This window comes from Hevea brasiliensis, chromosome 11 (assembly GCF_030052815.1).
Source record: "Hevea brasiliensis isolate MT/VB/25A 57/8 chromosome 11, ASM3005281v1, whole genome shotgun sequence".
NCBI lineage: Eukaryota > Viridiplantae > Streptophyta > Magnoliopsida > Malpighiales > Euphorbiaceae > Hevea > Hevea brasiliensis.
Window position 1 is genome coordinate 83218318 of NC_079503.1, and position 72089 is coordinate 83290406.

The 72089-nt window shown below is 34.8% G+C and overlaps 2 protein-coding genes, 1 long non-coding RNA gene and 2 pseudogenes across 8 annotated transcripts; 4 read left to right on the plus strand and 1 right to left on the minus strand.

The window, feature by feature from the left end:
- Positions 1-21862: 21862 nt before the first annotated feature.
- On the plus strand, positions 21863-24760 carry LOC110632861 (protein NUCLEAR FUSION DEFECTIVE 6, mitochondrial). 4 transcript variants are annotated; one of them, XR_009141419.1, is made up of 4 exons: positions 21865-22127; positions 22242-22363; positions 23901-23971; positions 24370-24760. XR_009141419.1 is itself a non-coding variant. In XM_021781222.2 (3 exons), the coding sequence occupies exons 1-3, from the start codon at positions 21973-21975 to the stop codon at positions 23308-23310; spliced, it is 297 nt and encodes a 98-aa protein (XP_021636914.2). In that variant the 5' UTR covers positions 21863-21972; the 3' UTR covers positions 23311-23666. The 4 variants fall into 4 exon arrangements, 3 of the variants coding, with proteins under 3 accessions (XP_021636914.2, XP_021636915.2, XP_057986247.1); XM_021781222.2 differs by lacking the exons at positions 23901-23971; positions 24370-24760 and adding an exon at positions 23291-23666 and having other exon boundaries at positions 21863-22127; XM_021781223.2 differs by lacking the exon at positions 23901-23971 and having other exon boundaries at positions 21864-22127.
- A 1267-nt stretch (positions 24761-26027) lies between these two features.
- LOC110632870 (protein DEHYDRATION-INDUCED 19 homolog 4-like) lies at positions 26028-30800 on the plus strand (annotated as a pseudogene).
- Positions 30801-31001: 201 nt separating this feature from the next.
- LOC110632875 (uncharacterized) lies at positions 31002-32402 on the plus strand. The gene is made up of 2 exons (XR_002490707.2): positions 31002-31899; positions 32158-32402. It is a non-coding gene; the product is annotated as an uncharacterized LOC110632875 (long non-coding RNA).
- A 2792-nt stretch (positions 32403-35194) lies between these two features.
- Positions 35195-38186, plus strand: LOC110632874 (pentatricopeptide repeat-containing protein At4g21065-like; annotated as a pseudogene).
- A 293-nt stretch (positions 38187-38479) lies between these two features.
- On the minus strand, positions 38480-45575 carry LOC110632886 (MACPF domain-containing protein NSL1). Of its 3 annotated transcripts, XM_058130265.1 has the most exons (8): positions 45163-45575; positions 44837-44873; positions 44635-44716; positions 42712-42865; positions 40640-40723; positions 40377-40560; positions 39710-39876; positions 38480-39347 (listed from the first exon to the last, which is right to left on the minus strand). In XM_058130265.1, the coding sequence occupies exons 1-8, from the start codon at positions 45481-45483 to the stop codon at positions 38652-38654; spliced, it is 1725 nt and encodes a 574-aa protein (XP_057986248.1). In that variant the 5' UTR covers positions 45484-45575; the 3' UTR covers positions 38480-38651. The 3 variants fall into 3 exon arrangements, with proteins under 3 accessions (XP_057986248.1, XP_021636948.2, XP_021636949.2); XM_021781256.2 differs by having other exon boundaries at positions 44635-44873; positions 45163-45569; XM_021781257.2 differs by lacking the exon at positions 45163-45575 and adding an exon at positions 45013-45144 and having other exon boundaries at positions 44635-44873.
- Between the last annotated feature and the right edge of the window lie 26514 nt (positions 45576-72089).

A 72089-nucleotide genomic window follows, 5' to 3' on the forward strand; every position in this document is an offset into this window, starting at 1 on the left:
GGTAATTTGAGGTTGAAGTTTAGAAAGCTATGGGCAGTATATATGATTATATTAAGGAGAATGAACACGTGAAGTATCTTGTTTGGAATTAAGGCATGACACATATTTCCTACAGCCGTGTTAGTTCAGATGGAACTTATAATTTATGGGGCTCATATTCATCCAGGATAAGCAATTTCCTACTAAGGCTGGTAGGGAATGATAATGTTCTGATAGTTAAGTTGGAAAAAAAGGGGATACAAGAAAAATTTTCTATGGGTAATTATAAGTGTTACATAAGGTGAAGAATGTGCTGGTAGGAGTAAATCATAGGGTTAGAATTCTCGAAGTAATGAAACTAGTAATCAAGATAAGACTAAGAAATAAAAAGAAAGTTAAAGTTGATGATGGGATAGACATCTTTGAAGGAAAAGGTGTAAGGATGAAATAGGACTAAAATTAAGGAATAAGTACAGCAGGTTGAAAAGATACCAACAATACCAAAAATAGGAAAAGGGAAGTGGATAAGATGCAAAGGACAGGAAGAGAGCTAGATAGAGTCAGTTATAATGATGAGGATAAGGAGTGTCTAACCACTGCCTCTGTGTTAACACTACCTATGAGCGGTGAAGGATACACCGCAATCGTGACGCATTCAGAGTTGGCCTAGGTGTGTTTTGATGCAGAATGGAAAAGTAGTGGCTTATGCTTCAAGGCACCAAGAGGCATGAGCGTAACTATCCCACCCATGATTTGGAAATGGCGACTGTAGTCTTTGCACTAAAAATCTGGAGACACTACTTGTATGGTGAAGTGTGCGAGATATACACCGACTATAAGAGTTTGAAGTACATCTTCCAACAGAGGGATTTAAACTTGAGACAGAGGAGATGGATGGAGCTTCTGGAAAACTATGATTGCACCATCCAGTACCACCCTGGGAAGGCCAATGTAGTAGCAAATGCTTTAAGCAGAAAATCTTCCAGCGCTTTGGCACATTTCAGCAGAGAAGAGACCGTTGATTCAGGAAGTACATGAGTTAATGGATCAAGGTTTAATCCTAGATTTTTCAGATGAGGGGGTCTTGTTGGCTCATTTTTCAGTGAGGCCAGACTTGCGAGATAGAGTTAGAGTTTCCCAATACAGAGACCAACAATTAATGAAGATCATAGAAAGAGTACAAAGAAGGTGAAGGTGGTGAGTTTGGATTTGCCAATGATGGTGCCCTAGTGCAAGGTTCTAGGATGTATGTGCCCGATGTGGACAATCTCGTAGATGAAATCATGCGAGAGGCACACTATACATCGCATAATGTCCACCTGTGTTCCACCAAGATGTACCATGATGTGAAAGATAGCTATTGGTGGAATGGCATGAAGAGAGACATAGCAGACTTTGTGTCCAAGTGCTTGACTTGTCAGAAGGTGAAGTTTGAACACCAGAGACCGTCAGGGAAGTTGCAAGAGCTCCTATCCCGTAATGAAAGTGGGAAATGATTTCTATGGATTTTGTGATCGGGTTGCCTGCATCACGCGAGGATATGATTCGATATGGGTAATTGTAGACCGCCTAACCAAATCAGCTCACTTCTTGCCTATGAAGACTACATATTCTGTGGCACAGTATGCCCGGCTCTACATTCGAGAAATAGTCAGATTGCATGGAGTTCCGGCTTCTATAATATCCGATGAGGGCCCCGCTCACTTCTGGTTTTGGAGAAAGTTGCAGGAGGCACTTGGCACACTGCTTGAACTTCAGACGGCTTTCCACCTCAAACAGACGGACAATTGAAGGACAATCCAAACATCTGGAAGACATGCTTCGCATGAGTGTTTTGGATTTTGGAGGTCAATGGGATGAGCACTAGCTTTGGTGGAGTTTGCCTACAACAACGATTATCACTCCAAAGATAGGATGCCACCCTATGAGGCACTATATGGAAGAAAGTGTAGGTCTCCTCTGTGTTGGATGAAAATGGGGAAGCGAAGGTGCATGATGTAGACCTAGTGCAAGACACTTCGTAGATAGTTCCTTTAATCAGGAACGATCAAAACAACTTTTCAAGAGGGCGTAAGAGTTATGCACCCTGACGGAGGGATGTGGAGTTTGCAGGGGCGACTATGTATTCTGAAGGTTTCTCCAATGAAGGGAGTCATGAGATTTGGAAAGAAGGGCAAGTTGGCACCTCGGTATATTGGACCTTTGAGGTTACCGATAGAGTTGGAGCAGCTTGCCTCAGGTTGGAGCTACCACCCAACCTTTCTCACGCTCATCCCGTGTTTCACATCTCCATGCTCAGAAATACATTCTCGATCCTTCTCATGTACTACATCGGATGTAATAGAACTAAAGGAGAACTTGACATTTGAGGAGCAACTCAGTAGCCATAGTGGACTACCAAGTGAGACACTAAGATCAAAACAGATCCCTATAGTTAAGGTTTTGTGGAGGAGCCACGGTGGAAGAGTGCACTGGAGTCGAACGGGACATGCGTAGCAAGTACCCTTTATCTGCTCAATGTGTAACCATGTACTTTATTCGCTTGTGTAAAATTCGAGGACGAATTTTCTGTAAGGGGAAGAATGTAACACCCCGATTTTTATATATTATTATTGGGCTTCGTAGGTATCCTCAATTCATGGAATTCAACAGCTTGTCCGGACTGTGAATTTCCGGCATGCACTACCACTAAAAAAGTCTCCGAATTGGATCGAGGTTTTGGCTACCCCACCATTGTCATGCATCTCGAGCTGCTCAAGTCGGAATCGGCAAAGGTAAACCCGAACCTTGCTTTTTCGTAATTTTCTAGTGCTTAAATCCATAAAATAATCGTGGTAGCTTAGAAAATTACGATTCTTTTGCAATAGCTTAGTAATATTTCTAAGGACCATGGCGTAGTTTTATAATTTTTAGAGCTTATTTGAGCAGTTTTTGCAAAAATGATCAATTATAAGGACTAAATTGAACTTTTACAGAGTGTGATGGATGATTGATTTGGTAGGCCCAGGAGGGGCTGTGTGAGGTGATTGAGTTGTGGCCATATGGATGGTGAATATAAAAGTGGGTTTTGAGCCCTTGTGCAGGTTGGGTAGGTCCTAGGTATAGGGAGACTCACGGATTTTCGCACGACTTAGGACGTATTGGTCTTTTTCCTTGTTTGTATTGATTCAAAATTATTAAAAGATTGTAATAAAATTGTCGTGAGCCAGATGCCTTTCTTCCTCCGCCCGCCGCCACGCTGATTGTCGTCAAGTCTGTGAGTAGAATATTAATTTTAATTATAATTTCGATATTATTATATGTTCAGCATGCCCATGCATCACTTATATGCATATATTTATGTAGTTAAATTCTAGGCACGATATATGTTGCATTCATAACTGTTGATGTGCCATGGATGTTGTTGTGGTAATTTGGAGCAGTGTGCGTGCGTTGGCGTGCGTGTGATATGGTGTGGACTATGGATAGGACGGGGCAGTCACGGCTTGAGTAATTCGCTGGGACCCGATCCTTCGAGGGGTAGTCACGGCTTGAGTAATTCGCTGGGACCCTCGATTTGGTTATTAAGTGGAAGTCCGAGCTTGAGTAATTCGCTGGCACCAGGTTGGATTTAAGAGAGTCAGATAGGGATCACCCCATATGTTATGATTGATACTACAGGGTGTGTGAGTGCTCCAAATTACCTTTTTGATGTTATGATGTGAAAATGTTGTGTATGTTGCATTTCACTCTACAGGTTGCATTAGTTTCAGATAGTTATAGAGATTATAGTTAAGATTGATATTTTACTCTCTGAGTCGAACGCTCACTCCTGTTCAAAAATTTTTACAGGCCACAGGAGGATATTTTGTTCTGGGTTAACCTGCCTTTTTACCTCGCAGGTTGTTTATCAATATTGTGTAATTTTAATTACTCCTAGAATTTCCGCATGTGTTAACAGTATTTATTTGAATTTGGTCTGTAATATTTTTATCATGTTGGACCTGTAAACTTAAATATGTTATGCATGTTGATGGATTGGATGAGGGAGCTGAGCTCCCATTTATTTTATGTTGATGAGTATGTGGAGGGTGAGCTGAGCTCCCCAATTGAGTATTTATTGTGTTTACAGGTCGGGTGAGTTAAAAACTCCCCGTTGGAAAGTCCATTTTATGGCCGGACTCTGTCCATTTGTTTTCTTGAAATTGGGCCCAAATGGGCCTTAGAGTTGGGTTAATGAATAGTTAAGGCTTACTACGGGCCTCGGGGGCTTTAGGCTGGCCCAGGTCCTAGTGCCGGTCCGGCCCATAGGTTGGGTCGTGACAGTAGCCATCAAAACAAAAAAAGAGAAGAAGAGGAAGCGGGCTGCCAAAAGTAAATGGAACACTCAATCATCATACAATTCAGCTTCCAATGCACCATGAAAACCAAATTGGAGTGGAACACCTAAAGTGAAAAAAGATGTGCCTTAAGTGAAGAAGGAGGAGTGGAAAGGAAAAAGGAAGAGAGAAGGAAAGGTAGAAGAGAAAAATAAAAAAAGTGAAAAATAGAGTAAAGGATGTGAAGTGCTTTAAGTGTTTGGGAAGGGGGCATTATTCCAATGAGTGTCCAAACAGGAGAGTGGTGTTTATTAGAGAAGATGGAGAATTAGAGAGTGGTGAAGATAAGGCCGAAGAGAGTGCTAGTGATGATAGTGATGATGAGTATCTTGATGAGGGAGAGCAAGCTCCCATGGATGGTAATGTCCTTATCACTATGCGCACCTTGAGTGCACAAGTCAATTTGGGTGATGGAGATGAGGCGCAAAGGAATAATATTTTTATACTAGATGTTTGGTGAATGAAAAACTATGTAGTGTAATTGTGGATAGTGGTAGTTGCTGCAATGTTGCTAGTAGCTTATTGGTTGAGAAATTGTGGTTGCCTGCCACTTTGCATCCAAAGCCATATGGTCTCCAATGGCTTAATAATTGTGGGAAATTGAGAGTTACCAAACAGGTTGTAGTGCCTTTTAGCATTAGAAAGTACTATGATGAGGGAGTTTGTGAAGTGGTGCCTATGGTAGCTACCCATTTGTTGTTGGGCCGTCCATGGCAATTTGATAGAAGCGTGGTTCATGATGGGAAAAAGAATAAGTATACAGTTTTGAAAGATAGCCCGAACCTACACCTTGCTTCCTATGTCACCATCTTAAGTGCATGAAGACCAAGTGAGGATCTTAAAATCAGTTGAGGAAAAGAAAGATTGGAGAGAAAATTTGAGAGAGGCCGAGCTTGATGAGAGGATAAATGAGAGGAAAGTGAGAGCAAAAGAAGTAAAAGAAAAAAAAAAGAGTGAGGGCTCGGGGTAAAAGGAGAGTAGAGAGAAGAAAATGAGTTTGTATGCGAGAGGAAAAGAAGTGAGAGAAGCCTTACAAGGGGGGAGACCTCTTTGTGTGCTTATGTACCGGGAGGTGAATTTATGTTTATCTGACATTGACCAAAACTTGCCTAGTGGTGCTGTTTCTTTATTGCAGGAATTTGAGGATGTGTTTCCAAATGATCTTCCTTCGGGTTTACCACTAATTCGGGGGATAGAACACCAAATTAACCTTATTTCGGGTGCTCCAATTCCAAACAGACCAGCATATAAGAGTAAATCTGAGGAGAAAAAAGAACTACAAAGGCAAGTGGAGGAACTTTTGGCAAAGGGCTACATGCATGAAAATATGAGTCTATGTGCGGTTCCAGTGCTCCTTGTACCAAAGAAGGATGGGACATTCATAATGTGTGTAGATTGCCGTGTTATCAACAAAATCACGATAAAAGTATCGACATCCCATTCCTCGATTGGATGATATGTTTGATGAGTTGTTTGGTACATGTGTGTTTACAAAGATTAACTTGAAAAGCAGTTACCATCAGATTAGAATGAAAGAGGGGGATGACTAGAAAACAACATTTAAGACAAAATATGGGTTGTATGAGTGGATGGTTATGCCATTTGGGCTAACCAATGCACCTAAAACTTTCATGAGGTTAATGAACCATGTGCGTAGACAATTCATTGACAGATTTATGGTAGTTTATTTTGATGTCATCTTGATCTATAATAAAAACATGGATGAGCATTTGCATCATTTGAGATATGTGTTTGATGTGTTGAGATCTGAAAAACTGTATGCTAATATGAAGAAGTATTCTTTTTGCTTAGATAGAGTTGTTTTTATTGGTTATGTTGTGAGTAGCAACGGTGTGGTAGTAGATGAGCAAAATGTCATAGCCATTAAGGATTGGCCAACTTCTAAAAATCCATCTGAGGTTAAAAATTTTCATGGATTGGCTAGTTTCTAGATTGGCCAACTCCTAAAAAGGATGTTGTGTTTGAATGGAAAAAGAAGTATGAAAATGCATTTGCTGAATTAAAAGAAAAATTATGCACTGCACCATTGTTAAGCTTACCTGATTTTGATAAAATGTTTGAAATTGATTGTGATGCTAGTGGTGTAGGTATAGGTGCGGTTTTGATGCAAGAGAAATGCCCTATTGCATATTTTAGTAAGAAATTGAATGGTGCTGCCTTGAATTACTCTACTTATGACAAAGAATTGTATGCACTTGTTAGGGCCTTGGAAACTTGGCAACATTATTTATGGCCTAAAGAGTTTGTCATACATTCTGATTATGAATCATTGAAGCATCTTAAGAATCAAAATAAGTTGAGAAAAAGGCATGCTAAATGGATTGCTTTTGTTGATTCGTTTTCATATGTGATTAAATATAAGCAAGGAAAGGAAAATGTTGTTGTTGATGCACTTTTTAGGAGGTACTCACTTTTGTCTGCACTTGATGTAAAGTTGCTTAGGTTTGAATTCATGAAAGATTTGTATGCTAATGATGATTGTCACACCTTACCCCTCTGTAAGATATAACATGATTCCGTAAAATACCTAATGAACTACCGCACTTCACCTACCGATAACTCATTAAGTATCCTACAAGGGATTTTAAAACAATTTTCTTATTTTTGATAAGTGGTGAGCATTTTCTAATAAGTACTTAAAACATGTAGTTAAACTAAAACTAGTTAATATTTTTGGCCCATTTTATTTTTACGCAAATTTTATAAAAATTTTGACAGAGTTCCCTCTGTATTTTGAAAAACCAGTTCTTCAAATACCTGAAATAAAAGCACTTCCAATAATTTTCTAACCACTGCTTCAACTTCATACTCAATCTCAACCAATTTCTCAAATTCACAAGTTCAATAATTCTCAAAATATCACAATCAATATCATTCATATTTCATTTGAAACAAAACAATTTAGATACATTATTACAACATTTACATTAAGAGAGTTTTAAAACCACAATATATATTATAACTTATACAAATTTTATACAAACTGCTCAAGACCCACTTTTCCATGTCCATACATTTATGTGCAATATATACATCAAAAGAAGAATTACAGTTAGGGTATAAATTATACCCAAAGACTTCAAGCTGATAACTCCACACACCTCAAGAAATTACCACGCTTCCTCTAATCTCTGTATCTGCGACAGCAATAAAAGCTATCGCTGAGTACTAGGACTCAGTGGTGCACAATATACTAAAATAATCTTTATGCAAAACTTAAAGCACATTTATTCAAAGATTTGCCTAAACATGAAAATTAAATACAAATCATGCATTGTGAGATTTTAAATGTAAACCAAGTTCATTTTAAAGTATCAAAACACATTTCACAAAACCCACAGCTAGATCATGCCATTCGAAACAAATAGAATCTCAATAGCCAGAGGCTAAAGAGAAATCACATGAATCTCGATAGCTAGAGGCTAAAGAGAAATCATATCACAGGCTAGCTAGCTCAAATATATGGATATCCATTCACATCCTCTTCTACTGGCACACCTCAATACTTCTCCAGAGAAGGAATCAAAATTCGAAACTAATTACTCCCACTAGTCGTGCTAGTGAGGTGTTCAAATATATGGTCATGACACTGTGGTTTCAAAACTTATCTTAACAATTTGCTAAACATTGTCATTTCAAATATACACAATAACTTTCACAATTTAAATCAAACATCATAAGAATGCTATAATCCAATATTTCACATTATTCAAAACAATATGCAAAAGATGATTATAAAAGTATATGTTGTGCACAAACCTCAAACGAGTCGCCTGTTGGCCTTGACTCGACTCCTCGGGTTCTGTCTTGGTATTCTTTTCCACTGAAACACGCAATTTTACAATGTTTCAGTACTAGAACTTAAAATAAATCCAAAGTAAACTTAGCTCCACATTTACCTAGCTCTAACGTGTTAAATACGATGTTCTCGAATTTTTGTGTTTCGGGTTACTATTCACTGCACTATTCCAGTCAAATAGTTGACTTTTTAAGGCTTACTAGGTATGGAAACTCTAACTTCACCCACATACCACATTTTGGTCATTAAACTTGTTGGTTTTGGTCATTTTCTCAAAGCTTAGGTCATTTAGGCAAAATTGCCAATTTTCGGTTTTGGTTCTCCGAAGTTGCACTATTCCATTGGTCGATCTACTGTTGGAATTTGACAAAACTTCCTTCATAGAAAATGTTCCTTATTGTCTTAAGTGTATTCTCATTTTTGGATCACCCCAATCGAAGTTTTGTAGCTCAAGTTATGGCCAAAATAAAATTACTGTTCACGCAATCGCTCATGCTGCAATTTTGATGCTGGCAGATTTTTGATCCAACTTTGCTCAGTAATTTGATCAAGTTAAGTCCATAATTTGGTCTAACTTTCTTCATATGAAATGTTCTACTATGTCTTATGTTTCCATCGATTCAAGAATCACCTAAATCCGAGTTTTCTAGAGAGAGTTATAGCCCTTCAAACATTACTGCTCAATGGTAATTCTGCAGAGTTGTAGGTTTGGTAAGTCAACTTTGCTCAATAATCTGACTAGGTTAGTGGCATAATTTGGGGTGATGTTCTTCATGAAAGTTTTAGATCTATATCTTATCTAATTACGGTTAAAATTTCAGGTCAATTTGACCTACCTAGCTCGAGTTATGACCAAATGAACAGTTACTGTTCATTTGGTCAGTTTGGTGCAGTGGCAGCCTGCTCTCATTTCACTTTGGTCAATTGTTTCACTAAGTTTTGGTCAGTTTTTGGCCATGGTTCCTTAATGAAAATTATGCTATTTTATGTCTATTTTCATTCCCAATTGGTGGCATATCAATTGGACTTGTAAAATTTGAGTTTTGGTCCTTCAAAGTGGGTTTGGTCATGCTGCCATTAGCATGACCATTGGACCTACGAATTTGGTTCTCATTCCAACAATTCCCACACATCTCTTTTGGTCATTATTAACCATTTTTCAGTCCACAATTGGTCAAAGATATCATTTATGCATTTCTCCAAATTTGGTTCACAAACCCTAGCATTCAAAACCCTAACTCATCACTTTCATGCATTTAACTACTTCTAATGATTTTAATGTTAATCATTTAACTAAGTAAGGTTTCTAAACTCATTCAATTGCATCATATTCATGAAAACCATACTCCTCTCAAGCTGCCCGAAAATTCAGTTTAATTCTTCCCCCATATTTGTTTCATTTAAATCAAGTTCTAAGCTCACTTAATTACTTAAACATGCATTTGAATGGAAGAATAGTAAGTTAGCATACTAACCTCAACTTGAATGCCAATTCTCCAATTTCTCTCCTTCTTTCTTCTTTCTTTCTTGTGCTTAAGTTGAGATTGCAAGGTCTAACAAGGTTTTTGTGGGATTTATGAAGATTAAGTGGAGCAAATTAAGCTTAAGTGTAAGCTTAATGGAAGAAATTTTCATGGAGAAGAGAGGGAGAAGGTGGGGCGGCACAACATGGAAGAAGAAGTGATTTTTTTGTTTTTCTTTTCTTTTTTTTTTCATCTTTATCCCTTTTTGAAGACCAAAATTCCCAAATTAATAAAATAATTAAATTAAACCTTTATGACATCATACATGATGTCATCCATTTGACTTTTCCAACCTCTTTCCTTTTCTTTTTTTTTCTATTTCTTTTTTTGTATTAGTTCTTTAATTTAATTCTCGATTCCGAAATTTTCTTTTCTCCGATTTTATTTAACAGTTAGGTCAGGAGTCAGCTCTCAGGGTCAATTGACTAAATTGCCCCTCGCCGATTCATCCCGGTTTGTAAAGAATCCAATATTTCTTCCGGCTCCCTGACCTAATTATTTAACTGACTTAATAGTTCTTTTTCGTGATTTTCTCTTTTCCACTGTGTTCATAAGGGTCCTAGGGACCGCAGCGTCACTTTTTACGGTTTGAAATTTGAGTTTAAAACGACTTCGCAGTCGTTCCCGAGGAGGTCACTCATCGCTGTGACTCTCGGCTCGTTTAACCTCTTATGTTCTGTTTTTCTTATTTATAGTTAACTAATTAAACATTACTAATTATTTGTGTTTATGGCTTCTCAAATTGTCTTAAGTGTGGCCCTAATCCCATTAATTGTCCGGACCGACACCCGGTCACCGGAACAGTGAAATCTACCAGGCTATGCAGCGGGGGTGTTACAATTCTCCCCCCTTTAAATAAATTTCGTCTCGAAATTTTACCTGGTATCAATCTCTGAATAGCTGTGGGTGTTGTCTCCTCATGTCCTCCTCTAGTTCCCAAGTAGTTTCTTGGCCTGAATGATGGTTCCACAGCACTTTTACCAATGGTATCTGCTTATTCCGTAGCTGCTTCACCTTATAAGGCAGAATCACTATGGGTTCTTCCTCATATGTGAGGTCTGGATTTACTTCAATTTCCTCTACTGGTAGTACATGAGATGGGTCTGATCGATACCTCCTCAACATAGACACATGGAAGACATTATGTATCTTCTCCAACTCTGGAGGTAGTGCCAACCGATATGCCAAAGGACCCACTCTTTCCAGAACCTCATATGGCCCGATAAAACGAGGACTTAGTTTCCCCTTTCGGCCGAATCTCATAATCCTCTTCCAAGGAGAAACCTTGAGGAAAACTTTCTCACCCACTGCATACTCAATATCCCTTCTTTTCAAATCAACATAGGACTTTTAACGGTCTGATGCAGTTTTAAGTCGACCCCTGATCACCTTGATTTTCTCTTCAGTCTGTTGAACAATTTCGGGTCCGATCATTTTTCTTTCACCCACGTCATCCCAACACAACGGGGTTCTACATTTTCTGCCATACAAAGCTTCATATGGAGGCATCCCAATGCTTGATTGGTAGCTGTTGTTGTAAGCAAACTCAATCAAAGGCAAGTGTGTATCCCAACTACCCTCAAACTCAATCACACAAGCCCGTAGCATGTCCTCCAAGATCTGAATTACCCTCTCGGATCGCCATCCGTCTATGGGTGGAATGCGATCGAAGTTCAATCTAGTTCCTAGGGCTCTCTGAAGACTACCCCAGAATCTAGAAGTGAACCTAGGATCTCTGTCTGATACAATGGATACTGGCACTCCATGCAGTCTCACAATCTCATCAATGTAAAACCTGGCCAATCTGTCCAAATTGTAGTCCATCCGGACTGACAGAAAATGAGCAGACTTAGTCAGTCTGTCGACAATGACCCATACTGCATTATGACTCTTCTGTGTCCGCGGAAGTCCCATTACAAAATCCATTGTTATTCTCTCCCATTTCCATTCTGGTACTGGTAGTGGATGTAACAACCCAGTGGGTACTTGATGCTCTGCCTTCACTTGCTGACAAGTTAGGCATTTGGACACAAACTCTGCCACATCTCTCTTCATACCCATCCACCAGTAATGCTCCTTTAGCCCTCTATACATTTTTGTACCACCAGGGTGCATGGCAAAAGGAGACTCATGTGCTTCCTTCAAAATAATCTGCCTCAAATCAACATCATTAGGAACACACATTTTGCCCTGGTATAGCAGTAAACCATCATCTCTGATTGAGAACTCTGGTTTCTTGCCCTGCCGGACTTCTTCCAACAGCTTCTGATACCTTTCATCATTCTGAGCAGCCATTCTGATCTGATCAATCAACACTGGTTGTACATGCCATGCAACTGCTGCCTGCCCATCATCATTATTCTCTAAACTGGCATGTAATAACCTCAACTCATGTACCAAAGACAAAGGAGTAACCCGTAGACTTACCATAGTCTTGCGACTTAGGCGCCACCACAACATTAGCTTTCCCGGCTGATAGTCTATCGACAATCATAGTCTTTATCAACTCTAACCATCTCCTCTGTCTCAAATTCAACTCTTCTGGTGCCCAAATACTTCAAACTCTTATGATCTGTAGATGTAACATTTCTCCCCATACAAATAATGTCTCCAGATCTTAAGAGCAAACACAATGGTCGCAAGCTCCAAATCATGTGTCGATAATTCCTCTCATGCGGTTTTAGTGGCGTGATGCATAGGCAATGACATTTCGATCTTGCATCAACACACAACCTAACCTGTTGTGAGAAGCATCAGAATCGTATATTCTTTACCCGAGTAGGTAAAGTCGATTGGAGCTTCACCAAACATTTCTTCAATTCATCAAAACTCTGTTGGCATTTATCCGTCCACCGAAATTTTACATCTTTTTAAGCGGTTTGGTCAATGGAGATGCCAACATGGAAAATCCTTCACAAATCTATGGTAGTATCGGCAACTAAACCTAAAACTACGAATCTACGTGACATTTCGGGTGGCCTCCAATTAAGGACGACTTCAATCTTACTTGGATCTACCTTGATGCCCTTCTCGATACTACATGCCCCAAGAAAGATATTTCTTTCACCAAAATTCACACTTCGACAATTTGGCATATAGTTGCTTTCTCCTCAAAGTCTCAAGACGATCCGCAGATGTCTATCATGCTCTTCTGCATTCCTCGAATAGACCAATATATCATCTATGAATACCACAACAAACTGGTCGAGGTATCGTCTGAAAATAGTGTTCATCAGATCCATAAAAGCAGCCGGAGCATTAGTTAACCCGAATGGCAAAACTAGGAACTCATAATGGCCATAGCGGGTTCTGAAGGCAGTTTTAGGAATACTTTACTCTGGTACCTTCGTGATAATAACTCGATCTCGTGTCAATTTTGGAGAACATACCGCACCCCTCAACTGATCAAACAAGTCATCAATACGGGGCAATGGATATCTGTTTTTTATTGTCACCTTATTCAACTGCCGATAGTCAATGCATAACCGGAGAGTGCCATCCTTCTTCTTAACAAACAATACTGGCGCTCCCCAAGGTGACACACTAGGGCGGATAAAGCCTTTGTCAAGCAACTCTTGTAACTGTACTTTCAACTCTTTTAATTCTGCAGGTGCCATTCTATATAGCGTTATGGAGATTGGGTCCACACCAGGCATAACATCAATTTCAAACTGCACCTCTCTTTCTGGAGGTAATCCTGGCAATTCATCAGGAAACACATCCGGAAAGTCACATACCGTAGGGATGTCCCTTAGTGCTGGACTCCCCACCTGGGTGTCTATCACATGTGCCAAGTATGCTTCACACCCCTTTCTGATCATTCTTCTGGCTAGTGCAGCCGAAATGATGTTTGATGGCAGTAAATGCCTCTCCCCGTGTATTACCACATCACCGTACAGAGGGAGACCAAAAGTGACTGTCTTCAGTCTACAGTCAATCATAGCATGATGCCTGGCTAACCAATCCATGCCCAAGATAATATCATACTCTCTGAAGGGCATCTCAATCAAGTCTGACAGGAAAACATGTCCTTGGATCACCAAAGGACAGTCTCTATAAATTCTGTTGACCCGGACCTCTTGTCCTAAAGGACTAGTTACTAGCACTTCAAAACCCATTTGCACACATGGAACAGCAAGTGAACTGACTATGCTAGCACTAACATATGAATGGGTTGAACCCGGATCAAACAATACAAATACATCTTGACCAGAGATAGAGAATGTACCAGCTACCACATCAGAAGTCTCAGCCTCTTCTCGCTGTTTCATTGCGTAGATTCTGGTTGAAGCACTTCCTTGTGCTGATTGACCAACTGTGCCCTGACTGCCTGAAGTAGTGCCTCTACCTCTGCCTCTTCCTCTGCCAAATGACTGTGAACCTCTGGGAGCAGGACTCTGAATAGATCCTTCAGCAGTAGTAGGAGCTGGACCATATCTCGGAGCACTAGTACAGTCTTTAGCTATATGGCCCTTGCCTCCACAGTTAAAACAGGCTCCAGTGGCCCAATAACATTCCCCCCTATGAATCTTGCCACAAGTCTCACAGGGGCGGGCAGAATGTGAACCCCTGCTCGACTGCTGACCAAACCTAGGGGGTCTCTATCCAGAGAATCGGCCCCTACCAAATCTTCCACCTCAACCCCTGCTGGGTCCACTAAACTTCTTTTTCTTTCCAGAGGTAGCACCAGAACTCTGCTCAACTGATCTTTCCCCCTTGTCTTTTTCTGATTTCTCAGCTTTTTCCTTCACTGGGGTTGCTTCTGCTTCAACTCTTTCCAGTTCAAGTGCTTGGGACATAAGTTCTGAGAAGTTACTGTGTCGAAATCCCACAACTTGCATCCTTATGCTGGGCTTCAAACCCGTCTCAAATCTCTTGCATCTTGCTTTGCTGGTAGTAAGGAGACTCTCCGCATAGTGACTCAGGCGGGAGAACTCCCTCTCATACTCTGCCACTGATCTATTCCCTTGTTTTAGACTCAAAAACTCTTGTAACTTTTGATCAACATATGCATCTGGGATGTATTTCTGTCTGAACTCTCTAATGAAGTCATCCCAGGTCAGCACTGGTGGTTCAGCCAAGCTGTGGGGGATGGTCTTCCACCAATCATACGCATCCCCTTGCAGTAGCGACACAGAATATTCAAACTTCAGTTCATCTTGGCAGTGCAGCTTCTTAAATACTCTGTCCATTCTTTCAAGCCATTGCTCTGCCTCCAAAGGGTCCATCAGACTTTAAATTCTGCAGCCCCATACTTCAATAATTTATCATATTGTCTGGCTAGAGGCAGTGGTTGTGCCACAGGTGGTTGGGGTGGAGCTTGAGCAGGCATACCCCCAGCCATTTGTTAAAACATTGCCGCCATCTGCTGTGCGAACTGTGCAAGAAATTGCGGCATTTGTGGGGCTGGTGCTGCTGACCCACTGACATTAGGTAAAGCTGGGGTTTCCCCTTGTGCCTCAGCTTCAACACACTGCTCAACTGAGCGATCCCCTTCTTCCATTTCAATCTGAAGTTAGGGTATCTCCTGAACAAGTAACACATGGAGTTTCCCTCCGTTAGTTCATATGCATGATTTAATGCACTGTATGTAACAATTATGGACATTGAGCAGTTGTACTTAACAAAGAAAAACACAAATTCACAAGCTAAAACATACTTCAAAAATTTTTTTGCTCTGATACTACTAAAACATATCATACCTTACCCCTCTGTAAGGCATAACATGATCCCGTAGAATACCTAATGAATTACCGCACTTCACCTACAGATAACTCATTAAGTATCCTACAAGGGATTTTAAAACAATTTTCTTATTTTTGATAAGTGGTGAGCATTTTCTAATAAGTACTTAAAACGTGTAGTTAAACTAAAACTAGTTAATATTTTTGGCCCATTTTATTTTTACGCAAATTTTATAAAAATTTTGACAGAGTTCCCTCTGTATTTTGAAAAATCAGTTCTTCAAATACCTGAAATAAAAGCACTTCCAATAATTTTCTAACCACTGCTTCAACTTCATACTCAATCTCAACCAATTTCTCAAATTCACAAGTTCAATAATTCTCAAAATACTGTCAATCAATATCATTCATATTTCATTTGAAACAAAACAATTTAGATACATTATTACAACATTTACATTAAGAGAGTTTTAAAACCACAATATATATTATAACTTATACAAATTTTATACAAACTGCTCAAGACCCACTTTTACATGTCCATACATTTATGTGCAATATATACATCAAAAGAAGAATTACAGTTAGGGTATAAATTATACCCGAAGACTTCAAGCTGATAACTCCACACACCTCAGCAGCTCAGTCTGCTGCTCCTCTAATCTCTGTATCTGCGACAGCAATAAAAGCTATCGCTGAGTACTAGGACTCAGTGGTGCACAATATACTAAAATAATCTTTATGCAAAACTTAAAGCACATTTATTCAAAGATTTGCCTAAACATGAAAATTAAATACAAATCATGCATTGTGAGATTTTAAATGTAAACCAAGTTCATTTTAAAGTATCAAAACACATTTCACAAAACCCACAGCTAGATCATGCCATTTGAAACAAATAGAATCTCAATAGCCAGAGGCTAAAGAGAAATCACATGAATCTCGATAGCTAGAGGCTAAAGAGAAATCATATCACAGGCTAGCTAGCTCAAATATATGGATATCCATTCACATCCTCTTCTACTGGCACACCTCAATACTTCTCCAGAGAAGGAATCAAAATTCGAAACTAATTACTCCCACTAGTTGTGCTAGTGAGGTGTTCAAATATATGGTCATGACACTATGGTTTCAAAACTTATCTTAACAATTTGCTAAACATTGTCATTTCAAATATACACAATAACTTTCACAATTTAAATCAAACATCATAAGAATGCTATAATCCAATATTTCACATTATTCAAAACAATATGCAAAAGATGATTATAAAAGTATATGTTGTGCACAAACCTCAAACGAGTCGCCTATTGGCCTTGACTCGACTCCTCGGGTTCTGTCTTGGTATTCTTTTCCACTGAAACACGCAATTTTACAATGTTTCAGTACTAGAACTTAAAATAAATCCAAAATAAACTTAGCTCCACATTTACCTAGCTCTAACGTGTTAAATACGACGTTCTCGAATTTTTGTGTTTCGGGTTACTATTCACTACACTATTCCAGTCAAATAGTTGACTTTTTAAGGCTTACTAGGTATGGAAACTCTAACTTCACCCACATACCACATTTTGGTCATTAAACTTGTTGGTTTTGGTCATTTTCTCAAAGCTTAGGTCATTTAGGCAAAATTACCAATTTTCGGTTTTGGTTCTCCGAAGTTGCACTATTCCATTGGTCGATCTACTGTTGAAATTTGACAAAACTTCCTTCATAGAAAATGTTCCTTATTGTCTTAAGTGTATTCTCATTTTTGGATCACCCCAATCGGAGTTTTGTAGCTCAAGTTATGGCCAAAATAAAATTACTGTTCACGTGCACTGTTCATGCTGCAATTTTGATGCTGGCAGATTTTTTATCCAACTTTGCTCAGTAATTTGATCAAGTTAAGTCCATAATTTGGTCTAACTTTCTTCATATGAAATGTTCTACTATGTCTTATGTTTCCATCGATTCAAGAATCACCTAAATCCGAGTTTTCTAGAGAGAGTTATAGCCCTTCAAACATTACTGCTCAATGGTAATTCTGCAGAGTTGCAGGTTTGGTAAGTCAACTTTGCTCAATAATCTGACTAGGTTAGTGGCATAATTTGTGGTGATGTTCTTCATGAAAGTTTTAGATCTATATCTTATCTAATTACGGTTAAAATTTCAGGTAAATTTGACCTACCTAGCTCGAGTTATGACCAAATGAACAGTTACTGTTCATTTGGTCAGTTTGGTGCAGTGGCAACCTGCTCTCATTTCACTTTGGTCAATTGTTTCACTAAGTTTTGGTCAGTTTTTGGCCATGGTTCCTTAATGAAAATTATGCTATTTTATGTCTATTTTCATTCCCAATTGGTGGCATATCAATTGGACTTGTAAAATTTGAGTTTTGGTCCTTCAAAGTGGGTTTGGTCATGCTGCCATCAGCATGACCATTGGACCTACGAATTTGGTTCTCATTCCAACAATTCCCACACATCTCTTTTGGTCATTATTAACCATTTTTCAGTCCACAATTGGTCAAAGATATCATTTATGCATTTCTCCAAATTTGGTTCACAAACCCTAGCATTCAAAAACCTAACTCATCACTTTCATGCATTTAACTACTTCTAATGATTTTAATGTTAATCATTTAACTAAGTAAGGTTTCTAAACTCATTCAATTGCATCATATTCATGCAAACCATACTCCTCTCAAGCTGCCCGAAAATTCAGTTTAATTCTTCCCCCATATTTGTTTCATTTAAATCAAGTTCTAAGCTCACTTAATTACTTAAACATGCATTTGAATGGAAGAATAGTAAGTTAGCATACTAACCTCAACTTGAATGCCAATTCTCCAATTTCTCTCCTTCTTTCTTCTTTCTTTCTTGTGCTTAAGTTGAGATTGCAAGGTCTAACAAGGTTTTTGTGGGATTTATGAAGATTAAGTGGAGCAAATTAAGCTTAAGTGTAAGCTTAATGGAAGAAATTTTCATGGAGAAGAGAGGGAGAAGGTGGGGCGGCACAACATGGAAGAAGAAGTGATTTTTTTGTTTTTCTTTTCTTTTTTTTTTCATCTTTATCCCTTTTTGAAGACCAAAATTCCCAAATTAATAAAATAATTAAATTAAACCTTTATGACATCATACATGATGTCATCCCTTTGACTTTTCCAACCTCTTTCCTTTTCTTTTTTTTTTCTATTTCTTTTTTTGTATTAGTTCTTTAATTTAATTCTCGATTCTGAAATTTTCTTTTCTCCGATTTTATTTGACAGTTAGGTCAGGAGTCAGCTCTCGGGGTCAATTGACTAAATTGCCCCTCGCCGATTCATCCCGGTTTGTAAAGAATCCAATATTTCTTCCGGCTCCCTGACCTAATTATTTAACTGACTTAATAGTTCTTTTTCGTGATTTTCTCTTTTCCACTGTGTTCATAAGGGTCCTAAGGACCGCAGCGTCACTTTTTACGGTTTGAAATTTGAGTTTAAAATGACTTCGCAGTCGTTCCCGAGGAGGTCACTCATCGCTGTGACTCTCGGCTCGTTTAACCTCTTATGTTATGTTTTTCTTATTTATAGTTAACTAATTAAACATTACTAATTATTTGTGTTTATGGCTTCTCAAATTGTCTTAAGTGTGGCCCTAATCCCATTAATTGTCCGGACCGACACCCGGTCACCGGAACTGTGAAATCTACCAGGCTATGCAACGGGAGTGTTACAATGATGACTTTATTGGTTTGTATGATGCTTGTGAGAAGGATGCATTTCAAAAATATTATAGATATGACGGATACCTATTTAACAAGACTAAATTTTGTGTGCCTAAGTGTTCTATACGTGACTTGCTTGTGTTAGAATGCATAATGGGGGTTTAATGGGCCATTTTAGCGTGGCAAAAATTTTGGACATCTTGCATGAACATTTCTTTTGGCCTAAAATGAGAAAAGATGTTGAAAAATTGTGTTCTAGTTGTGTGCAATGTAAAAAGGCTAAGTCTAGAGTTATGTCACATGGGTTGTATACACCATTGCCTATGCCTAAAGAACTTTGGACTGACATTTCCATGGATTTCATATTAGGGTTACCTAGGACACAAAGAAAATGTGATAGCATATTTGTGGTTGTTGATAGATTTTCTAAGATGGCACATTTCATTCCATGCTATAAAACTGATGATGCCACTCATATTGTTGATTTGTTCTTTTCGGGAGGTTGTTAAATTGTATGGCATACCTAGGACGATAGTTAGTGATAGAGATGTTAAGTTCCTAAGTCACTTTTGGAAAGTCTTGTGGGGTAAGTTAGGCACTAAACTTTTGTTTTCCACTACTTGTCATCCACAGACTGATGGACAAACTGAGATAGTGAATAGGACACTAACCACTCTATTGCATACTATGATCCAAAAGAACTTGAAATCTTAGGAAGATTGTTTGCCATTTGTTGAGTTTGCTTATAACCGTGTTGTGCATTATTCCACGGGATTTTCACCTTTTCAGCTTGTATATGGATATAATCCACTCACACCACTAGACTTGCTACCATCGCCTATTAATCATATTAATAGTCTAGATGATAAAAAAAAATGCTGAATTAGTACACATTGAAAAGAAAAATGCACAATATGCTTGTAATGCTAACAAAGGTCGCAAGGTACTTGTTTTTGAGCTAGGTGACTTGGTGTGGGTATATTTCAGGAAGGAACGGTTTCCAAACCAACGGAAATCGAAATTGCATCTAAGGTGTGATGGTCCATTCAAGGTGTTAGAGCCTATCAACAATAATGCCTACAAAATTGAACTGCTAGGTGATTATGGCGTTAGTGCTACATTCAATATTTCTGATCTTTCTCCTTAAATTGATGCAGGGCCGAATTCGAGGACGAATTCTTTTCAAAAAGGGGGGAATGATGAGGAGACGCCACCACCGAAGCCACTTCCATTGTTCAAGGGTCCAATTACAAGAGCAAGGGCAAAGGAGTTGCAAAGCTTAGTTAGTAGACTTTAGAGGCTCCAAGAGGATCAGATTGGGCTTGGGCTTGGGCCTTTGGAGCACAAATGGATCAGCTTCACACAATTGGACCTTGGAGCCTAGCTTCTAGAATATTCTATTTTTGTTTCTTTATGCCATGTGATAGATTAGTAATTTGTAACTCATATAAATACTTATATTCTACATCAAATAGGGATAGCGAAGATCAAATCTTGAGAGAGTATTGATTTTCGACCATCACTGTCAATTATGAGAGCTTTATGATTTCTTCCTTATTTCTTGAATAGAACTTGGACTTAAGCAAATTGACCACTTGCTTTTTTTATCTTTATAATCAAGGTGCTATAGCCTAGCTACTATTATGTCTTGATTGGTTATCAATTATGCCTTGTTTGTTGTTAAAAGATCTAATTCCATTTTTAGATGTTATGTCTCTAATCTGAATATTGGGGGTGTTCATCATTAATAATATGATTGATAAAATTATATGACATTAGAAATTCAAATGATGATGATGAAGAGGAAATTGTAATTGTTTGAATATAGGGTGTGGAATTAGGCTTACCAATAACCAAATAAGGCTTTCTCTCTAAATGAAAAATGCTCCTCCTTCTCTCTACACAGTCTTTAGCAAGTTTTTTTTCCCATGGGGGAGGTTCAGCCATCTATGGCCATCGACTCTCCCCCTTCCTCATTTTCCTTCAATAGTATAGCTTTTGTATGTTTTTCTTTAGACTTTTCTTAGTCTTCATTATGGAGTTTCTAGTGCCTCTCTTTAGGAAAAGGCTTTTGTTGGGTATAAAATGAGATTTTGCATATTGAAGCTGGTCCCTTTATGAATCGTTGTGTAACTCTTCAAAGCAAGTATTGGCCGATAATTGGATGTTGGTACCATTTCTAAGCATCTTTGCCAAGCTTTCCTATTTCGTTCAGCATAGCCCTAGTCTCGTTTACTCTCTGGATTGCTGCTTTGCCCTAATTTTCCTTGAGCTTACATGCGTTGAGTAGGGTGATTTTATTCCCTTACATGATTGAAACTAAAGTTACCTTGCCGATCTCCATGAAAGCTAATGAAAAACCTGCTGGGGAAGATGATATTGAGATTAATAGCTAATGGAGATTAAGTAATCGACTTTAACCCGTTTAGCCCAGAGTTTTTGGAAATTGGATCTTTTCGATTATATGCTTGAGTTTAATGAAGCATGTGTTTTATGTAACTTAGGTCTTGTAATCCATTTCATCTAATGAATTTTTTGTTAAAAAAAATATATAAGGTATTAAGTAATCGAGTTTAACCAATTTAGCCTAGAGTTTTTGGAAATTGGATCTTTTTGATTATAGGCTTGAGCTTAATGTAGTAATTGTTTTATGCAACTTGTTTCATCCAATGAATTTTTTCGTTAAAAAAATATATAAGGTACACAGTGGGGAAAAAAAAAAGAATATGGGGTTGCACGCGATCAAACGGACCATAACGATCCACGTAATTTAGATGTGCATACGTTCCGTAAGCGTACAAACACGCAAAAGTATTAGATTCAGCTGCAAAACCCCAGCCCAATGTGTACAGTCAAACCCCTGAACCCAAGCCAAGTTCTCGATTGCTTCCACAACCCTACCCTAAGCAATCCCAATAGCCATGTCCGCCACCGCAGCCGCCAGGTCTGTCCTGCGCTCCAACGTTATCCGAACTGTCGGACTCACCTACGGGCCCAAACCCGGACCCGGAAGCAAACCAGCTTTCTCTCCATTTCGCATCTCCAGGCGAAGTTCCCCCCCTCATCGCATTTTGAGGTAAGAAAACTCTAGCGCACAGCTAACTTTCCTATGTATCAAGAATAAAGAAAAATAGAGAATGAATTTTATTTTGAACTCAATTTATGATTTTTTTTTTTTAAAACATGAAAGGTCACCAGTAGAGTTGAGCTGCTGTGTGGAGACGATGCTTCCATATCACACTGCGACTGCTTCCGCGTTGCTTAATTCAATGCTTTCCGTCTCTCGCCGCAGCTATGGTTGGACCCCTGAAGGTGAATTAGATACATTGATACATCCATATTTCAATATCTATAAATATGAACATGAGTTGCGTGAATGTGTGTGTGTTTTCATTTTCTGGCATTGAACTTGGTATTGCATGTGCTTGTTTTGGAAAAATATTTGCAATTGATTTTTTTTTCTAGTGATTTTGAAGTGACTCTCATGAAAGATGTGATTTTAGCTTTGTGGGTTGTTTAACATTTCCAGTTCGTATTTGGATGAAGCTTGTAAGTTGTAAATTGTCTTATGGATCCAAGAAAGTTCAATCTGGAAAATTTGATGCTTAAATTAAAGGGATCCCATTTTTTTTATCATTTCTATTCACTCTAGGACAGTTGCATAGTTGGGAGGTTGAAATTATATAGAACTGAAGCAAAGGTTCTATTGTGCATAGAGTTTAAAATGATTGAAGATCTGAGTAGGAGAGAACAGATTTGATAATTGGAGGTTGGATTAGGATGACCTTGTCTTTATTTCTTTCTTCTGTAAGAATCATGGAGATGCTTCATAGGGAACAGATTGTAAAGAGTTGCGATTTAGGGGTAAAAAAAAAAAAAAAAGAATTCCTTATATGACATGCATATTCTAATTTGTTAGACAATCATTGCTAGTGAATTTTTTCTTTTTTTGCTTGGAGTATTGATATAGCAACTGCCAACTCTTTTCAGCTTAATCTTAGGAGATTATCTTGAGATCCTTTGGAAATTGTTTTATGTATTAGGTGGATAGGTAAGTGGGGAGCAATGCAGGCCTAGATAAATGATTAATTTTGCCTATGATGAGGAACCTTCCATACTGGAACCATTGTGATGTGCCCTTTTCACTGTCTAGATTTTGGTTTCGTTCTTTAAGTAGTCCTACCTGTCTCTGCTTCTCTCCCTTGTGAAATGAAAGAACATCTATTCTTCCTTTTGTAGGACAATACCAGCCTAGATGAAGATCAAGCAACCAAAGATGGAGTCATTTGGATTCTTTTCTAATTAACTTTTTTAAAGTGTTGTAGAATTTTATTTGAAGTAGTTAAGTGAGGAGATGGCTCTTTCTAGAAATAATGTTGAGAGTTGAGATATTAAATTCTATCTTCAAGTTTCAATGAGTTTGTGAAACTTTTCTGTTTCCTAAATTGCTTTTGTTCCTTATCTATTGGGGAACAAAATATGCTTATTTTTGTGTCTGCAATTTTCTGTCTATGGAACCATCGCCCTAGATTCTGCTGTAGAAAGCAACTTTGTGGCAAAGGACCAGAAGACCCTATATGGTTCAAATTATCTTTGAAATACAGTTGTTATACCATGCAGAAGATTTGTGGAATTTCCATGTTGGATGGTAATGATTTTATTTCTGCACATATGGCTCTTCAGTTCTCAATCATTCCTTGTGAAGGTGATGCTAAAATGAGCTATAGAACAATTAGATGGCAATGCAAGTGTTTTCCTCCCTGATTGAATCTAAAATAATTCTTTCCTGTCATTCATTTTCATGTGGATATAATCATGAGGGCCATACTAATTTGTTGTATTCACTCAGATTGCAATGATGATGTATGATGAATGTCAGAGGATTCGAGCAAAGTTTATGTACATGCACTCAATAAGAAGGTGGTGTTATAAAGTTTGTGCTAGCCTCTAAGGGTTTTAGATGCTTCTTGCTGTTTATAAAGTTAACAATGTTGTAAAAGATAATTCTGACTTTTTTTTTTAATTATCTGAGAAGTATCTGAGTTGAGTTGAGTTGAGAGTATCTGAGAAGTAGGAAGGTGTTAGCTACCTTAGCCCTTTTTTTGGCTTTTATTGTTGTTGTCTTGATTTGAGAGGTTCCTTAGGATCATTGAACTCCACTTGATTGACTTTGATTGGGTTGGGGAATTAAAAGCTGCCCTTCGTAGCACTGCTATCAGAATTCAGACATTTTATTTTTGCTTTCAATAATTTTCAATTAGCAATTTAACAAGATAAAAGAGTGACTCATATCTGCTATCATGCCTCTTGTATTGTAGATGGATGATTGTTCATTATTTGGATGCGGTGCATTGGTCGTAATTTTTCATTGATTTCAGTGGACTTTAGTCTTGCTCGAGAGATTATTCTCCTTGTGGAATGGAATGAGGCAATCCAAAGGTTCTTCTGCAAACATATGCAAGTAGGTACCTTGTGGAAATAGGTATATTTTGTAATTTTCCAGCTGCTGAAAGTGGATCATTGCTGAAATGGATATTTTTTGGTAATCCTTCTCTCTCTCTCTCTCTCTCTCTCTCTCTCTCTCTCTCCCCATTTTGTTCCACTGATAAGTTGTATTGCTGTAGCTCTGTTAGGCCAAAAACCACCAGAGCAACCCAATGGGGTCTGAAGCTGAGATTTCAAATTAGAGATATTATTAAGTCTTAGCCATTTAGCCTCTAAGGTGTCGCTTTTGATTCCATATCTTGGTTGGTCTCACTATGCTTAGTTGCGCACCTTGTTACAGTGAGCAGAACAGTTGGATTCCATCTCCCTCACAATACTTTTGAAAGGATATCAAGCTCATCACAAGAGCCAATTTCAAAAAATAAAAAAAAAAATAAAAAAAAAAGGCACATCACAAGAGCCCAATTCATATATTCTCAGACATCACAGTCCAATTAGCCCAACTCCTAAGCCCAATTATTTCCTGCAAAATCTACAGCGCATAATCTCCATTATAAACATTAAATTATATGCACAAAGGGCGGATAAAACTTATAGTATATATATATATAAGTTAGATTTTAAAAACCCCTTAAAAAATAAAATAATATATTAATAGTACTTCAACAATTGTCGAAAAAAAAAGATTACTAAGAAAATAAAAAGTTAAAACATACAGTTTGATAGAAAAAGAATTCTTATAATATTAAATCATATATTATATAATATAAATATTATTGAAAATATGAAATGATGAAAAATTCAAATATATAAAATAACTTGTTAAATTAAAATTGTATCACAAATATGGAATATTATTATGTTATAAATAACGATTCATATTTATTATTTTACAATCTAAATGTATCTAACATTATAAAAAAAGTTATTTAATTTATTATAGAAATAAATAAAAGAGAGGAAGAGAATACAGTATACGTATGTACTTGATAGCGCCAAAATCTTTGCTCTGTTTTTTTAATTTTTTCACAATAATTTATTAATTTTTTAAAAGAAGTTTATTTTGTTTTTTTTAATATTTTCACAATAATTTATTAATTTTTCAAAAGAAGTTTATTTTCTTTTATTTGCATGGTATAGAAAATGATTTCAACATTTTTTTAAATATTAATAAATTAATATAATTTAATTAATTTTTTTTGTGAGTTAACCAAGTCATTATAATTTTAAAAAAAATAAAAATAATTATTAATTAAATTATTTTAAAATTTAAAATCTTATGAATAAATATTTAGAAAGCATAATTAATAATTATATAAAAAATAAATTTTAATAGATATATTATTACTAAAATTTTAGATATAAATTTTAGATTATATTTAACATAATCAATTGAAATTTTTATCATTAATGAAATTTTGTAGTTTAATTCTAAAAATATGGAATATTAAAAAAAATAAAATTATGTTATATTGCTCTCGCTCTGCTTACGTCATGTCCGGCCACGGCCACATAGCCATCTCTCTCTCTCTCTCTCTCTCTCTCTCTCTCTCTCTTCCCTCTGTGTCTCTCGCCTTCAACACACAAAGCCCATCCTTTCGAGAACCAGTCAAATTTAACATGTAATGGATTACAAGTTGCATATGCTTCTCTTTTCTTTCATCTTTTCTGAATCAATTCTACACAAACTAGTCAAACACCCAAGAATATGCATATACCAGACAGATAAAACATCTCTTTCTATTCCTTTTCATTGGTTTCTTTATCTTAAATTGTTATTATAATTTATTTTTGAGATGATCAAAAGATATATGTGTGTATTTACAATATAGAAGAGCTTCAAAACCCCCTCAAAATCTTTTATTTTTAAAGAGAAAATGGACTCTGATTTTTGGACCTCTCGCCTCGCTGCTACCAAACGACAATACACTTTGCAGCACCATCATCAGAGCTACCACCTAGGTGGGTCGTCTTTTATTTTGTTTTTTAATTAAAATTTTTTTGGGTTCTTTTGATCGGTCATTGAATGTCTTGAATTTATATTTTCTTTATTTTTTGGATATGTGATTTAGATCGGTTGAGCATCGATGATTTCGAGGTAGAAGACGAGGTGGGACCCGATTTCCCATGTCCCCACTGTTATGAAGATTTCGACATTGCGTCTCTGTGTTCCCACCTTGAAGATGAGCACTCTTGGAAGTCTAAAGTCACCGTAAGTTTGAAACAAAAAGATATTTTCTGTGTTCCTGCTTATGTTTTTCTCTTCCTGATTGGGTTTTGTCGCAAAAAACTTTTATCCTTGTTATGAATTTAATTTAATGTTAACGATTTGGTTTGCTTTTGAGAAAGCAGACAAGCTAGTTGCGCTTACTTATGTTGGTACTTTAATGTATGCGTTTCACTCCTGGAGTCCTAGGCTTATAATAACCCTTTTCTTTCCTCTTATGTTTGTATCAGTTTGTCTTTTCTTTTGTTGATTTTATGGTTTAAAATCCCATACTTTTTATCTCAATAGAAAATGGGTTGAGCCTTGAGGGGACCAAATTTTTGTTAATATCTTTAAATGTGTATAATATATGCATGGTCCTAATATTGATGCCTTTCCATTCAAGTACCACGGAATGCTGGAAATGGATGCTTCCTCGTTTGGTATGCCATGTTGACAGATCGCTATTTTGCTGCTTGGTTCACCGTAGGGGAATCCTGCGCATGTTTTTGTTGCAGTATGAGGAAATTTAGCCTTGAGGATTGAGCTTTTTGGTGCCTTATTTCTATAATCAAACTGGTTGTATGGTAGAAAAAGTCCTATGTTGAAAGTAATCTAGAAGATTAATTTGATTTATGGATTGTTAGAGTTGGTTTGTTTCAAAGCGGTTTTATTTGTTTGAATAGATCATTCAACAACCACCTAATGGAGTTATTAACTTATTACTCATTTTGGTGTTGCTTGCTACTTGATCTTCCAATTATTCTGTTTGCATGGTTTCTGAGATGTGGTTTTGATCATTAGAGCAGCGCTGAATCTAATTGTTGCTGTTGGCTATGCAATAGAAGGGATCATGCTTCATGTTAGAGGTAAAAGAGTGGAGTGTCTTCAAATGGCCATGAAGAGGCTAGTCCCTTCTTGAGTAGACCTAACTATGAATATGAAAGAAGATTTGCTTGAATGTTAGATCAGTTACGTTCCTCTCTAGGAGGTCCTTGAGTTGAGCAGCCTGCTTGAATAATTTACAACAGATACTTGATATCAGTTTCACATTTTTAGTTTGTTCCATGAGCAATTAAGGACAGATATAGAAGAAGGTGTGACTGAGGTTCTAACTTCCAAAATATGAAGAGGATATCAAGAGCTGGCAACCCTTTCAGTTTTTAGTACAGCAAATAGTCTTTTAATTGCTGCAAGTAGCATGATAGATTTGCTTTTATGAATGGTGTCAAAGATGTGGTGGTTAGTACAATATTTGGGGTCATGTTGGTGTGTTGTTTCAATTGTTTGAGATTTTAAATGAGGATACATGCGTGTGATGCTTGTTGTAGCGAGTAAGAATGTGAAGAAGTGACAGGCCAATAGAAATGAAGGTATAAGAGTCCAGACATTTTTTCTTTTGCTCTTCTTTATAGAAATCCCTTTTGTTCTCTTGGCATTTTCTTCTTTCTTTTTGGAAGGTACTGTTGTAATGAAAAGTAAGGCAGAGGGAAAGGGAGGGAGGAGAAATGAAAATCGGATCTATATTGTACCATGATCAATTGTAATTCAGTTTTTAAGCCATTGCTGTTCAATGCAATCAATTCCTCATACACTTCTCTTTAAGAGTGTGATCAACAGCAGATCTCTCTCTCTCTCTCTCTCTCTCTCTCTCTCTCTCTCTCTCTCTCTTTGTGTGTGTATGCATGCATGTTTGTCTTTCACCTTGATGTACAGCTTGCAAATTTCTCCCAGTTATCAATGTTGGGTTTTGAGTTCAAGTGTTACAATGAAGTCTATTTGTTCTTGAGAGTTATTACCCATCTGAAAATGCTATTGCCCATTTAGCCTCCTTTTTCAGTCCCCCTTAACATTCATGATCAATGCCTTGTATTTCTTCTGTTAAGCTTTTATGGGATGACATCCTATATAATCCAATTCTTGGGATATGTTTGCATTGTTTACAGGAAGGACAAATTTCTTGACACTGTTCTCATGAGGACCTTTAGATGAGAACATAAATATGATGGACTTAATTTCATATGAGGTAGTTAAAGGGTACAGTCCATCCACAGGTGTTCTTAGTTAATGAGGGACAAAGTGTTTGAAGTGACAAACTAAGAGAGGATGAATAATTGTGTGATGAATATATATCAATTCTTACAAATATAAAATCTATTTGTTTCACTTATAAACTACAGAAATTACAAAATTCTAGCAGTTTCCTTTACCTGTTTTTAAAGAACATTTAACTCATCAAGTTTCATCATATAGCCTTTGTTCATCCAAACATTCTGTTTAAAGAGCTTGATCTAGTTTGTTTACTTTCTCTCATTCTCTTCATACAATCATAAGTTTTTTGTCTTTTGTGTATCTTTTCACTCCAAGATGATAATAGGAAAGAGAAGGTAAAAAGAAAATTAACTAAATAGATATGAACAACTGGGTATATTGACTGTTATTGTTAATCCATGATGGAGGATGATTTTTATAACAAGCTTTTGATTCTGATTTATGCTTTCCGTCAAGATTTTCATACTGCATCGCATCCGCTTTACCATTGCAGGTTTGTCCTATTTGCTCTGTTAAAGTTGCTGGGACATGCTAAGTCATATCACATATTCACATTACAACATGGATACTTGTTTAATATGTCCTTAAAATGGAGATTTCCATAAGCGAATGTTTTTGTTTTTTGAGAAGTATATTGATAATGCTGATCGTATGCCCATTAACAAAATAAAATTATTTTTCAAGTTTCCTTTAACTGGAGATTACTTGCAGAGACGTCACAAATTACGTAGAGTTGCAATTCCCAACGGCCAGGCATTGTCTCTGCTTGGATTGGATCTTCGTGAGGCTCATTTACAAGTGCTCTGAGGGGGTGGTGGATATAGGTCAAGCAATGCTAATGTGTCTAATGCAGCTACTGACCCATTCCTTTCATCACTTATTTTGAATTTCCCTGCATCTGAAGCTGAAGAAATTTCAAAATCATTGGTAACAATTGTGGAAGATAATCCTGCAAAAAATGCAGAGCCAGCATATATGAGGAGATCAAGGTACTGATTCTCATCACTTTTTAATAATAAATGGAGCAAACAGCAAACTCATTTATGCCGTTGTTTGCTTTTTCATTTGTTAGAATAAAACATACATAAAAGAGTCTGTCAGCATCATGCAGATCTAGCTCTAGTGATACATCATTAGGGAGCTTTTATTTTAGGATACATGCAAAAAGCAAACTCATCCAGGTTACGGAAAATCATTTTGATATTTTTCTTGGCAGCTAATCATGTCGACTCCTAATAGTTGAGAGATTTGATTCAAAATGGTAATATTGCTAACAAAAATTTGCCTTCCTGGTTTCAATTGGAAGTTTGACTAACTAATACCTAGCATATTAATGCATGGTCAATCACTAAAGATTCTGTTTTTGGATTAAAATTTTGACTCCATTTCTCTGTCTGTCTTTTACCTGCAGTTTCAACCCTTCTTTGAGTTATGAAGAAAGGGAGAACAGGATGAGGCAAGCTGGTGGAAGAGCTGGTTTTGTGCAGGATCTGATTCTGTCAACTTTGTTAAGAGACTAACTAAAACAGTAACTTCATTTAGAAAAATAATGGATGGGATCTAAAATCTTCGTAAGAGGTACAATTGGGTGGGGTTCTAATTGTGTTACATTGCTCAAATAACCTCAATGATGCCTCATTTGAATATTGAAGCGGCTCCATGACTGCTGGATGATAGGTTGACTGCTGGATGATAGATTATATCTCATCCATTTCCATTCCCTCTGGACAAGCAATTTACTACATTCTGCAGAAAGCCAGAAAAAAATGAACTTCTATTTCATGAAAGACTTCATTTTATGAATACATTCTCGTTTTGCAAGATAAACCCTTCGAATGCTAATTTGCAGCACAGTACAGCATCATATAGAGCATTATATATGCTCTAGTTATTCATGCGCAGTCAGACAATGAGAAGGGAGAAGATTGTGCAATGCTCATATTCTGATCATTTTTGGCTACGAATGAAATTGCTGACATAACAAAAAATATTGAAATGCATTTCAATGTAATTGACTTCATACTATATCGTGCTTTGTTGAGTTTACCTGAAGGAAAATTCATGAATGGAATCAGGTTATTCTTGTGTTAATAATGTCCAGATGCTGATTCCAACCTGCCTGTTGAGAAATGAACAAGATCAATTATCCATATTGGAATTGTGTGTGTGAGTGCAGCGATTCAACAAGAAAGAAAAAAAATTACCTATACTTGATTTATTATGAATTATTTCACGTGTGAATTTTATTATATTCAAAACAACAATTATTGGGTAAGAAAATAATGATGATATCGTTAGATTTGTTCTACCACATTGCTTCTTGTTGTTTCATGTTAGTTTGGATTTGGTGTTTAAGGTATGTATAAGATTTAGTAAAATTTCCTCGAGTGCTGCCAAGATAGAACACCCAAAATGCCATTTCAAGACATCGTGTTCTTTCAATCAATGTGGGATTCCTAAATCGCACCTCATCCAATCTAATTGACTATTGGTTGTTCTAGAGGAAGGAACCTTACCCCTCGCAGATTTTACTTCATAAGAGGATTATTGCATTCCAACTGGAACCTAGCCAGCCCCACCACCAAAACGACAAGGACAGCCACTATTTCCAAAGTTTTAGTACTTTAGCACCCACCAGAAGTTGGTGGCGGCGGCGGGTGGTCGGTGCATCTCAATCACCCATCACTTGTAGCGGTTAAGATAAACATAAACTAAGAAAGTACGACACAAAGCCCACGTCAATTTGCGTCTCTCTGCTATTGCTCGGTATGCCACTGCCATTAAATATTCACTTGTTCCTCTTCCCATATTACTCGCGTGTATCAATCTCCATCCACCCCGCATTCCCTCTGCTTAGAATTTTCATCCGACGGTAGTTTTTTATTGTCCAATAATATAAAGATATTCCTCGTGTGCAGAGGGTAAAAGAGCAAAGCTACGAAACTGCTCTTTTCTTTGAGACTGAGAGAGGGCCATCTCGACTCTTGAGTTTTGAGGTATCTCTGTTTTTGGGTAATTTTTTGAGGAAAGGGGATACGATGGTGGAGCTATTTGTGTTGGTTTGCACTGGAGTTGTGATGTTGCTACACGGAGCTAATTTCTTCTTCCATGTTCTTTCCCAGCACCTCGCCATTCGTTCTCTCAGGTGCTTGCCTTTCTCCCCAAACCCAGTTTTCCATTCTGTATGCGATCAAGGTTCGGTGTTTGGTTTCTCAAGAAAAAGATCAAAGCTTTTATTGTTTTTTATTAGCGATCAAGGATCAAATTTTGATTCTTATGCAAAAAGATCAAAGCTTTGATCTTCTATGGTATTTGGTATTTTGTGGATTTTAAAAGGTTAATTATATTTCTGATTGGTTATTTAATGTCCCTCATACTAACTTGTTCTTTTAACTGGTTGCAGCTTTCTGGGTTCTGTTGGATGGTGAAGGAAGAAGAGAGAGAGTGGAGATGGTAGCTTGCAGTGCTTGTCTATGTATATAAATTCATTTTTTGGGCAAAATAGCATAGTGCTAGTGTAGATTGTAAAAGCAACATGGGCTTCGAATAATGAAGAACTATGAATTTTCGAACTAAATTTATCTTCTTTTAATCATATGTACTCTGTTTTTGTTTAGAATCAGAGAATGTTCATTCTTTTGATGTTAATGTTTTTGTTAGAACACACAGTCTGTAGCATTCATTTAGTTTCGTATATGCTTGCTGTTGCTGGCATAAGACGAGAATAATATAATATGCTCTTGGAATGCATTCGTCCAGACTTCATCCAAAAAGCCAGTTCAGGGGGAGATCTTATCGAATCAGTGAACCAAGAATGTCTTGAAAATTTAGCAAGCAATTAGTTAATGGACCATTTTCGTTTTCTTTCAATGATTCCTTATTGTATCAGAAAGATTAGGTGTGTAGAGAGATGGTTTCTGTGTTGGTGAGGCCGATTTTGCAAGTTTTGAACATGGATTGGCATCAACTACCGCTGATTGGACCTGGCCACTTAAAAGGGTTCGGTTTCGATTTGATCTGATCCAGTCAGATTTGTAAGTTAAACCTCTAATTTAAGGTTTATAGGATTGGGATCAAACAGGGTAATGAATTTGGAAATATCTATAGTTTAGAACTACAAGTTGTCTATATAAGTGTTTGGTTCTAGTTCGGTTCAGGGTTTGCCTAGAAATCAAATTTGAATTGAAATTTTGATACGATTCTAACTCGGTTCTTTATTGTTTTGGTTCCAGTTTGATACTATTATTGATTTTTCGGTTTCAGTTCGATTTTGTATAGTTTCGGTTTAGTTTTCAATTCTTAAAATAATTTTATGTAATTATTTCTTTAAAAAATCATACTTAAATTAGCATTTAAATTTTGAATTGGGTTATTAATACATAATATATCTTTTTGTTATTTCTAAGGTATATATAAAATTTAGGGTTAAATATATTATATAATATAATAATATAAGTATATCATATAATATACATTTTAAATATTTATTAATCATAATCATATAATATTTAACTATAAGATATAAATATAATTAAGAATATATATAAAAAAGATAATAGTATATTTATAATTAAGAATTATAAGATAATTTAATGTATTTATATCTAAAATTATTAAAAATATATAAAAAATGAAATATAATATTAGATTGTATTTAGTTTATAATTATATATACATATATAAATAAATAAATATATATATATATATATATATATATATATATATATATATATATATATATATATATATATATATATATATAAATTCGGTTCTTTGTTCAGTTCTGGTATGGTTCTGATTCAGTTCTTAGCGAAGAATAAAAATCGAACTAAAGTATCAAAATAACTTCGATTCGGTACAATTCTTCAATTCGATTCAATTCTCCCAATAACCGTGTACAACCCTAATTGTCTGCAATAAAAAAAGAATATTAACTACCCTAGTTGTTTGCAATAAAAAAAAGAATGTTAACTACAGAAATAAAAAAATTAATATGTATATCAATAGCATGGATAGAATATTTACGAAAATCATTTTGTTTAAATTCAAATCTGATTAATATTCTCAATATTTTGATTAAATTCTACCATCAACTACCAAATCAACTCTCCAATTGGTTTAATTTTATATATTTTAATTAATAATTAATATAAAAAAATATTTTTTATTAATAATTTATATTTTAAAAATTTAAAATGTTTAAATTTTATTTATTTAAAATATAATATATAAAAAGTTAAAAATATTATTATAAAAAACATATTTTATATTTAATTAATTATTTATATAAACAAATTTAAGTAACAAATGTTACAAAATCTAAATCGATAATGTATATTATCTCTTAAACCTTAATACATCATAAATTTAGTTATATATTATTCAAATTCGTCTCATAAAAGTTTAATTGGATCGAGTATCTGCAAATATCTGATTCGATACCATTCTATTGTTGAGCTAATGTTTGTTTAAGTTTCTTTTTAGAATGGAATGGTGATATTTTCCTACATACAATTCAAAGTTTACAGCCAAACAATTAAACAAACAATTGATTATTATCAAAATAATAATTCAATAATTACTGAAAATAAAATTTCTAAAGGTTATCATGTTTGAAATTATTAATTTCTTGGGAAAAAAAATTAAAAAATTTACTTTAAATCACAATTAGAATTAATTCTTTTTTATTGCGTTTGAATTCATGTATTTGAATTTGAAATTTAGATTTCAAAATTTATTATATTTGAAATTTAAAATTAAAAATTTTAAAAATACCTTGTTTGCATAATAAAAAAAAAATCAAATTTAAAATTTAAAATGGAGATGATATACAATAAAAATGTTTCTTCAATTGATTTTGAATTTCAAATAATATGGGTAATATAGTTATTTCAAATCCTTACCTTTTTTATATTTACTTTGGATTTATCAAAATCTACATTCATATTTTTAAAATTTTCAAACAAAGTATTTGATTAAATCCAAATCTATAACTTTAAATATATGAATCCAAACACAACCTTAACTTTATTTAATATAGTAGAATATTAATTAGTTTTCACAATTGTAATTAAATGGGTTAAATTAAATTTGAGAAAATAAATTAAAATATAGTCTTTAAAATTTTATTTAATTAAAAAAATAGCTATTAATTTAAATTTTATATTTAAAAGAAAATATATTTTATATTTATTTTATTTATTATATACAATCTATTTTATATTTATTTTAATTAAAATTTTATATTTAAGTATAAATTTAAAATTATTTTATTAAATAAATAAAATTTCACGAACTACATTATAATTTATAATTAATTTTTTTTATATCACTTAGTTACCATTGTAACAATTAATTAATGTTGGCTATAATACATAATTTCTATTTTTTTTTTAAATAACTACACTTGTAGTTCAACGTATAAATGAAACGACCTACCGTTTTATTGCTGCTTGCTTCGCAATCATGCCCAACAGAGCGCAAAGCCCCTAAGCAAGTTAATGTCAGACGGGCAATGAACCTCTGTTATCTGCGTTCCCTCCAAAAACCACTTCACCAATACCGTTACCAACTTTTTAAACCCTTCATTCCCAAAACCCCATACCTGCACTGTAATAAAGTTATCAAATTTTTTAATCCAGATCTCTGCGGAATTTAGCCAACACCCAGAGGTCATTAGTTTCTCATGCACAACCCAAAAGTTCAATTTTTATTCCTCGCGCACATTAACACCCTACTCTAAGCTCCTCTCTCAATGCACTGCTTCGAAATCTCTAACTCCAGGCATGGAAATTCATGCCCATGTAATCATATTTGGTTTGTCTCAAGAACCCAATACAAGAAACCTTTTGATCAAACTCTACTCAAAGTGCCAATTTTTCGTTATGCGCGGAAACTTGTTGATGAAAGTACTGAACCGGATTTGGTTTCTTCGTCTGCTTTCATTTCTGGGTATTCACAAAATGGGTTTGGTAAAGAAGCAATTTTGGCCTTTTACGAGATGCATTTGTCGGGTGTTAAGTGCTATGAATTTACTATTCTTAGCGTCCTGAAGGCTTGTACGGTCACTAAGGATTTGTGGCCAGTGAGGCAGGTTTATGGGACTTTGGTGGTAACGGGGTTTGAAAATGATGAATTTGTTGCAAAAAGCTTACTTGTTTTGTATGCAAAATGTGGGGAGTTTGTGGATTCCAGGAAGCTATTTGATGCAATTCCACAAAGGAGTGTTGTTTCGTGGAATGCGTTGTTATCGTGTTATTTGCAGAGTGATTAATGTGGAGAAGCAATTGATTGTGGAATGCATTGTTATCGTGTTAGTAATCAAGGAAGAAAGATGCATGGATACTTGATAAAGCTTGCCTATGATTTAGATCTATTCTCATCAAATTCTCTTGTTGACATGTATGCAAAAGTGGGAACTCTTTAGGATGCTATCCATGTTTTTGAGGAAATTGAAAAACCTGATATTGTTTCTTGGAATGTTGTTATTGCAGTTTGTGTTTTTAGTGAGTACCATCATTGGACTATAAAGTTGTTTGGGAAAACGAATAGGTTGGGGATATGCCCAAATATGTATACCATATCAAGTGCTCTTTACGCCTGTGCTGGAATGGGTCTCTGGGAAATCGGAAGACAGTTGCACTCTTGCTTAATAAAGATGGACATAGGATCAGATTCTTTTCTAGGTGTTGGACTTATAGATATGTTAATGACTGATGCATGATTGGTTTTTAAGTCAATGCCAGAGAAGGACTTGATTGCTTGGAATGCTGTGATCACTGGACATTCAGAAAATGGGGACAACATAGAAGCTGTCTCTCTCTTTCCTTTAATGCACGAGGAGGGAGTTGGAGTAAACCAGACAACTTTATCAACAGTTCTTAAATCTGTTGCTACCTTGCGGTCTGACCACATTTGCAGCCAAATTCATGCATTTTCTGTCAAAGCAGGGTTCGAATCGGACAACTATGTTGCTAGCAGCCTTATTGATACGTATGGAAAATGTGGTTACATAGAAGCTGCAACCAATGTGTTCAAAGAAAGCCCATTTGTAGATTTGGTGGCGTTTACATCTATGATAACAGCTTATTCTCAAGGAGAACAAGGTGAAGATGCTTTAAAGCTCTATCTGGAGATGCAAGATAGAGACATCAAGCCAGATTCCTTTCTGTGCAGTTCTCTTCTGAATGCATGTGCAAATTTATCACCATATGAACAAGGGAAACAAATTCATGTTCATGCGTTGAAGGTTGGATTCATGTCAGATATTTTTGCTGGGAATTCCGCTGGGAATTCTCTTGTTAACATATATGCCAAATGTGGAAGCATTAGATGATGCGGACCGTGCTTTCTCTGAAATACCTCAGAGAGGAAGAGTATCATGGTCTGCAATGATTGGAGGAATTGCCCAACATGGGCATGGGAAAGAGGCCCTTCAATTATTCAATCAGATGCGAATAGAGGTGTTCCTCCTAATCACATAACTCTAGTCAGTGTACTTTGTGCTTGTATTCGTGCAGTTTTGGTTGTTGAAGCTCAGCAATATTTCAAATCAATGAAAAAGTCGCTAGGTATTGAACCAATGCAAGAGCATTATGCCTGCATGATTGATCTCCTTGGTCGAGCAGGGAAATTGGATGAGGAATTCAATGCCATTTCAAGCAAATGTCTCAGTGTGTGGGCCCCTTCTTGGTGCTGCAAGAATCCATAAAAATATTGAGCTTGGACAACAAGCTGCTGAATGCTTTTTGCCCTAGAACCTGAGAAATCAGGTACCCATGTTCTTCTTGCAAACATTTATGCATCAGCTGGCATGTGGGACAATGTAGCAAAGATGAGAAGACTCGTGAAAGACAGCAAGGTGAAGAAGGAGCCTGGGATCAGTTGGATCGAGATAAAGGACAAAGTATACACATTCATAGCGAGAGATAGAAGCCATTCTAGAAGTAAGGAAATATATGCAATGCTTGACGAGTTACGTTACCTCTTAAATAAAGCTGGTTATGTTCCTATGTTAGAAATTGACCTCCATGACGTTGAACAAAGTGAGAAAAGGCAAAACCTATAACACCACAGTGAAAAACTTGCAGTTGCTTTTGGCTTGATCGCCACCCCACCAGGAGCTCCCGTTAGAGTGAAAAAGAATCTTCGAATTTGTTTGGACTGCCATATTGTATTCAAATACATTTGTAAAACTGTCTCGAGGGAGATAATTGTGAGAGACTTCAACAGATTACACCATTTCAGAGATGGTTGAGGTTCTTGTAGCGATTATTGGTAACATGAACATCCCAGGATTTATCTGTTATTCATTCGTCGTATACTAACAACTAAAGATTCCCCCTACATGCTTTAAAAATTAGGTGTGTTTTATTTAAAAAATATGAAATTTTGGTCGTATTTAACGTTAATTCAAATGTGATTACTCATCAATGAAGATCCCCAGTTTGAGATTGATTATAAGAATCAAACTATCTTGTTACCAATAGGGTCATATATCCGGTGGAATGCAATTTCCATCTTGATCATTTTATGATACTCTTTTCTGATATCAGGCGTAAATGACATCAAATATCAATTGGAGACGGAAGCATGCTTTGAAGCAAAATATTTAATTTCTTCAGCATTTTATTGCACCATAAGATGGTTTAAATTCTTTTGCGGTACTGGCTTTTGCTAAAAAAAAATGTTATCCATCAAAATGGATTATTTTAAGAAGCTGAATCTGAGCAAATAATGTACACTGTAACACTGGTATTATTTACAGCAGAACATAAATTGGTATATATTTGGTCTATTAATGCAGACTTGGTATCCCAATAGAACTAAATGGTGAAAATGTATCTATAAAATCGACCTCAACTAGTTTAGGATTAAGGCCCTATTACATGAGCTTTCTCACATCAACATCATCGACTCCTCTGACATTATAGCTAATAATGAATACTTCACTTTGATTGAGATTCTACCACCTTCTACACACAGCTTGGCACCAGTGACCACCCAGTATCCAGGCGCCTCATCTGGACCCCTCACGATTTCCTTTGTGTCCACAAAGTTTGACATTTTTGGTGCCCTTGTTGGCGAGGGTGGATCTCCATGAAAAACCGCAGAATTCACATCCACTTTCACTGGCTTTTCTGGTGGTGGATTCAGACCAGCACTGAACCTTGTGCTGATCAACATTGAGATGACCCCCGATTTCCGCGGCAAAGTTGAAGGTCCATCCCATTCTGATCTGCGGATCCTTGCTGATGCCACCATTGAGAATCCAAGCCTCAGGAACAAAACTTTCTTCATCCCAATTATCTTAACCTCAAACCAGGCCCTTGACACAATAGAAGCAGAGTCATCAATGTGGGGGCCATTGTAACGCACTGGGGCAGTACACACATGGGAAAATATGCTACATTTAACAGGTTCGACGTAGCCTCGTTCCACAGGTTCCTCGATGGTCTCATATCTATGATCATCTGAGAGTTGGAGAATACTGGGAAGAATCGAAAGATGCTGGAGATGGATAGCCAAACGGTCACTTCTCTTTCCTTCCAAATATAAACGGATTCCTGTCACTGGCCGATTTCCAGAATCCACCTGTAATGCATGGATTTATTAACCAAAAAAATGGTAAGAGGACAATCAAATTCTATAATAGAAATAAACATATTTGCAGAGTTTGAAGATAAAATAACTAGACAGCCATAGCAGGGCCTTCTCACATACTAAGGGGATGAAGAGTTAGAGGCTATAAAAATCCTTAAACAATAACCTAAATATTTCTTTAAATTCCTTTCCTTTTTTTTTTTTTTTTGGTGATGAGATTGCTAATGGGTTTCAGCAGTAAACTTTAGGCTCGTTAAAGGAATAATTCAAAGGTCCTAATAGCACCATCACCTAAAGCAGTTTGATTTAGATCATAGAACCAGTGGTATTTCTTTGGTGCAGTACAGAATCACCTGCATGGTGTTGACGTAAAGCTTAGGGCCCATAAAGGTAAACTGGAGAGATGGGGATGCTTGCTTTCTGCGCTCAAGAGTAAGAGGTAGATCACCATATTCTGGAGCCCACTGCCGAGGTAACTGAAACTCTAAAAACTGATGGAGTTCCTCTATGGACGGTTTGTCTGCAAGATTTCACTAGACATCAAACTACTAGCATTGCAAAATAGAAGATATGATGAAAGTTAAATGCAACAATTTTCAGATCATAATGCACCTGGCATTGGCTAAATCCATATGATCATTCCTAGTGGGCTACAACATCTGTAACAGTTCATGAAAAAAACTGTACATCGTAACATCTAGAGATGCAAGCATTGATTGGTTAAGCAATCGCAACCAAACAAGACTGATTCTGCCAACTGACTGTTAAAAAGCACCGAGGCTGAATGTTAGATCTTAGGCTAAGAAGTATGAGAAACTGCATCAAACATGCCAGCAACAATCTAGAAATAGGATTTGCCTCAAATCTGCCTCGAGTATCTACAGTAGTGTGACATGTGATATATACTTCATTTAGTTTATAAAAGGAACTACATATAATTCATTGAATTCAGGATTGTGCCATGGATGGATCACCCATGTCATACAGAGACCAAAATAACAGCTGAGGGATGCTACGCACATCGAAGGTAAAGATTGACTGCATGACTTAAAAATCCATTGCCTCGGACACCACCTAAAAGAGAAGTTACAGGCACAAAGGACATTGAAATGACATTTGGTGACTGTGATATTGTGGGGAGCCACTGATAATGACTTTGACCAATATCTACACCTCCCCTTCGAACAGAAATGCTCAGTATATCCTGTCAAAATAATCACAACAACAATAATATATCAACAAAATATTGGCCTGTTTAGATCAGTTTATGTCCCATTGCTCACCTCATTTTTTATGGGAGTAATGACAGTTGGCCCCATTGAGGTGGCAAATCCACAGGGATCACATAACACAGAATGTTCATCTTCCTAAAAAGATAAACAGATATAAAATAATTAGAAAGTTTTCACTATCATTTCTCCATATTAAACTCCCATTACTTTATTTGAAACCAGAAGCATCATGCAATTATGATCATGCAATTATGAGCTTATATTTAAGATTAATTTAAAAGAATGATTTAAAATTTGAGTGCTGACACTACTCTTATTTCATGAAGGGTAGTTGCTGATAGAGTAAAGTGCATGGTCCCAAATTATCTATGAAAAATTATTGATTGCAGTCAACCGAGCTCCTTTGATGAGGACAAAAGTTTATTTATCAAAGAAGAAAAAGTGAGGAACAGAAACTCTGGAGGGGTAAGATTCAGTTTGAACTCCTAGTGAAGCTCCTAGAAAGATGAATAAAGCGTCTCAATTTACAATTTCACTAGAAGTAACTAAACAAACTTCAATAAGGAAGAGAAACAGTGGTAATTGGGAACAATTCACGAAAGGGATGGGGATGGGGTCCTTCATGTAGATTTAACAAACCCATAAAGTTACAAGTATTTGACTTGGAGCATACATATGTAGACAATATTTTTAACTTTTCAATTATTAATAGAATAAATAATAAAAATATAAATTTAGAAAAAAATTTAAAAATGTAAAAAAAAAAATTAAGAACATATCTTGTAAATATTTATGGATGCTCTTGTTTACCATTTCCACATTCTCTTTTTGCTATAACTTTTATAGGCTTTTTTTTATTATTATTAAAATTTAGTAGAATTATTTTTTAATAGTAATTTTACTTAATATTCATTCATGATTATATCCTTAGGACTGTGTGAGTGTGACTTTTTATATGCAACTGTTATATTCATTAATTATATTTTATCTTATTTTTCATTAGCTTATTTATCTTCCTATCATAACTCAGATTTATATTGTGGCCTTATTTCATGACTCAATTTTATAATATTTATATAGACTTAAATTTATATAGATGTTAGATTAAGAAATAGGATATGAAAAGTTACACCAATAAATAATTAGTGATAATAATATGATCATAAATTTAGTAAGACTAGTAAATTTTATTTAATTATTAACAATTAATCACAATTAACCATAAAATATAACTAAAAAGATAGAAAAAAGATTAATTAAAATTATGGACAACCACTTAATTATTTGATTGTATTTTTAATTATTTAATACTTATTGGTTTTAAAGTTAAGAATTTTTTACAATCATGGTTCATATATGTTAACAAACTAAAAAGTCATATATTAATTAATTACAATAATAAGACTTGAAAATTATATATATATATATATATATATATATATATATAAAATAAGCCACTAAAATGAAAATCAAAAACTTATTCTCCTAAAAGTTACATAGTAATAATAAGATTAATACATTTTATTTAATATATATATAATAAATTAATTATTAATAATAAAAATATACATTATTTGTAATTATAATTTATAAATATAAATATACATTAATTTTATTTAAATTTTTTTTAAACATTAAGGAACTAAAAAATTACATATTAAATCGTGGTAATAATAAAATAGGGGTAAAATCACATAGAGAAAAAAATCTAATAGAGTGCCACTTATCACTTTCCAGTGAATTTATTTTAGAGAAGAGTTTTATTATATTTATTATATAGATTATTGAGGGAGACTTGGAACATATAGTTGTGGTGTTGACAAGAAAGTGAAAGGTTCAAGCTGGCATTTTCCCTTTTTGGTAGAAAAGTGAAAGGTTCAAGCCTAGAAGGATAAAGCAACAGCAGAATGCAGAGAAAGTGAAATCAACACAATGTCTGATATACTTTTGTTAGTATCCAAACTTTACCAGGTTCAGTCATCAGGTAACAACTCCTGTCTTCATCAGACCTGATCTTTGTGATATATGACACATTTTTATTCTCATAAAAACCATGACAACGATGGTTATCATAATTTGAGATTCCATGTACGTTGATTTCTCAACGGTTCAGTGGCGTTTACCTTATCGGAAAACCTCTCGTCAGCTACTTGCTTTAACAATTTCTGTATTTCAGGAGGCTGAGCATTTGATTTTTGTAATTGCTTTATGTGTATTACATCTTTACCACCCATCTTTACTCCAACAACGATATGAGTACCATATTTCTCAATGAATCTGAAAAAACAAAATATTTAACATTGACATGAATTGGTATCTCGGGGACAAAACAGTTAATGAGTTAGCTTCTGCTGAAATTTATTTACAGGCATTACAGGGCGAGGCCTAAAGAGGGGAAGAAAGACAGATGCAGCAGCCAATTTGGTTTCAATTTATCGGTTCAAAGAAATTATTGTCTAGACTTGATCTATCATAAACTCAAGGCACAAACATGTGAGACTCATATATTTAATATAATAGATAGGTCCAACACATATACTATGTTTTGAGTTCATAGTAAAATGGATTTAAATAAGAAAAATCCATTCTATTTTTAATTTTTCAATTTTTCTTTTCCATTTTTTCTAAGAATTTTTTATTGGATTTTTTTATTAAATAAACTCTATTAAGTCTTAAAAGTGAAGATATATCAATAGATTCATATTAATAATTATAAACCAAAAACTATAGTTATAATTATGATAAACAATTTATTGTAGCATTTTTTAAATGAACAATTTTGTTTAACATTTCAAACTTACATGAAATTTAAAAAAAAGTTGTTAAAAAGCTATAAGAAATATCATTTAGTTCATTGTTCTTCTAGTATTTTATTTAATAAAATTATAGTATATTAAATTTTAAAATATATAATTTATAATTTAGAGAATAAAGGAAATTTTTTTTAACAAAAGGTAGATGTTTTGGTTCAGAACCTTTGAACAAAGAATTGCCTACAGCCGATTGATCCAGTCTTTGAACATGAATTGGGCTTCAAGATTCTTGTAAAAAAAAAAATTATAACAAAAGAAGGAAAAATAAAAGAAGAATGCAGCTGCTGGCATTTGACCCCAGGAACAATGACACTGACAAGGTGCAAAAATTGGAAAACTATGTGTTTTCCACTTTGCAATTTAACAAGTAGTGTGACAGAGAGACATGGAAAGCTATTTGTAGTTGTTTTCTAAGCATTATTTTAAATTTGTAAATTTTGGAAAATTGGTTTCTATTTTCTATTTGGGAGAATTTTTATAACTAAAAACTAAATTCCCTTTTTTTAGTTTTCTTAGAATAATTTTCAGAAAAACTAGTCTTGTTTTTCATAACTAAACAAGCCTTTAATTATTTCAAGAGCTAAAAATAACATCTAGGTTCTGTTTATAAAAAATACTTTCCATAAAAATATTTATTATTATTTATTTATAATATTAAATTAATAAAATGTATTTATATTTGTACAAATATTTTCACATTTTTAATAAAATTGTTCAAGTCTAAAAAAATAACTTTTCTTAAAAAAAGTTGTTAACTTTTTTTTTTAAGTGCCCAAATAATAAAACAATGTGAAAAATTTTTTAACGTTATCATTGTCAATTCCATGAAATTAAATAATGGCCGTTACGTTAAGTAACAACCGTTATTTATTGAAATTTTTAACTACCGTTATTGATATGACCGAGTATATATATTTTTTTTACTCATTTCATGAAAATTTGTGTAATGGCAAGCCGTTATCGTTACGTTAACAGTCATTACGAGTCTGTTTCCGTTTCCCATGACTGCGGCTGCAGTTGCGACCGCGACCGCAATTTAAAACCATGGTTCCAATAGACCGTGTTTCAAAACCTGGTTCACGCATCTAAATTAAACTCCAACGTCCAAACACAGTAGCAAGTAGGCCATTCGGAAATTTTTAAAGACTCAAATATGCATCTTATTAGTATTTTGCTATTTATTCAAGTTATAATCAAAATTATATGTAAATTAATCAGCTTTAAAGAACTTACTCAGCAAGGGCAGCAGCATCCCATGAAGTAGGCACTTCTTGTTTCAGCTGCTCGGACAAGGCTAAATGGGATCTTTGCAGCTCTATATTATATAGAGTTATGAACCAACCATCATAAGCAAGATTTTTTGCAGAAGCTGCATCTTTCTGCCAGCTTCCCTTGAAGTCAAACATGGCATTAAATATTCCTGAGGGAATTTTACCTGACAAAGAAAGATCCTGATTGAACTTTTCCGACATCTGCACATAGAGTAAGAGAACAACAAGAAGTTACAACAGGGTTCACCATAATCATTACATCCCAAAGATAGTAAAAGAAAAAGCTATGATGATAAATTTAAATAAATGGGTTCTCCTAATTTCTGTAATATATACTTACCAAAAATCACGATCAGCTTAATTAGCATCATCATTATTATCAAGTACTGAGTTTACCAGAGCACAAACCAAACACTTGAAAAAAGGAAACGAAAAGGCATCAACTTTTTCATCCCAATTCATCACTTGCTTGAAAAATCACATCTTTTACCTGATTAAAAGAGAGAACACCAGAACGGAACCTAGTACGCTCCCCCTTATCACACTTGATTCGAGTGGAAACGTTTCTAACAACAATCCCGCCAGGAACGACAAGTTCTCGAGTGAGAGTTGGGTCAAACTCGATCAATCTCGACCCGGAAGGACCCGGTTTGCAAGCAGACAATCTGACATCTCTAGTCAAATCGTAGCCAAACCCAATAACGGAGATGGCCTTCTCCGCGGCGGATTGAGGGTCGAGGCGATGAAGAGCCATTAGACGGGAATGACAGAGAGCACCAAGTGGGTTAGGCAAGTTATTGGTGAGGCTCATAGCCAGTGGTGGAGTTGTAACAGCGGAAGAGAAGACCCATTGAAGTGGTCTTCGCACTTTGGTATAGTGACATGTTCAGAGGTCTCTGCCTTGAATTTTCCACTCATATCGGGTTTTTTAAATGGGGACGCTGCTCAACTAAAATGGCGGCTGTGTTCCGGATCGTCGCCACGTTGCACCGTGTTAAGAGGATTACGGTGCTGTGCGGTTCTTTGTCACCATCTAAAATTTTAAATTGTAACTGACGCATAATTTAAGTATTCTTAAATCATGCAAGTCTTATCAGAGTATCTTGAATGAATATATTATCACTTACTAATCTCAAAAATAGATAAAATTTAAATAAACATCATAAATATCCCATAAATAAACTGCGGAGTCTCTACAGATTTCAAATAAAAACTTAAACTGTTCGATAAACTAAATTAATTATTAGCTCGAGAAAACATGAATTTGGGCATACCATGAGAATAAATCAAAGTTATTCCCCTCCAGAAAATGGACTGAATATTTGGATCAGCTGCAGAATTCTACTGATCTGAAACAGATAACAGACAGAAAAAACGTGATTTGAGCTAGATGCTCAGTGAATAATAATTATAGCACACAACAACGGAATAGGAATAGGCAGACGCTTGATTAATTTCACAATAAATTTTCTATTCAATAAAATTATGCTCATGCTGTCAAAATCATTAATAAAATAATTTCATAAAAATATAAATATAAAAGAAATTCATTCAATAAAAATTTTATAGTAAAGTGTACCAGGGTGATGATACCCCACATCACCAAAGGCCAGATAGTAAGCACGCTACTAGATATCAGATACCTTCCTTCTCCTTCACAGATATCAATGCATATGATACTAATGCAAACCATAAACTGCAATGATGCATGACTCGACAATGTAACCTAATACCGTGATAGTCCACACGGCGGGGCGGATAATGTAAATGAATCGAGTAAGTGTACCAATTCAAAATAGAAAATCAATTTGTACAAATCAATCAAAATCAATAAAAAATTTCAGATAGCAAATAATAACTGATAGTGTAATTCCAATAGTATATTTCAATAGTTTCAGAAAGTCAATAAAATCAAATCAATCTCAAATCAATTCAGTAACACATCGGTAAATTTTATAGTCAAATATCAATCAATATAAATACATTAAAGGCCTGTTTCCGGAATCCTAATGGGTCTAATACAGAGATAGTTGACAAAATTAATTATTTAATCAAAATCGAAATAAAATTCAATATTAAAATAAAACTCTAGAAAATCATATATAAAATAATTGTTAAAATATTAATTTAAAATTTCATTTAATAACAAACTTAATGCTAAGAAATTTTAAAAGGGACTAAAACGGTGCCATGTACTATAATTACCACTCACATGGAACCTCCAAGGCAATAGTTATTTTCAATGGAAGGGAGACAATTTCAATTGACTGATTGAATATTCAAATCTCCTACACACTCAAAATATATATAAAAAAATCAAATAATAATAAAATATAATAACTTATATATATATACAGGGATGAACAGTGAAGCACCACCGAAGACAAAGGGACGCTTCCAATATATATATTGGGTGGGACGAATTCGGTGGTGGATGAACAGGGAACGAAGGTTTATATATATATATATATATATATATATATATATATATATATATATATATATATATATATATATATATATATATATATATATATAATCTAAATTGAAGGTTATTATCTCACAGTAATTATGATCAACCCAATTCAATACCAATGATCAAAGGAAAAAAAAAATAAATTTCTAGAGTAGTTGTAACAAATCGAGGAAAGAAAATAAAATCAAATTCACCCATTATTGAATAAGGAATGAAAATTTTTACCTTGAAAACAAAATCGAATATGATGCATAGAGAAGTAAAAATTTAGGGATTCTCTGTTTAGAGTATTTGATAGAAAAAGGAGGTGACAAATAGGTTTTGAGAGCAAAGTTTAACAGAAGAGATGATTAGGGTATATATATATTTCAAGAGTTCTATTAGGTGTAGAATGGAAATAGAGTTATTATTGAACTGGGTTGTTCAGATTACAGATATATATTTAATTTCAAAAATAATATATATATATATATATATATATAATAAATAAGCAGACCATCTAATAAAATATATATATTTTTTATAAATATATTAAATTATTGTTAGCTAATTAAAATAAAATAATAATAAATAATAAATGTATATGGGTTTTCACATACTTCCCCCCTTAAAAAAAATTCGATCCCCGAATTTGAATAGACAAAATTCTAACCTGAAGAATCAAATAAGTGAGAATATTTAGCTCGCATTTCAGATTCTGCCTCCCATGTGGCCTCACTACTTGAGTGATTATGCCACAAGACTTTGACCAAAGCCACTTCCTTAGACCGGAGTTTCCTAATTTGTTGATCTGAAATCTTTACTGGTTGCTCCTCATATGACATATCATCCCTAAATTGCATGGTTTGAGGTTGTAAAACATGAGATGGATCTGGTACATACTTCCTAAGCATAGAAATATGGAAAACTGGATGTACATGTGCAAAACCAGGTGGAAGGGCTAAACGGTAAGCAACTGCTCCAATTCTCTCCAAAATTTCAAATGGACCAACAAAACGAGGGCTAAGCCTCCCTTTCTTCCCAAACCTCATGATTCCTTTCATAGGGGAAACTCTCAGAAATATATGATCACCAATCATAAATTCTACATCTTTACGCTTAAGGTCAGCATAACTTCTCTGTCGACTTTGAGCAGTAAAAAGTTGATCACGAATTAGTCGAACCTTCTCTAAAGTTAATTGTATCAACTCTGGTCTAATAAGCCTTCTTTCTCTAACTTCATCCCAACAAACCGGTGACCTACACTTTCGACCATCTAATGCCTCATATGGAGCCATCTCTATACTTGCCTGATAACTATTATTATAAGCAAACTCCACTAAAGGCAAATGATGATCCCAACAGCCACCAAAATCCATAACGCATGCACGAAGCATGTCCTCTAGTGTCTGTATGGTCCTTTCTGACTGTCCATCCGTCTGAGGGTGAAAAGCAGTACTAAAGCCTACTCGTGTTCCTAAAGCTTCTTGGAATTTTTTCCAAAATCGAGAAGTAAACTGAGTACCACGATCAGAGACAATGGAAACTGGAACTCCATGAAGACTAACAATCTTGTTTATATACAACTGTGCAAGTTTAGCAAAGTCATATGTAGTCTTCACAGGAAGGAAATGAGCAGATTTTGTCAATCTGTCCACTATCACCCAGATTGCATTGTAACCACCTCGTGTACTAGGTAAACCCACAACAAAGTCTATGGCAATATGCTCCCACTTCCACTCGGGAATAGGCAATGGTCAAGTAACCTGGATGGTCTCTCGATGTTACGCCTTAACTCACGACAAGTCAAACATTTAGCAACAAAGTCTGCAACATCCCTCTTCATGCTTCCCCACCAATAATGCTCCCTTAAATCACGGTACATCTTAGTTGAACCTGGGTGTACTGTGTAAGTAGAATGGTGTGCCTCCTCCATGATTTCTCTTCTCAACTCATCAACATTGGGGACACAAAGTCTAGTGCCATAACGAAGAACTCCATCATCATTTAACATGAACCCTTGAGCTTGGCCTTGATAAATACTATTTATAATCACACATAGCTGAGAGTCCCTCTTTTGAGCAGCCTTAATTCTATCAATCAAGATAGGCTTAACTCGAAAATGTGCTAAGAATGATCTAGCTATGATTTCAAACTCTACTCCCTGATCTAGCAACCCATGTAATTTACCAATCAGAGGCCTCATCTTGGTAGATATATGGGCTAAATACCAAAAGACTTCCTGCTTAGAGCATCAGCCACCACATTAGCCTTTCCAGGGTGATACTGTATGGTGCAATCATAATCCTTCAGCAATTCTACCCATCTCCTTTGCCTAAGATTAAGATCACATTGGTCAAATATGTATTTGAGACTTTTGTGGTCAGTGAAGATTTCACAAGTCTCACCATACAGATAGTGCCTCTAGATTTTCAAAGCAAAAATTACTGCAGCCATTTCCAAATCATAAGTTGGATAATTCTGCTCGTGCCTTTTCAACTGACGAGAAGCATATGCAATAACCCGTCCATGTTGCATCAAAACACATCCTAAACCAATCCTAGAAGCATCACAATATACTACATAACCTCCTGATCCGGATGGAAGGGCTAACACTGGTGCTGTAGTTAAACGAGTCTTAAGCTCCTGAAAACTTTTTTCACAAGCCTTAGACCACTGAAATTTCACATTCTTCTGTGTCAACTTAGTTAAAGGTGATGCAATACGAGAGAAGTCTTAAACAAACCGTCTATAATACCCTGCTAAACCCAAGAAAATATGAATCTCTGACACAGTTGTGGGTCTAGGCCAATGAAGCACTGCCTCAACTTTCTTCTTATCAACGCACACCCCATCCTTAGATACTGTATGGCCTAGGAAAGCCACACTATCTAACCAAAACTCACATTTTGAGAACTTGGCATATAGCTTGTGTTCTCGTGAGGTCTGAAGGACAATTCTCAAATGCTGTTCATGCTCCTCCTTACTCTTTGAGTACATTAGAATGTCATCGATGAACACTATAACAAATTGATCTAAGAAAGGCTTGAAAACTCTGTTCATGAGATCCATAAAAGCAGCCGGAGCATTGGTAAGACCAAAAGACATTACAAGAAATTCATAGTGTCCATACCTAGTCCTAAAGGCTGTCTTGAGTATGTCTTCTTTCTTGACCCTCAATTGATGATACCTAGATCGAAGATCAATCTTGGAAAAATACTTTGCACCTTGAAGTTGGTAAAACAGGTCATCTATGCGTGGAAGAGGATACTTATTACGCACAGTTACCTTATTCAATTGCCTATAATCAATGCACATTCTCAAAGACTCATCCTTCTTCCGTACAAGTAACACAGGAGCACCCCATGGAGAAATACTAGGGCGAATAAACCCCTTATCTAGTAGGTCATGTAGTTGCTCCTTCAACTCCTTAAGTTCTGCGGGTGCCACACGATAAGGTGGCATAGATATGTGCTCAATTCCAGGAACTAAGTCTATACCAAACTCTACCTCTCGCTCCGGGGGTAAACCTGATAAATCTTCTGAAAACACATTAGGAAACTCCTTAACCACTGTAACATTCTCCAAACCTGCACCTTCTACCTGAACATCTCTAACATAAGCTAGATACCCTTTACACCTCTTTCGCAATAATTGTCTAGCACTCACTACAGAGATAAGATTACTAGAGGCCATACTGCGATCTCCCTGAAATTGAAATTCTGCCTCCCCAGGAATTTTAAAGAGTATAACTTTATTATGACAATCCAATGAAACGTGATAAATGGCTAACCAATCCATGCCTAAAATCACATCAAACTCAAACATATCCAAGGAAACAAGATCTGCAGCTAATTCCCTATCTCCAATGTGAACTATACATCCCTTATACACCATATCAGTGTCTATTGCATCCCCCATAGGTGTTGATATAGATAAAGAATACTCTAACAAAGTAGGTGGTGTTCTAAATATCATGGAAAAGTATGGAGAAACAAAAGAATGGTTGTGCCCCAATTTTAGCCATAGGCATCTGTTCATATGTCTGATTAATAGTTTGAGGTGGTACCTTCCTTGTTGGATAAAGGTTTACACCATTAAGACCCTTGGCCCTAGCTCTCCTCTTACGTTTAACAAACCCAGGCACCTATTCATTTTAATAAACAAGCATTAAATTTGAAAATGTGAGCCAAATTAAGACAGGTGAAAAAGTACGAAGGACGCAGATATCTGAAGCAATGATAAACTAAAAAGACGTTAAGGATCCTATACTCCGCAAGTTTACTAGACCTCAACTGAGCTCTGATACCAACTTTGTCACGACCCAAAATTCTGAACCGTGACCGGCGCATAATTTAAGTATTCTTAAATCATGCAAGCCTTATCAGAGTATCTTGAATGAATATATTGTCACTTACTAATCCCAAAAATAGACAAAATTCAAATAAACAAAATACTGAATAAACATCATAAATATCCCATAAATAAACTGCGGAGTCTCTACAGATTTCAAATAAAAACTTAAACTGTTCGATAAACTAAACTAATTATTAGCCCGAGAAAATATGAATTCGGGCATACCATGAGAATAAATCAAAGTTGTCCCCCTCCAGAAAATGGACTGAATATTTGGATCACCGCAGACTCGATGATCCAAATGATAATGCATGGAGAAAACATGGTTTGAGCTAGATACTCAGTGAATGATAATTATAGCACACAACGGAATAGGAACAGGCAGACGCTTGATTAATTTCACAATAAATTTTCTATTCAATAAAATTATGCTCATGCTGTCAAAATCATTAATAAAATAATTTCATAAAAACATAAATATAAAAGGAATTCATTCAATAAAAATTTTATGGTAAAGTGCACCAGGGTGATGATACCCCACATCACCAAAGGCCAGATGGTAAGCGCGTTACCAAATATCAGATACCTTCCTCCTCCTTCACAGATATCAATGCATATGATACTAATGCAAACCATAAACTGCAATGATGCATGACTCGACAATGTAACCTAATACTGTGATAGTCCACACGGTGGGGCCAGATAACAGAAACAGATACTGGGCACAGGTACCAATTCAAAATAGAAAATCAATTTGTACAAATCAATCAAAATTAATAAAAAATTTCAGATAGCAAATAATAACTGATAGTGTAATTCCAATAGTATATTTCAATAGTTTCAGAGAGTCAATAAAATCAAATCAATCTCAAATCAATTCAGTAACACATCAATAAATTTTATAGTCAAATATTAATCAATATAAATACATTAAAGGCCTGTTTCCGGAATTCTAATGGGTCTAATGCAGAGATAGTTGACAAAATTAGTTATTTAATCAAAATCGAAATAAAATTCAATATTAAAATAAAACTCTAGAAAATCATATATAAAATAATTGTTAAAATATTAATTTAAAATTTCATTTAATAACAAACTTAATGCTAAAAAATTTTAAAATGGACTAAAACGGGTCATGTACTATAATTACTACTCACCTGGAACCTCCAAGACAATAGTTATTTTCAATGGAAGGGAGACAATTTCAATTGACTGATTGAATATTCAAATCTCTTACACACCCAAAATATATATAAAAAAATATCAAATAATAATAAAATATAATAACTTACATATATATATATATATATATATATATATATATATAGGGATGAACAGTGAAGCACCACCGAAGACGAAGGGATGCTTCCAATATATATATTGGGTGGGACGAATTCCGTGGTGGATGAACAGGGAACGAAGGTTTATATATATATATATATAATCTAAATTGAAGGTTATTATCTCACAGTAATTATGATCAACTCAATTTAATACCAATGATCAAAGGAAAAAATAAATAAATTTCTAGAGTAATTGTAACAAATCGAGGAAAGAAAATAAAATCAAATTCACCTATTATTGAATAAGGAATGAAAATTTTTACCTTGAAAACAGAATCGAATGTGATGCATAGAGAAGTAAAAATTTAGGGATTCTCTGTTGAGAGTATTTGATAGAAAAAAGAGGTGACAAACAGGTATTGAGAGCAAAGTTTAGCAGAAGAGATGATTAGGGTATATATATATATTTCAAGAGTTCTATTAGGTGTAGAATAGAAATAGAGTTATTATTGAACTGGGTTGTTCAGATTGCAGATATATATTTAATTTTAAAAATAATATATATATATCTAAAATAAATAAGAAGATCATCTAATAAAATATATATATTTTTTATAAATATATTAAATTATTATTAGTTAATTAAAATAAAATAATAATAATAAATAATAAATATATATTGATTTTCACATTCTTCTCTTCCCTTTTGCCCCTATAAGGCGATTACTTTTTACCCCAAAAAAGAGCACAAGAGTTAAATAGACTTCTGACGATTTTTTTTTTTCCCTTTCTTTTTGATTTAAGATTTTATAAACGACGCCGGATTTTTTTTTTTTTTTTTCAATTTGCTTCCAGTTTTTGAGTTTTGACTAACCCCTTTTTTTAATGTGTGAAAAATAAAGAAAGGGAAAATGAGGAGGGATTGACATTTATTTTTTTTCTTTGGAAAAAAGTAAAAAATAAAAAGAGGAAAGAAAATAAATATTATAATTTTATTATTATTATTTTTTTAATTTGAGGTAAAAAAAATAAAGTGTAGAAAAATAGCTTTTCATAATAAAATTATAAAATTATCTTTTATATTTAAATTTTTTTTTAAATACGTAAGATTAAATTATAAATTTATCATAAATTTCTTTTCTTTCTTTATTTTCAATCCTTTCCAAATAATGAAAAATAATTTTATTTTTATTTATATCTCTTTTTTTTTCCTTTCATAAAAATAAAAAATATATATATAATAAAAAAAATTATTTTCCTCTCTTTATTTTCTTTCCTTCTTAAAAAGTTATCCAAACACAGCCTAAATACTAATAAAATTTGACCATTCATATGAGAGTCGAGTCGTCCATCAATTAATATTTATAGGGCCACTATATTTATTAACAACTGTACATTAAATCTATGAAGAGCCGTGTAATTTAAGTGTTGAATATTTCTTTTTAATGTGTTTATAAAAAGTTCGTATGCATATAAAAATAAATTTATTTATCATTAAATTAAATTTTTATATATAAATTATATATTATATATATATTTAATTAATTTTATATATTTTTTAATATAAATTTTAATTTAAAAATAATTAAATTAATTCTAATATAAACTCGAATTTATATTAAATGTATCCTCTCTTTTTTTAGCTGCTATGCTATTGCCACATGTGGTCATCACAAGTCCACTTGCTTAAAGGTGGTCAACTAGTTGTAGGACTCGATCAAAACCCAATTTTGCCCATTTTTGTTTCTATTTTGTAGAGGGGAATTTTCTCTGTCTTTATTATTATTTTTTTCTATAAGACTTGGAAACTTTTTCAGCATTGCTAGTCGAACAAAGAAAGGCCTCTCTTCTCGTGACTCAGTCGTTGGTCTCCTCCCCTCCACCAATTGAGGTATAGATATGAATTTTTGATTTAGTCGCAGCCAATTCATCAATGGTAAGGGCTTTGTTGGACTACCTGTTTGTCTCTTCTTTCTTGCCATGTATGTATGTTGTTGTTGTTGTATTAGGAAGCACAAAGGCATCATCGGTGCAGGATTTAGATATGGATGGTGAGAGGAAGTGTAACTTTGTTGAGAATGGTGTCTCATTAGGTATCTAAAATGGTTCAAAAGGCACAAGTAAGTCACCGAAGAGATTCATCACTTTTTATATATTATTATAAATATTATATACGTTTATACTAAAATTTAAATATTAATTTATCATTAAGAAAATAATAAAATTACATAATAGTATGTTTTTAAAATAAAATAATATATTTATATTTATATACTTTAAAAATCTAATGTAAAAATATATTTTTATATTAAAATAAAAATTGAGACTAAGGGAAATTAGTATTCCGTCTGCCATAAAAGGGGACAAAGGAATACCTTAGTTTTATGCGTCTAGAAAAATAAAAATTGGGACAATAATTGGAATGGTAAGGCCTAATTTAATCCTGATTTCCAGTTGAATTCAGGGCAAGAATGAATTTTCCAGCAGGATAGATTGAATTTTGCTACTTCAAAATCTTCAATTAGAATAGAAAAAAAAAATTGACAACCATAAAATTTTAAAAAAATATGTCACGACCCAACCTATGGGCCGGACCGGCATTAGGACCTGGGCCAGTCTAAAGCCCCCGAGGCCCGTAGTAAGCCTAATTATTCACTTAACCCAACTCTAAGGCCCATTTGGGCTCAATTTCAAGAAATCAACCGGACAGAGTCCGGCCATAAAATGGACCTTTCAACGGGGAGTTTTTTTTTTTACTCACCCGACCTGTAAACACAATAAATACTTAATTGGGGAGCTCAACTCACCCTCCACATACTCATCAGCATAAAAATAAATGGGAGCTCAGCTCCCTCATCCAATCCATCAAACATGCATAAAATATTAAGTTTACAGGTCTAAAATAATAATTTAGTTTACAGACCCATATCAAATAAATATTTCTAACACATGCGGAAATTCTAAGATTTAACAAGTTTATACAAACGTTAATAATCGACTTGCGAGGAAGAAAACAGGTTAATCTCAAAAATATCCTCCTGTGGCCTGAAAAACTATTGAACAGGAGTGAACGTTCGACTCAGAGAGTAAAATATCAATTTTAACCATAATCTCTATAATTATCTAAAACTAATGCACCCTATAGAGTGAAATGCAACATCAACAACATTTTCACATCATAACATCATAAAGGTAATTTGGAGCACTCACACACCCAGTGATATCAATCATAATATATGGGAGCTGATCCCCTATACAGCTCTTAAATCCAACCTGGTGCCAGCGAAGAACTCAAGCCGGACTTTCGCTTAATAAATCAAATCGGGGGTCCCAGCGAAGAACTCAAGCCGTGACTACCCCCCGAAGGATCGGGTCCCAGCGAAGATCTCAAGCCGTGACTACCCGTCCTATCCATAGTCCACACCACATCACACGCACACTGCTCCAAATTACCAAAGCAACATACATGGCACTTTCACAGTTACGAATACAACATAAATCGTGCCTAAAGTTTATCTATATAGTTATATGCATATAAGTGATGCATGGGCATGCTTGAACATATAATAATAGTGAAATTACAATTAAAATTAATATTTTACTCACAGACTTGACAACGGTCACTGTGGCGGCTGGGCGGAGGAAGAAGGCTGTCCCGGCTCACCTGACAATTACATTACAATTATTTAATACAAATGACTCAATACAATTAAGAAAAGACCAAATACGTCCTAAGTCATGCCGAAAATCCAGCAGAGTCTCTCCTATACCTAAAACCTACCCAACCTGCAAAATGGCTCAAAACACACTTCTATATTCACAATCCATATATCCACAACTCAATCACATCACACAGCCCCTCCTGGGCCCATCAAATCAGTCATCCATCACAATATGTAAAATTTCAATTTAGTCCTTATAATTGATCATTTTTGTAAAAACTACCCAAACAAGCTCTAAAAATTCTAAAACTTTACCCCGCGGTCCTTAGTAATATTACTAGGCTATTGCAAAAAGAATCATAATTTTCTGAGCTACCACGAATATTTTATGAATTTTTAATCCTATTTAAGCACTAGAAAATTACGAAAAAGCAAGGTTTGGGTTTACCTTTATCGATTCTGACTCGGGGGACGCGCTTGGGATGTCTGACAATGGGGGGGTAGCCAAAACCTCGGTCCAATTCGAAGACTTTTCTAGTAACGGGTCTGTCTGGCCGGAAATTCACAGACCCGGGCAACTGTCGAATTTCCGCGAATTAAAGATACCTACATGAAGCTCACGACACGGGGGTTAGTACATAAATTTTTCAGAATTTTCTAAGCTCATTTAATGCTCGAAAAGACACTGCGAAGTTCCGTGGGACCCACCGAAAAACGATGTCGGAAAAATTTGAAATTTATGTCGCCGCGAAGCTCTCGACGAGTGGAGCGCTCTAGTACTCTCGGTTTTCTCGTGGGATTCACGGTTTGCGAGAAATCTAACCCAAAAATCAAAATGGGCTAAAACTTCCCGGATAAAAATTGGACAAACCGCTTGATAGATTTCGGTGTTCTTGGTGTCTATGGAAAGCTCTCGACGAGTAGATGAGTTTAGACATAAGATCCGGTCCGATTGGTGGCCGAATCGACCGATTTTTGGCCGGGAAGGCGAACGGTCGGGTGCGCGCTGCGCGTCGCTTCTAGAGCCGTTTTCCGGCGTTCCAGGCGGCGACCGGCCGTGGGGGAGGACTGAGGCGGCGCGCCGGCGAGTTGGGGAGACAGGGGAGGTGGCGGCGCGGCAAGGGGAGAAGGGAGGAGAGAGGAGAGATAAAAGAGAGAGAGAAGGGGAGGAGGTCGGACGCGCGCGAGGAAGGGAAGAAGAAAAAGAAAAGGCCGGTACGATTCGATTGGTCCGATCCGGTCTGGTTCGATTCGGCTGGTTCGATTCAGAATACAAAATTTTTGAATTTTTACTTTGTCTCGGGACCGAAAACGAGGTCTGAAAATTTCGAAAAAATTTCAGAAAACTCAAAAAAATTCGTAGATTCCAAATATATTTTTAGTTTTGCAACGTGGTCTTTAAATTAATTTTTAAAAATCATCAAAGTTTATATTTTCGGAAAATCGAACCCGATTTTTAAAATTCGAAAAATCTCAAAAAAAATCCTAAAATTTAAATAAAATTAAAATACCAAAAATACTCATAAAATAATAAAATTTAAAATTTTGGGGTGTTATAAAATATATTTGACTTATTTATAAAAAAAAATTGCATAAGTTTATTATTAAATATATATTTTGAAAAAATTGCATAAGTTTATTATTAAATATATATTTTGATTTTCATAAATTGAAAGATTATCTTAATTAAGCTGAGTTTTAATAAAAATAAATAAATTTTCCCCTTCAAATCTATAAGAATTCATATAATTTTTTATTTATTTTTATTAAAAAAATCAATAGACACACGGTGCCTCTATAAATATCCGACTAAAGTATAATTACAAAAGCAAAAACTCAAACAAAAAAGAAATTACTAGTTCATAAATAACTCGTTATAATAATTTATGATTTATTTTTTTATATAATTTTTAATTATTTTTTATATTTATATTTATATTATGTATAAATATATGAAGGAGAGAACTATTAGTTTTGTGCAAATTACTCTTTATTTTTAATTTATATAAAATTTAAAATTAATTTAAAAAATAAAAATATAATTATAATTAATTTTAAAAATAAAAAGTAATTTTGGCTAAATCAATATTCCCATTCTCCATACATTTATATATATAATAGAGATTAATTAAAATAAAAGAATAAGTTAAAATAGAATTTGGAATTCAGTAAGTTTTTTTTATTCAATAAAAAGTTTTTTTTATTCAATAAATTAATTTCTTTTAAGATGTTTCTGATATTTTTTATTTTTTAATTTTTATATATTTTATATACACATCTCCATTGACCTCTTGCTTGATTTTCTGCTTATGGGCAAAGAGTCCATTTACAAAGTCCCTGAATTGCCCCATTCTAGCCCAATTCCTTCTATCACAAAAGGCCCATTTTCACCAGCCCAATTTCAATTGCTTAATGGGCTTTTTGTAGAATTTCCATTATTATATAGTAAGAATGTAAAACAATAATTAAACTATTACAAGTTTATCAAAATTGATTATTATTTGTTTAAAACTCAATTAAAATATCTCTATTTAACATTAAATATTTATATTATTTAGTTAATATAATTTTAATTATTCATATTATTTAATCTTTTTATCTAAAGTTAAAAAAAATTAGTTAATAATTTTTTATTAAAGATTTTGAATTTATAAAATATAAAAATATTTTAATTAGATTTTTAAAAGAACAAAAGTTAAGTAATTACACCTTTTTAAAAAAATGAGTAAAGTCTAACTCACCCTAACCGGAAAATATGTCCAATATCTTATAATAGATACATTATCTCCATCCTAAATCACTCCCTCAAACCTGGAGCATGAAACACTTATGGAAAGGTCAATGTTGATTGTGAAAACTATGATACCATTTTAAAAAAATAGATTGAATCTAACTCACCCCATATTAATTCGAAAGGAAGAAGTGACAAAAGTCACACACCTCAACAAATTCATCTCTCTAAATATGTAACACCCTTAATTTTTAAATTACTTATTTAATAGGTAAATATTAATATTTTATTTTATTAAAATTTTAGAAAATTATTTAAAATTTTTCAAGTTTTAAAAATCGGATTTGATTTTTCAAAATCCTTAAACTTTGTTAATTTTTATAAATTAATTTAAAGGCGATGCGGCAAAATTAAAAATATATTTAAGCTCTACAAATTTTTCTGAGGTTTTTAAAATTTTTCTGAGGTTTTTAAAATTTTTTCGAAATTTTTGAGCCTCGTTTTTTATCTTAGGGCGGAGTAAAAATTCAATTTTGGGTATTTTAAATCTGACCTGCTGAATCGAACCAGCCTTCTTTTTTTTCTTCTTCCCTCTCCCTGGCGCCTGACCTCCTCCCTTCCCTCTCCTTTTTCTCTCTCCTCCCTCCTCCCCTCGCCGGCCAGCCACCACCCCAGCTTTTCCCGATTGCTAGCACATCTCCAGGACGCCTCCCTGCCGCTGGCTGACTCTCCAGCTGGCTGAAAAATGCCGCTCCCACTTCGTGCGCCTGCCGTTTCGACTTTTAAGGTTGATTCCGGCGATCCGACCACCAATTGGATTAGGTCTTGTCCCAAAACCCATATACACCTCGAAAGTTTTCCATAAACACCAAGAGCACAAAAATCCATCAAGCGGTTTGTCCAATTTTTATCCGGGAAGTTTTTGTCACGACCCAACCTATGGGTCAAACCGGCACTAGGACTTGGGCCAACCTAAAGCCCCCGAGGCCCGTAGTAAGCCTAACTATTCCTCAACCCAACTCTAAGGCCCATTTGGGCCCAATTTTAAGAATTCAACCGAACAGAGTCCGACCATAAAATGGACCATTTAACCGGGAGTTTTTGACTCACCCGATCTGTAAACACAATATATAATAAATTGAGGAGCTCAGCTTACCCTCCACATAATCAAAATGTCATAACTCAAATAGAAGTTCAACTCCCTCATTCAATCCCATCATGCACACAGTTAATAATTTTACAGGTCCAACATAACTTTTATAATACAGGCCCAAAATAAAAATAAGGGCTTCTAACACATGCAGAGTCTAAAATTTAACTAAATTGTACAAAATACATTAAATACTATTAATGGATCTACGAAAAAGAAGAGCAAGTTAGCCACAACAAATAATCCTCCTGTAGCCTAGAAAAATAGATGAATAGGAGTGAGCGTTCAACTCAGAGAGTAAAATATCAATTTTAATCATAATCTCTATAACTATCTAAAGCTAATGCACCCTGTGAAGTGAAATGCAACATTGTCATTATTTTCATATCATAACAGCAAAAAGGCAATTTGAAGCACTCACACACCTAACACTGTTAAGCAATATATATATAGGAGCTGATCCCCTATACAGCCCTCTTAATCCAACCTCTGCCTGCGAGTGTTTCTCAAGCCAGACTTTCGCTTCATAAACCAAATGCGGGGTCTCAGCGAGTGTCTCTCAAGCCATGTCTATCCTGAAGGATAGGGTCCCAGCGAGTGTCTCTCAAGCCGTGTCTACCCGTCCTGTCCATATCCAATAAAATACGCCACGCACGCCACGCACACACACTGCTCCAAATTACCACAAACAACATCCATAGCACTTCAACAATTATGAATGCAATATAAAACGTGCCTAGTTGTAGGCCCTGTAAGCTAAAATGAGCTTGATTTTGATGATAACAAAACTTAATGAAATATACATTAACCTTTTGTGCATAAGTATTTGAAGTGATTTTATAAGTCATGATATGCAAAGACATTGATGGAAGGACTATTCTATTGACATGGCTGATATAAAAGGAGTTTATCATCTTGTATAACACAAGACGAATCAAAGTCCATGAAGAAATATGATAGAAATTAAGCTCTTAGGTCCATTGTACAAGATTGGAGAATTTATGCCATTTGAGACCTAAAATCAATTTTGTTTTTAGATTCAAGGGTTTAGAAAGTGTTTTTATATCATTCCTAAGGTTTTTGAATGGTCAAAATAATTTTTACAACCTTTCTTCAAAAACTCAAAATTTCAATTTTTAAGTCCAGCAAGCGTAAATTAGTTAACGTTGCAAAAATTAGTTAACTAGTTTTGATGTCTAAAATTCTCTATCTTACAAAACTAGTTAACCGTGAAAATTTTAGTTAACTATTTTTATGACTGACTGACTCAACTCTGCACGACTTTCTAAGCAATAACGGCTAGTTTTTAAAAATTAAAGAGTTGGACACACTCTCCACAGACGTTTTTGGCAATGAAAAGCATCTATAAAAGGCATCATTTACTACAATTCTAACCAATGAAAGTGTTCTTATTCATAGTGAATTTATTGTGGTTTTTAAAGCTTTCATTCAATTACTCTTGAGCTTGAGTGGCAAATCTTCTCTCTCAATCTTCTAGCATTAAATTCTGTATTTGAGAGTTATTGAGAGTGATTTCTTCTACATCAAAACCTATTTAAGGTTGTGTAAGTGTGAGGACACACTTGTGGAAGGTTTTCAAGCACCTTGTGAAGCTTGTGGGAGGTTTTCAAGCACCTTGTGAAGCTTGTGGTCTTTTGTGGGAAGCAAAGACGTTGTAAAGGTCCTCAAGCACCTGGGAAGCTTGTTGATATTGTAAAGGCTTTGAATCTTGCCTGTTGAAAAGATCAAATAGTGGAGTGACTCTCAAAGTGGGACTTTGGGAAGAGTGGATGTAGGCTAAGAGAGCCGAACCACTATAAACATTGTGTTTGATTCTCTTCTTCCCTTAACTCTTTAATTTTCAGCACTTTGATTTTCTGATTATTTATTGAATGTGTTGAGAATTTGTTTATTGAGCTAATATTGCAAACTCTGAATTTTATGTGAGAAAATATACTTGATATCAAGTAATTATTTTGTGTATGAACTAGCATTTGTGCATAACTTGATTGATTACTTAAATTACACCCTAGGAACAGAGTTATATACATACATAGAAGTGCAAAGCCTCAATTTTTCATTAAGTCTAGAGCAAGGGCTGAAAAATTGTCTAAAGTGTCCAATTCACCCCCCCTCTTGGTCACTTTCTTTGGGACAACAAATTGGTATCAGAGCTTGTCTCTCTTGCTTGAGGTTTAAACACCTTAGAGAGATCCTACAATGGCTAGCACATCTAACATAGCTGGTATCCCTGCACCTTTAGCTGAAGGACACTCTATCACTAGACCACCTTTGTTTAATGGTTCTAATTATTCTTTTTGGAAATTGAGGATGAGAAACTTTATTCAATCTGTTGATATTGAAGCATGGCAAAGAATTGTTAAAGGTCCTGAAATTCCATTAGAATTGCATGCTGATGGTTATAGAGAAAAACTAGAAGATGAATATAATGAACTTGATTGGAAGAAAGTTTCTTCAAATGCTAAAGCTTTAAACATTCTTCATTGTGCACTTGATGCAACTGAGTATAATCGTATTTCAGGTTGTGCATCTGCAAAAGAAGTGTGGGATAAACTTGAAGTCACATATGAAGGGACTAATCAAGTGAAGGAATCAAAAGCAAATAGGCTTGTTCGGGAATATGAACTATTTGAGATGAAACCTGGAGAAACCATTTCAGAAATGAGCACAAGATTTACTGATTTGGTGAATGTTCTCAAAGCTCTTGAAAAAGAATTCACTGAAGAAGAGTTAGTTAAGAAAGTCTTGAGGTCACTACCTAAATCATGGGAAACAAAAGTTACAGTGATCTTTGACACTAAAGACTTCTCCAAATTCACTTGTGATGAGCTTATTGGTTCTCTTATTGCTCATGAAATGCTTTATGACAAAAGCAAGAGCAATGTAGATGATGAAAAGAAAAAGAGAGGAATTGCCTTAAAGTCAAGCCAAGAGGATGAATTAAGGAAGACTATAGCTTTTAAGGCTGCCTCAAGTGACAGCACCAATAGTTCAAGTGATGAAGATGATCTTGCTATGATTACAAGAAGATTCAAGAAAGCATTCAAAAAGGGAGGTTCGAGATATAAGAAATTCCTAAAGAAGTATTCTCCCAAAGGTGAAACAAGCAAGGATCAAAGTGAGATTAAATGCTTTGAATGCAACAAACCTGGTCACATCAAGCCAAATTGTCCTAAACTAAAAAGGAAGAATTCAAAGGACAAGAGCAAGAAAGCCTTAGTTGCTGGCTGGATGGATAGTGATGATTCCTCAAGTGATAACTCTAGTGACAAGGAGGTTGCACACATTTGTCTCATGGCTTTAGAAGAGGATAAACCAGAAAGTTCCCATCAAAGAGAAATCAACACTGAGGTAAATAATTCTGACTCTCTTAGTATTGAAGATTATGAAGAAGCATTTGCCAAATTATATGAAGAATACAAAGTTTATAAGAAAAAATGTTCTGCTTTAAATAAAGAAATTGCTTCCTTAAGAGCTGAAAATGATTCTATGAGCATTGTTGTACAAGAAAATAAATTTTATAAAAATCAAATGCTCTTGTATGATGAGCTGAATAAGGAGTTAGAAGATTCAAAAATTGCTTGTGAAAAACTCATTGAGAAAAACAGGATTTTAGAAACTAAGGTGGAATCTTTGACCAATGATTTAGCTAAATTCACAAATGGCACTCAAATTCTTGATACGTTACTTGGTTCTCAAAGATTATCAAATCAAAAATCTGGTCTTGGTTATGATGGATTCATGCATTATGGAAAATACAAAAATTTCTTTGTAAAAGCTTCATCTCATTCATTATCAAATGTCATTTGCTTCTATTGTAACCAAAATGGTCATATGGTTAGTCATTGTCCCATAAGGAAAGGTTCCTCAAAAGTAAAAAGGATATGGGTGCCTAAAGGAACAATTCCTAATGTCTCTAACCCTCAAGGACCCAAACTTGCTTGGGTACCTAAGAAATAGTCAATAAATTTCAGGCATGTCTTAGAAGCAAGCAAGAGTGTGAACAATAGTATATTGATAGTGCTTGTTCAAGACACATGACTGGAGACAAAGAAAATTTTTCAAACCTCACCTTGAAAAGTGGTGGACATGTGAGATTTGGGGACAAAGGCAAAGCTTACATCATTGGAAGTGGCTCTATTGGGAAAAATCCAAGCATAAAGGATGTCGCATTAGTTAAAGGTTTGAAATTCAATCTCCTTAGTGTAAGTCAATTATGTGACAAAGGTTACAAAGTTACTTTTAATTCTACACATTGTGAGATTAGAAGTTTGCATAATGATCATACATTATTCATTGCACCTAGAAGTGAAAATGTATATTTGCTTGATTTGAATATTATTGAAAATGGAAATGAAAGATGCCTTGTATCTCTTGAAGAAGATAGTTGGTTGTGGCATAGAAGACTTGGTCATGCTAGTATGCATGTGATTTCAAAACTTTTAAGATATGACCTTGTTAAAGGTTTGCCAAAAATTAACTTTGAAAAAGACCATGTTTGCAAGCCTTGTTCTCTTGGGAAACAAACCAAAGTTTCTTTCAAATCAAAGAATGTTATTTCAACATCTAGACCTCTTGAGTTATTACATCTTGATTTGTTTGGTCCTATTACACCTATTAGTCTTGGTGGTAAAGCGTATACCTTGGTCATAGTAGATGATTACACTAGGTATACATGGACATATTTTCTTGCACATAAGGATGAAACTTTTAGTGTATTTATATCTTTTTGTAAGAAAGTACAAAGTGAAAAAGGCTTACCCATTTCCTCCATTAGAAGTGATCATGGGAGAGAGTTTGAAAACCAATCTTTTGATGAATTTTATTCAAACAATGGCATTTTTCATAACTTTTCAGCTCCTAGAACCCCACAACAAAATGGAGTTGTAGAGAGGAAAAATAGAACTTTACAAGAAATGGCAAGAACAATGCTTAGTGAACATAGTCTTCCAAAATATTTTTGGGCGAAGCCATAAACAACGCTTGCTATATCTTGAATAGAGCAATGATTAGGCCACTCTTAAAGAAAACCTCTTATGAATTATGGAAAGGAGGAAGCCTAACATTTCTTACTTTCGCATTTGGTTGTAAGTGTTATATTTTGAACAATAAGAAAGATAATCTCAAAAAGTTTGATGTAAAATCAGATGAAGGTATTTTTCTAGGATATTCAATGCATAGCAAAGCTTATCGAGTCTTTAATAGGAGAACTTTGTTAGTTGAGGAAACCATTCATGTTATATTTGATGAAACTAACAACTTCTTGGAAAGAAAGATTGTTTGTGATGATGATGAACTAGGTGAAATTTTTGGAAGAAAAAAGGATGAGACTCAAAAGCAACAAAGTCAACCTATTGAGCCCCAAAGTGCATTTGGGAATGATATTGACAATAAAGATGCTAATGAGAAAGATAAAGAAGGTGATCAAGAAGTATTGCCCAATATTGAAGAACTCCAAATTGATGAACCACATCATGATGACCTACCTCAAGAATGGAGATATCATAGAGATCATCCAAAGGAGGACATAATTGATAGCCCTTCACAAAAGATGATGACAAGAGCTCAACTTCGAAAATACTTTGGTAACGTTGCATTTGTTTCTCAACTTGAACCAAAGTCTTATAATGAAGCTCAAAGTGATGAGAGTTGGATTCTTGCTATGCAAGAAGAACTCAATCAATTTGAGAGAAATAAAGTATGGAAACTATTCTATCATTGGTACCAAGTGGGTTTTTAGGAACAAAATGGATGATAAAGGACATGTCATTAGAAATAGGGCTAGATTAGTTGCTCAAGGATATAATCAAGAGGAAGGTATTGATTTTGATGAGACTTTTGCTCCAGTTGCTAGAATTGAAGCCATTAGAATGTTATGTGCATTTGCATGTTATAAAAATTTTATGCTCTATCAAATGGATGTTAAGAGTGCATTCTTAAATGGTTATATTGAGGAAGAAGTTTATGTTGAACAACCACCAGGCTTTGAAAACTATGAATTTCCTAATCATGTTTATAAACTCACTAAGGCTTTATATGGATTGAAGCAAGCCCCTAGAGCTTGGTATGAGAGGCTTAGTAAGTTTCTTTTAGATAATGGTTTCCAAAGAGGAAAAGTAGAAAACACACTCTTCACAAAAATACATAAACATGATATGCTTATCGTTCAAATTTATGTTGATGACATTATTTTTGTTGCATAAATTGGGTAAATATGTTGTTAGTACTATATTCTGCGTACATGTGTTTTTAGTTAACTACTTTCTCACTGCAGTTGTCTAGTTTTATACCTGTATAATATTTAGCCAACTGGGTTTCAAAATTAGTTAACTAATTTTGCCTCTGTGCACATTTGACAAAACGCGCCTGATTTAAAATTACTTTATTTCTAACAGGTATTTTCGCTCTCTTTGTAATCTATTTTGACAAATATACCCCTGACCATAGTTATGCTCTTTTTATGTCTTTAAAGGGTAAAATTGGGTTTTGGCAAAAAGGGATTCCCGGTTCTCCATGAAAAACTGTACACAATTTCAAAATTTGAAATTTTTTTTTGTCTAACTGCTGCATATCACTTCAATCAATCTAAAACTCCCTCATTTCTCTGCTGCAAGTTGATTCTCCACTCTCTTAGAAACCTCAAATTTCTCTCAAAACCAGAAATCCCCAATTTTCTTTCTCAAAATCCCTAAACGGTAAAATCCCGTTCTTCCTTAAGCCGTTACTTCTCACTGAAATTTTTTAAGAATCGATGGCAAGGGTAAAACAAGTGTTTACCAAACCTCGAAAATTCATGGGTGATGCTATGAAAGCTGCTGCTAGTTCCGAAAAAGAAAGAGAAGAAGGAACTGAAGTTGAGAACAGTAATGACGAAACAGAGACAGTGGCAGAACGAGCAAGAAAAAGAAAGGGAAAGGGTATTGCTGGGTCAGAGCCCTCTGCGAAAAAGAAGAAAATGGAAAAGGCCCCTGCTTCGAAACCTTTTGTGCAATAAAATATTTTTGAGCCAAGGTACATTAAATGGGATTCATTTTCTGACTTGCCTTATGAATTTGAAGAATTATTTACTTTTCAAGGCTGGATGGAATTTTCTGAGTTGAATGAATATTATTATCCTTATTTGATTCAAGAATTTTATGGAAGTATGAAAGAAGTTGTTAAAGGAGAAAGTTTCAGTGTGAGAGTTAAGAAGAAAAGTCAGATTATTGATGATTGATTTCTTAGCCTCTGTTTTAAACCTACCAAATGATGGAAATAAGATTGGAACCTTCAAAGATTCTAGGAAGCTTGATGGATATGATGAGAAGGCATTTCAATTATCAATTTTTCCGGAGGGTACACCTGAAAATGAAATGACCAATATCAGTTTAGTGTCTCAAAATTTTAGGATTCTACAATCCTTCATTCGATATTTGCTTAATCCTAGGAGTGGTAGTCACTCATATGCAAATAGCCTTGACTTATGCATTATGTGGCACTTGGTTAACAAAATCAGATTTAATTTGCCATTTTTGATTTTTAAAGTGATTGCTAAGTCTAGTAAGCATAGAAGGTTGCCATATGCTATGCCTTTGACTCTTATATTTCAAGCTATGGGAGTTGATTTGAGTAAAGAAAAGAAGTTTAGCAATCCAATCCCCATTAAGGAGATATTCAAGGCTGATGATGGTAGAAAAAGGAGTAAGAAAGAAGACAAAAAGCAAGAAGAAGAGACTAAGATTGAGATTGAATCTGAATCAGAATCAGATTCTGAAACAGAATCGGACATCCCACTAAGCAAGTTGAAAGAAAAGAGTTCTAAGATAGCTGAAGGGGAAAGCTCTAAGAAGAAAGAGAAAATGAAGCTGAAAATGTCAGATTTTGTGAAAATCAGTAAAGCAAATCTGGACATGATGAAGGAAATAAAAGAAATGAGTGGACTGACCTTGAATATTTTAGAAAAATCTCATGAGTTGCAGAAGGGAATTATGGCTGAACACAATGCAAAGATGGATATGTTGATTAATAGATTGGATAGACAAGAGTGGTTCATGAAGAAGATGGCTCAAATGTTGTTTGGTGAATCTTTTGGCAAATTTGGAGATTTTGGAAGTTACCCATTAGAATGCTGGTCCTAGCAATGCAAAGGTCTTTGACCAAGTGGAGTAAAAATTTCGAAGTGGAAGAAGAAGCAGAGGAGCATGTAGAAGTCACTGAAAAGGTACAAGAAGAAAGTAAGCTAGCTGAGGTTGAAGAAGTAGAGAAAAATCATGAGAAGGAAAAATCTGCAGAAGAGGCATCAGAAACAGAACAAGAACCTGCCAACGAGACATCAAGAGAATCCTCCTCATCTCATACTACAAGCAACAGCAGTAGTGACAATGGCAAAAGTGAAGGCAGAAATGGTTCAAAACAAGAAGAGGAGAAGGAAGAGCAGTCATCGGACCCATCCTCTGAACAACCAAACATTGTTCCTACTGCCTCTCAACCAGTACCTGAATCAACCATCTCTTTACCCATGCAATACGGACCTAGAAGAACCAAAACACAAGCCAGAAAATCAGTTCTACCTATTCCTCCAAAAATCCAAGTACCCATAACTGAAAAAGAACCCCCAAAGAAGAAGACACAAGCCAAACTTGTTGATCCCACTCACCTTAGGAGAAGTGGCAGAATTCTTAGCAACAAAGAAAAATCTTGAGATTTTTTGAAATATGCTTTATGACTTTCAAAGTTGTGTCTTTTTGTTTTTTAAACAGGGGAGAAAATAGGAGAAAGCCTATTTTGTTGATGTCAAAAAGGGGGAGAAATTAGGAGAAGATAGGAAAATATTTTAACTGACAGAATGTTTTTAGTTAACTGGGTACATTTTTAGTTAACTAATTTTGTTCAGTGGTTATATTAGTTAACTGGGTACATTTTTAGTTAACTAATTTTGATCAGTGGTTATATGGTTCACATTCTGATGTAGATATTTTGGACTTATTTTGGAAAGTTATTGAAGATATGTTGATGATCCTTTATGATTGACTTATGGTTGATATATCTTATGTATGATGATTGAATTGATCTTGGATGAATTAATCTTGAAATTGCTTAACATGTTATTATCTTCAAGATGCTTTGAATATCAGATTTAGGGGGAGCTATTTTATAGCTTCTCAACATTCTTAATGATTATGTGCATACATATAGGGGGAGCTTGTCTAAAAGCAAGTTCTTGCATACATGACATATGTAGATAGTTATACAATTGAATTTTTATGATCTTCATAGATTCATTAAGTTTTGACATCATCAAAAAGGGGGAGATTGTAGGCCCTGTAAGCTAAAATGAGCTTGATTTTGATGATAACAAAACTTAATGAAATATACATTAACCTTTTGTGCATAAGTATTTGAAGTGATTTTATAAGTCATGATATGCAAAGACATTGATGGAAGGACTATTCTATTGACATGGCTGATATAAAAGGAGTTTATCATCTTGTATAACACAAGACGAATCAAAGTCCATGAAGAAATATGATAGAAATTAAGCTCTTAGGTCCATTGTACAAGATTGGAGAATTTATGCCATTTGAGACCTAAAATCAATTTTGTTTTTAGATTCAAGGGTTTAGAAAGTGTTTTTATATCATTCCTAAGGTTTTTGAATGGTCAAAATAATTTTTACAACCTTTCTTCAAAAACTCAAAATTTCAATTTTTAAGTCTGGCAGTAGCGAAATTAGTTAACCCGTTGCAAAAATTAGTTAACTAGTTTTGATGTCTAAAATTCTCTATCTTACAAAACTAGTTAACCGGTGAAAATTTTAGTTAATTATTTTTATGACCTGACCTGACTCAACTCTGCTGCACGACTTTCTAAGCAATAACGGCTAGTTTTTTGAAAATTAAAGAGCCGTTGGACACACTCTCCAGCAGACGTTTTTGGCAATGAAAAGCACCTATAAAAGGCATCATTTACTACAATTCTAACCAATGAAAGTGTTCTTATTCATAGTGAATTTATTGTGGTTTTTAAAGCTTTCATTCAATTACTCTTGAGCTTGAGTGGCAAATCTTCTCTCTCAATCTTCTAGCATTAAATTCTGTATTTGAGAGTTATTGAGAGTGATTTCTTCTACATCAAAACCTATTTAAGGTTGTGTAAGTGTGAGGACACACTTGTGGAAGGTTTTCAAGCACCTTGTGAAGCTTGTGATCTTTTGTGGGAAGCAAAGACGTTGTAAAGGTCCTCAAGCACCTGGGAAGCTTGTTGATATTGTAAAGGCTTTGAATCTTGCCTGTTGAAAAGATCAAATAGTGGAGTGACTCTCAAAGTGGGACTTTGGGAAGAGTGGATGTAGGCTAAGAGAGCCGAACCACTATAAACATTGTGTTTGATTCTCTTCTTCCCTTAACTCTTTAATTTTCAGCACTTTGATTTTCTGATTATTTATTGAATGTGTTGAGAATTTGTTTATTGAGCTAATATTGCAAACTCTGAATTTTATGTGAGAAAATATACTTGATATCAAGTAATTATTTTGTGTATGAACTAGCATTTGTGCATAACTTGATTGATTACTTAAATTACACCCTAGGAACAGAGTTATATACATACATAGAAGTGCAAAGCCTCAATTTTTCATTAAGTCTAGAGCAAGGGCTGAAAAATTGTTTAAAGTGTCCAATTCACCCCCCTCTTGGTCACTTTCTTTGGGACAACACTAGTATTTAACTACATAGATACATATTTATAAGTGATGCATAGGCATGCTTGAACATATAATAATATCGAAATTACAATTAAAATTAATATTTTACTCACAAACTTGAACCGATGTCACTGCGGTGGCTGTACGGAGGAGGAAGGCTGTCCCGACTCACCTGATAATTTCATTGTAATTATTTAATATATTTGACTCAATACAAGTTTAGAAAAGACCAAAGACACCCTAAGTTGGGCTGAAAATCTGGCAGAGTCTCCCCTATACCTATGACCTATCCAACTTGCAAAATGGTTCAACTAACACTTCTATACTCAACCCATATCTCATCATAATTATATGGCCCCTCCAGGGCCCTCCAAACCAAGCAATAATCACAACATCAGACAACTCAATTATAAGACTTTAAAACTAATATTTTTCAAAAACTATCCAAACTAACTTTAAAAATTATATAAACCTGCCGCACGGTCCTTAACAATATTGTAAGGTTATTGCAATAGGAATCGTAATTTTCTTATCATTCACGAATATTTTATAAATTTTGTTCTAACCCAGTACAAGGCAAAAATTGAGTAATGTAGAGTTCGAGTTTACCTATGCCAAATCTGACAACTGGAACGCGTCCAGAACTTCTGAAAATGGTGGGGTAGCCTATAATCTTGACCCGGTTCTGAAATGGTTCCAACAGCTTATTTGCTCGACCCGAAATTGCAGATCCGGGAGACGATCAAATTTCCATGAAATACAAGTACATACGCGAAGTCCACAATACCAGGGTTAGAATAAAATATATACATATAAAATAATTATTTAAAAATTAGAGATGTTACATTCTTCCTCCCTTATAGAAAATTCATCCTCGAATTTTACACAAGGCAGAACAATGACACATAGTTGCATATCAAACTTATGAGTACTTGCTGCGCATATCCCACTCTAACTTCCAAGTGCATTCCTCCATAGATTAACTCCTCCATAGGACTAACCATAGGGATTTACCTTGACAAAAGTTGTCTCATCTGATAGTCTACTATGGCTACTAGTTGCTCCTCAAAGATCAAAT

Excerpts from the sequence above, each read along its gene's own strand:
- LOC110632886 (XM_021781256.2), bottom strand. The coding sequence starts at position 45,483 with ATGAGCCTCACCAATAACTTGCCTAACCCACTTGGTGCTCTCTGTCAT. Across the intron at positions 44,874-45,162 it reads GTGTTCTCTCTTTTAATCAG|ATGTCGGAAAAGTTCAATCA; the intron begins GTAAAAGATGTG and ends CTCTATGTGCAG. Across the intron at positions 39,348-39,709 it reads TTTACGTCAACACCATGCAG|GTGGATTCTGGAAATCGGCC; the intron begins GTGATTCTGTAC and ends CATGCATTACAG.
- LOC110632861 (XM_021781222.2), top strand. The coding sequence starts at position 21,973 with ATGTCCGCCACCGCAGCCGCCAGGTCTGTCCTGCGCTCCAACGTTATC. Across the intron at positions 22,128-22,241 it reads CCCCCTCATCGCATTTTGAG|GTCACCAGTAGAGTTGAGCT; the intron begins GTAAGAAAACTC and ends AAAACATGAAAG. Across the intron at positions 22,364-23,290 it reads CTATGGTTGGACCCCTGAAG|GACAATACCAGCCTAGATGA; the intron begins GTGAATTAGATA and ends TTCCTTTTGTAG.